We start from the raw sequence: 72089 nt of genomic DNA on the forward strand, positions 1-72089 counted from the left end.
TGGTGAAGGCCCTCGGCCTTAAAGGGTGTTATGTCAAACTTATTTAAATAACAGCCCGTCGTTGTTCGACCGAAGTCGAACTATTCTCTTTTTGTGGCGAAGGCCCTTTGCCTTAAAGGGTGTTGTTTCAAACTTATCAAAATAATAGCCCGTCATTGTTCGATCGAGGACGAACCCTTCTCTTTTTTGGCGAAGTCCCTTTGCCTTAAAGGGTGTTATTTCGAACTTATCGAAATAACAGCCCGTCATCGTTCTATCCAGGTCGAACCCTTCTCTTTTTGGCGAAGGCCCTTGGCCTTAAAGGGTGTTATTTCAAACATATCAAAATAATAGCCCGTCGTTGTTCGATCGAGGTCGAACCCTTCGCTTTTTTGGTGTAGGCCCTTGGCCTTTAAGGGTGTTATTTAGAACTTATCGAAATAACAGCCCGTTGTCGTTCGATCAAGGTCGAACCCTTCTCTTTTTTGGCGAAGGCCCTTGCCGTTAAAAGGAATAACATGCCATCGTCGTTCAATAGAGGTCGAACCCTTCTCTTTTTTTGTGAAGGCCCTTGGCTTTAAAGGGTGTTATTTCAAACTTATCGAAATAGTAGCCCGTCGTTGTTCGATCGAGGTCGAACCCTTCTCATTTTTTGTGAAGGCCCTTGGCCTTAAAGGGTGTTATTTAGAACTTATCAAAATAACAGCCCGTCGTTATTCGATCGAGGCTGAACCCTTCTCTTTTTTGGTGAAGGCCCTTGGCCTTAAAGGGTGTTATTTCGAACTTATCAAAATAACAGTGTGTCGCTGCTTGATAGAGGTCGAACCCTTCTCTTTTTTGGTAAAGGCCCTCGGCCTTAAAGGATGTTATGTCGAACTTATCGAAATAACAGCCCGTCGTTGTTCGACCAAGGATGAACTATTCTCTTTTTTTGGCGAAGGCCCTTGGCCTTAAAGGGTGTTATTTTGAACTTATCGAAATAACAGCCCGTCGTCGTTCGACCGAGGTCGAACCCTTCTCTATTTTGCCAAGGCCCTTGGCCTTAAAAGGTGTTATTTCGAACTTATCGAAATAATAGCCTATCTTCGTTCGATCGAGGTCGAACCCTTCTCCTTTTTAGCGAAGGCCCTTCGCCTTAAAGGGTGTTATTTCGAACTTATCGAAATAACAGCCCGTCGTCGTTCGATCCAGGTCGAACCCTTCTCTTTTTGGCGAAGTCCCTTGGCCTTAATGGGAGTTATTTCGAACTTATCGAAATAACAGCCCGTCATTGGTCGATTGAGGTAGAACCCTTCTCTTTTTTGGTGAAGGCCCTTGGCCTTAAAGGGTGTTATTTCGAACTTATCGAAATAACAGCCTGTCATTGTTCGACCGAGGTCAAACCCTTCTCTTTTTTTGGTGAAGGCCCTTTGCCTAAAATGGTTCTTTCAAACATATAGAAATAACAACCCGTCATTTTTCGATTGAGGTCGAACCCTTCTCTTTTTTGGCGAAGGCCCTTGGCCTTAAAGGGAGTTATTTCGAACTTATCGAAATAACAGCCTGTCGTCGTTCGATTGAGGTCGAACCCATCTCTTTTTTGGTGAAGACCCTTGGCCTTAAAGGGTGTTATTTTGAACTTATCGAAATAACAGTCCGTCGTTGTTTGATCGAGGTCGAATCCTTCTCTTTTTTGGCGAAGGCCCTTGCCCTTAATAAGAATAACAGCACATCGTCGTTCGATCGAGGTTGAACCCTTCTCTTTTTTTGTGAAGGCCCTTGGCCTTAAAGGGTGTTATTTCAAACTTATCGAAATAATAGCCCGTCGTCGTTCGATCGAGGTCGAACACTTCTCTTTTTTTGGTGAAGGACCTTGGCCTTAAAGGGTGTTATTTTGAACTTATCGAAATAACAGCCCGTCGTTGTTTGATCGAGGTCGAACCCTTCTCTTTTTTGGCGAAGGCCCTTGCCCTTAATAGGAATAACAGCCCATCGTCGTTCGATCAAGGTCAAACCGTTCTCTTTTTTTTTGTGAAGGCCCTTGGCCTTAAAGGGTGTTATTTCAAACTTATTGAAATAATAGCCCATCGTTGTTCGATCGAGGTCAAACCCTTCTCTTTGTTGGCGAAGGCCCTTGGCCTTAAAGGGTGTTATTTAGAACTTATCGAAATAACATCATGTCGTTATTACATCGAGGTCGAACCCTTCTCTTTTTTGGTGAAGGCCCTTGGCCCCAAAGGGTGTTATTTAGAACTTATCGAAATAACAGCCCTTTGTTGTTTAATCAAAGTCGAACCCTTATCTTTTTTGGCGAAGGCCCTTGGCCTTAAAGGATGTTATTTCGAACTTATCAAAATAACAGCGTGTCATTGCTTGATCGAGGTCGAACCCTTCTAATTTTTGGTGAAGGCCCTCCGCCTTAAAGGGTGTTATGTCAAACTTATTTAAATAACAGCCCGTCGTTGTTCGACCGAAGTCGAACTATTCTCTTTTTGTGGCGAAGGCCCTTGGCCTTAAAGGGTGTTGTTTCAAACTTATCAAAATAATAGCCCGTCATTGTTCGATCGAGGACGAACCCTTCTCTTTTTTGGCGAAGTCCCTTGGCCTTAAAGGGTGTTATTTCGAACTTATCGAAATAACAGCCCATCGTCGTTCTATCCAGGTCGAACCCTTCTCTTTTTGGCGAAGGCCCTTGGCCTTAATTGGTGTTATTTGAACTTATCAAAATAACAGCCCATCGTTGGTCGATTGAGGTCCAACCCTTCTATTTTTTGGCGAAGGCCCTTGGCCTTAATGGGTGTTATTTCGAACTTATCGAAATAACTGCCTGTCATTGTTCGACCGAGGTCAAACCCTTCTCTTTTTTTCGTGAAGGCCCTTGGCCTAAAATGGTTCTTTCAAACATATCGAAATAACAACCCGTCATTTTTCGATTGAGGTCGAACCCTTCTCTTTTTTGGCGAAGGCCCTGGGCCTTAAAGGGAGTTATTTCGATCTTATCGAAATAACAGCCTGTCGTCGTTCGATCGAGGTCGAACCCATCTCTTTTTTGGTGAAGACCCTTGGCCTTAAAGGGTGTTATTTTGAACTTATCGAAATAACAGCCCGTCGTTGTTTGATCGAGGTCGAATCTTTCTCTTTTTTGGCGAAGGCCCTTGCCCTTAATAGGAATAACAGCCCATCGTCGTTCGATCGAGGTCGAACCCTTCTCTTTTTTTGTGAAGGCCCTTGGCCTTAAAGGGTGTTATTTCAAACTTATCGAAATAATAGCCCGTCGTCGTTCGATCGAGGTCGAACACTTCTCTTTTTTGGTGAAGGACCTTGGCCTTAAAGGGTGTTATTTTGAACTTATCGAAATAACAGCCCGTCGTTGTTTGATCGAGGTCGAACCCTTCTCTTTTTTGGCGAAGGCCCTTGCCCTTAATAGGAATAACAGCCCATCGTCGTTCGATCAAGGTCAAACCGTTCTCTTTTTTTGTGAAGGCCCTTGGCCTTAAAGGGTGTTATTTCAAACTTATCGAAATAATAGCCCATCGTTGTTCGATCGAGGTCGAACCCTTCTCTTTTTTGGCGAAGGTCCTTGGCCTTAAAGGGTGTTATTTAGAACTTATCGAAATAACATCATGTCGTTATTACATCGAGGTCGAACCCTTCTCTTTTTTGGTGAAGGCCCTTGGCCCCAAAGGGTGTTATTTAGAACTTATCGAAATAACAGCCCTTTGTTGTTTAATCAAAGTCGAACCCTTCTCTTTTTTGGCGAAGGCCCTTGGCCTTAAAGGATGTTATTTCGAACTTATCAAAATAACAGCGTGTCATTGCTTGATCGAGGTCGAACCCTTCTAATATTTGGTGAAGGCCCTCGGCCTTAAAGGGTGTTATGTCGAACTTATCGAAATAACAGCCCGTCGTTGTTCGACCGAAGTCGAACTATTCTCTTTTTGTGGCGAAGGCCCTTGGCCTTAAAGGGTATTGTTTCAAACTTATCAAAATAATAGCCCGTCATTGTTCGATCGAGGACGAACCCTTATCTTTTTTGGTGAAGTCCCTTGGCCTTAAAGGGTGTTATTTCGAACTTATCGAAATAACAGCCCGTCGTCGTTCTATCCAGGTCGAACCCTTCTCTTTTTGGCGAAGGCCCTTGGCCTTAATTGGTGTTATTTGAACTTATCAAAATAACAGCCCATTGTTGGTCGATTGAGGTCCAACCCTTCTATTTTTTGGCGAAGGCCCTTGGCCTTAATGGGTGTTATTTGGAACTTATCGAAATAACAGCCCGTCGTCGTTCGGCCGAGGTCGAACCCTTCTCTATTTTGCCAAGGCCCTTGGCCTTAAAGTGGGCTCTGTTGACCATCACTACCTAGTTACTGAGGCGGGGTGTCAGTTGACTTGATCGTGATGGTCAGATTTTGACCAATACAGTATATATGTTATATATCTTTTGAATACAATTCACATGTTATATAACTTCGTGATATGCAACTATTCAGTCTAATTTTGTAAGGGGCGAATTTTGTAAATGATAGAGATGGGTCATTTTTTACTCCACTGTTAATCATGTAAAAGTCCCCTTTTTATTGATTTGAATAATTTGAATTCCCGCCAAATATGTTTGTTAGAAAGGTACTATTTGCGCTTTGTCAGATACCGTTAATTAAGGGTGCCCTTTATCTAATAAGTTCATATAAAGATCATCTTTAAAACTTAAGCTAATAAGCAAGGCCTTCTCGCTAAAACTCAAGAATTTACTTTTTTTTAGTTATGTTTGTGTCACAACTCTAATTTCCCTCCGTAGGATGTCGTGATGACACCTAGTCTCTAATACTAGGTTTGCCTAACATGCATACATAATTTAACTAAGATAATGATAAATCTTTCAAATTAACCACCAACTATCATAAAAAGGACTTCGCAACTCAACAGTACAAAACTCCCAAAATCCGGTGATACCAAGTCACAAGCTCTACAAGAGTATACTAAACATCCCTACACAACAATATCTAATAAAAGAAGAAAGATCTATATAGAGGATGACTCCAAGGTCTGCGGACGCCGACAAGTATACCTTGAAGTCTCCAAATCCGAGCTCGACTCACTGGTGTCTAGGCTGGTAAGAGGTACCTCGATTTGCACAAAAAGATGTGAAGAAGGCGTAGCATGAGTAAATAACAGTGGTACCCAGTAAATATCAATCCTAACCTCGGTAGAATAGTTACGAGGTCAGGTCAAGATCCTAAAAAAATAAAAAAGAAAACTGAACAGGTATATTCAGATTATGATAATGAAAAACAATGAAAATGATATAATGAAGGAAAATAACAAAAATAGTGTATGGGTCAAAATCTAACCAAGGGAATCTTGCTCAAAGGTAGATTGCTAAGAGCCGATTAGACCGAAGTCGTACTCGAGATGGAAGGAACCTATTGGCGAGCTGAGTAACAGGGGTTGAGGTTGAATACTCGTGTTTGTCATAACGGCTAGTTTCGTAGAATGATATTTTAGGAGTATATTTTGTTGAATATTCTTTGCACTTGTACTTTATGTTAGGTAAAGGATATATCCCATATAAAGAGAAGGGTAGAGAGAATAAAGGGATATGTAATATTCTATATGATAAGAACTCTCATAAAACGTTGACTCTGAAGTAAATTACAAGCATTGCCTTTCCATAAAGATTCGATTTGTTGTTTATCCCACACTTTCTCGCATCAGATCCGAGAAAGCTCTCTATATTCCTACGCTAATTTGTCTTGCATCATTGTCAGAGAGAAGAATCAACCACCTCATTCAGTATTTGGGTGAATCATTCTCTCAATTTACATTTATTGTCATTTAATATATTTATTGCTTATCATTGTTCTCCCACTCGCTTGTAGCAGTAACATTTAATACCCATTTTATTAAATTGGTTTACATGCAATTCTACGTTATATGTATAAATATATTCCAGATATAGGATTTATTATATTTAACTAGGATTTACCCATCATCCTCTTATTTAATTAACTTAACAAAAGGTTTCGTACTTTTTGGTAAAATAATTTGGCACCGTCTCTGGTAATTTTCTAGTTAAAATTTTAGTCTCTTCTAGATCTAAAAAAACAACGCCAAAACCCTATCATGACCCTAAACCCGAACCCAATCGTAATGGTGCCTCTCATGAAGCAAAGGTCAGCCGACACTTACCCATTTCAGTTTTAAAAAATTAAACAATGAGAATTAAGTCTAAAATGTAATAAATAACCCAAAAGTAAACAGTTAACGGTACAGTTTGCGAAAAATAAACCCAACACAGCCCGATACCGGGGTGTCACTAGTTATGAGCATCTATCAATACACTACAAGTCTGAAATGCCTACCAAGCTATTACAAAATAACTAAAAAAGAGATAGAAATGAGATAAAGGGGAGAAACACGGGACTGTGGATGCCAAGCAGCTACCTCGTGAACTCCGAAGTCTGCCAGGAGCTCTCAACTCACGCTAGCAGGTTCAGCAATGCTTGAATCTGCACGCGGGGTGCAAGGAGTAAAGTGAGTACTCCAACTCAGTGAGTAATAATCTAAATAAAGACTAAAAGCAAGAAATCACGTTAAGCACAATACAGGCTATAATGAAGCAGTAAAAGCCAGTAAAACAGTGAATCAATAAAAATATGTAAAAATCATTTTAGTTCAGTTTAAACTTCATAAAAGGCCCTTTCAACAATTAAGCAAGTAAATGACTGGCAATAAGAAAGATAAACACATAAAGGTTCGCCCCTCGGGCATAATGTCAACAAATCTGCCACTCGGGAAATATCTTAGAACAATACCAGCCTCTTGGGCTATATCTCATATCACAATGGGTACCCGCACTCATTGGAGGTGTGCAGACTTCTGGAGTGGGCCCTTACGGCCCAAACGCAATATCAAACCATCTCGTGGCATCATCACTATGCTCTCGGCCTCATATCAACAAGCCACCTCGTGGTGTACATATCTCAGGCCCTCGGCCTCTAATCATAATCAGTGTTTCCTCATAACGTAGGCCCTTGGCCTTACTCAGTTAGAACCTCACAGCCACTCAGGCAACAGTAAAACATAATGATCAGCCCAAAATATTATTTAAAATGTCATTTAAGTGTTAAAGTAGAGTAAACATGGCTGAGTTATGAAAAATAGTAAAATATAGCATGACTGAGTTCAAGTATAAAGTCAAAACAATGAGGAAATATCAATAAAAATCTCCTAAGGGTTCAAAGAGTTGGCACGAGTCCCAAATATGGCATTCCGACCAAAACATGATGATAGCAAGTAGATTTCAGTCAAATATACGGTAAAACAGTCATTCGGGACGGACTAAGTCACAATCCCCAACAGTGCACGACCCCATGCTTGTCACCAAGCATGTGCGTCACCTCAATACAGCACAACGATGTGAAATCCGGGGTTTTATACCCTCATGAGATCATTTACAATCATTACTCACCTCAATCCGGACAAATCTCTAGCCCGCGACGTCTTTGCCACTTGAATCGGCATCCACTCACGTCGAATCTATCCAAAATCAGAATCACAGCGTCAAAATATTCTAAGGGGATGAAGCCCAACCAAAAATATTCAATTTACAACATAAATCCCGAAATTACCAAAACCCGACCCCCGGGCCCAAGTCTCGGAATCCGGTAAAATTCACATCAAGGATTTCCTTATCACTCCCCGAGTTCATTCATACCAAAATCATCAAAATCCAACCACAAATAACCCTTCAAATCTCAAATTCTAAGTCTCCAAATTCAAGCACTAGTTCTTCAATTTTAGGCTTAATTTCCATTATTAATTAGGTAGATTTCACTTTTGAATCGAGTTTTAAGTCGATGAATCTTACCTCCAAGTGATTCCCCTTGAATCCCTCTTCAACTCTCTTCAAAAAGCTCCAAAAATTCTCAAAAATGGTGGAAATAAACCCCAAAATCGCGGACAAGACGACTATTTAAACATTCTGCCCAAACCTCATTTCCTTCTTCGCGAACGCGGTCAATGCCTCGCATTCGCGAAGCACAAATCACCTTTGACCAAAAATTTCCTCTTCGCGATCGCGACCTGCCCATCGCAAACGTGATGGTTCCTCACCCAACTCTTCACGAATGCACTCCCTCACTCGTGAACGCGATGAAAAACTCGACCTCAAACCCAGCTGACCAATTTCCTCTACGCGAACGTAGAGCTTCCCTCGCGAACACGATGCACAAAAGTCCAACCCTTCGCGAAGCGGAGCCTTCCTCGCAAACTCAAAGGCTAAAATCTCAGCCTTCACTAGCTAACCCTTCGCGAACGCGAGGACCTACTCACGAACGCGAAGGTCTAAATCCTCTGCAACACACATCAGTTTTTCTGCAATTGCAAACAATTCATGAAATTGTCCGATTGAACACTTGAAACTCACCCGAGGCCCCGGGGACCTCAACCAAACAAACCAACATATCCCATAACCTCATTCAAACTTGTACCAACATTCGGATGATCAAAACACCAAATTCGCATCGGATTCAAGCCTAAGAATACCAAAATCTTCTAAATTACATTGTTTATCAAACACCCAACCAAACCATATCCGAATGACCTTAAATTTTGCACACACATCCCAAATGACACCATGGAAATACTGCAACTCTCGGAATTCCATTCCAACCCCTATATCAAAATCTCATCTATCAACCGGAAATCGCCAAAAATCCAATTTCGCCAATTCAAGCCTAAATCTACTTCGGACCTCCAAAACCCATTTTGATCACACTCCTAAGTCCCAAATCACCTCCCAAAGCTATCCGAGCCATTGGAACTCACATCCAAGCCCTCTAACACATAAGTGAACATCCAGTTAACTTTTCCAACTTATGCTTTCTCAAAAGAGACTAAGTGTCTCAAACCTTACCAAATCCTTTTCAAACCTGAGCCAACCAACCCGATCACGCATAGAATTGATAGACAAAGCAATAAGAAGCAGAAATGGGGGAAATAGAGCGGTAACTCATGAGATGACTGGCCGGGTCATCACATCCTCCCCAACTTAAACAAATGTTCGTCCTCGAACGAGTCAAGAAACATACCTGAAGCCTCAAACAGGTGAGGATATCTGCTCCGCATCTTCCGCTCGGTCTCCCAGGTAGACTCCTCCACGGGCCGACCTGTCCACTGCACTTTCACTGAAGCTATACCCTTTGATCTCAACTTCCGAAGCTGACGCTCCAAAATAGCTACTGGCTCCACATCATAAGTAAAATCACCATCCAACTGAACCGTACTAAAATCCAGAACATTGTACGGATCCCCAATATACTTCCGGAGCATAGAAACATGAAATACCAGATGCAAACTCGACAAGCTGGGTGGCAAAGAAATCTAATAAGCCACCTCCCCAATCCACCAAAGAACTTCAAAAGGCTCAATAAACTGAGGACTCAATTTACCCTTCTTCCCAAATCTCATAACACCCTTCTTCAATTTACCCTTCTTCCCATGACCCTCTGAAATCAATTACACAAGCACACAACATGTCCTCCAATATCTGAATAGTGCGCTTGGACTGCCCGTCTGTCTGATCATCTCCCACTTCCACTCTGGAATATCCATCTGCTGAAGTAAGCCACTAGGTCTCTAATGCTCATATTTCACCTGCTGACAATTGAGACACCGAGCTACAAATCCCACAATGTCTTTCTTCATTCTTCTCCACCAATAATGCTGCCTCAAATCCTGATACATCTTCGCCGGCACCTGAATGAATGGAAAACCACAAACTATGGACCTCCTCCAGGATCAACTCCCAAAGCCCATCTACATTAGGCACACATATCTAGCCCTGCACCTTTAAAACCCCATCATCACCAATGGTCACATCTCTGGCATCCTCATGCTGAACTCTATCCTTAAGGACAAGCAAATGCGAATCATCATACTGGTGCTCTCTGATGCGATCATATAAGGAAGACCAAGAAACCACACAAGCCAATACCCGACTAGGCTCCGAAATATCCAACCTCATGAATCGATTGGCCATGGCCTGAACATCAACTGCAAGAGGTCTCTCCCTAACTGGAATATATGCCAAACTCCCCATACTCACTGCTTTTCGGCTCAAAGTATTGGTCACCACATTGGCCTTTCTCGGATGGTATAATATAGTGATATCAGAATCCTTTAGCAACTCCAACCACCTCTGCTTCCTCAAATTGAGATCCTTTTGCTTGAACAAGTGCTGGAGACTACGATGATCAGTAAACACCTCACAAGACATGTTATACAAGTAATGCCTCCAAATCTTCAACACGTGAACTATGGCAGCCAACTCCAAATCATGAATGGGGTAGTTCTTCTCATGGGGATTCAACTGACGTGAGGCATAAGCAATAACTCTACACTACTGTATCAATACACAGCCAATACAAACTCTCGAAGCATCACAATACATAGTAGATGAACCCGAAGCTGATGGTAAAACTAACACTGAAGTTGTGGTCAAGGCTGTCTTGAGCTTCTGAAAGCTCTCCTCACACTCATCTAACTATACAAATAAAGCACCCTTCTAAGTCAACTTGGTCAAGGGCGATGCAATAGACGAGAAACCCTGAACAAACTGGCGATAATAGCCTGCCAAACCAAGAAAGTTGTGAATCTTTGTGGCTGAGGACGGTGTGTGGCACCTCTGAACCACCTCTATCTTCTTTGGATCAACCTAAATATCATTACTGGACACCACGTGCCCCAAAAAAGCAACTGAACTGAGCCAAAACTCACACTTGGAGAATTTTGCATATAGCTTCTCCTCCCTCAATCTCTGCAACACAACTCTCAAATGCTCCGTGTGCTCCTCCTGACTATGCGAATACACCAGAATATCATCAATGAAGACTATGACAGTACTTTTTGGTATCATCACGTGGAAAATTTAGGTGAGCCACTGTCAGAATTGGAATATGATGATGGTGATGAACTAGAAGAATGTGTAAGTGAAGATAAAGTACAAGAACAATTGAGTGATATATATCCTAATATTGATGGAAGAACTGGGCACACTAATTGTGATGATTTAATTGAGGACGAACCAAATATTGAACCCTAGGATAGAACTACTCTGATACAACTTTTGTCACGACCCAAACCGATGGGTCGTGACGGGTGCCCGAGTCCTACCTGTCAAATACCCCTAAGCATGCATCTAAAATATATACCTGAATAACATCTACTGAATTACGAGAATAATGTACATGAAGGAAATCTGCCCAAAAAGGCATACATACATATACGTGCAACATATGTAGGGCGAAGCCGACAAGGCCACATACTATCCAACTATACATGACTGTCTATAGACCTCTAATAGAAATACAAATGTACAAAGACGGGACTGAACACGTCATACCCATATATATATGCACACAAACATATTGTACCAAAATCAAACGTAGGATCGGATCAAGTGTAGCAAGCCAACTCTCGCTGATCAAGGATCCTAAGAAGGGGTACCGTTAGCTTTCCTACCTACACCTGCGGGTATGAAACGCAGCCCCCGTGAAATAGGGAGTCAGTACGAAAAAATGTACTAAGTATGTAAGGCATGAAAATCAGTACGTAAATGGCAAAGATGAAACATGGAATAAAGAAATCCATCTGTAAATCTGAATAATTTTGTAAATTCTGAAATATTTATAATATCATGCACGTGCATATAAATGTCGTGTCATGCATAGGTATGAGTGTACATAATATCATCAAGCCACTGAGGGCATCCCATCATATCGTCTCCGCCACTGTGGGCAATATCATCAACATATACCAACTGATCAGGTGGTTGTGTGTATATAACGTCGTAACCTCCATATCTCATATATATATATATATACGCGTATATAACGCCATCTAGTCATGGGTCAATGTACATATATAAATGAATGAATTGCATGAAAATATGTAATAATCTCAATATTCCTTCCGGATAAACTTTTTCAACTACATATTATTTTGAGACCCATGAACAGAAGATATAACAACATGTCACATGGGAAATCAAGAACAAAGAGATCCCTAGTATTTCTATGAACAGAGTTGTTTATGAAAGTTGTACGTTTGCTCATTTCGTCTGTATAACTTGGACCATGCCAAAAAGAAAGAAGGGATGTCCTTAACATACCTGGAAGAAGGAAAACTCTGTATAATATTCTTGGTGAAGATTGCACCATACTCTTTTGTAACCGCAAAATTTTGGTAGAATTACACTCCTTTTCCTTGAATTATTTGAACAAAATAAAGCTTCTGTTTCGTTGAAGTATTTTGAATGAATTAGGCTTTTGATCCTTGAAGCCCTTGAACTAGGAAAAATGGAGATTGAAGTATTTCATTGAAACCTTTGAACTAGGAAGGCTTTTGATCCTTGAAGTATTTTGATTGGGATTTTTCACGTTTTTGGGTTCTGGTTTTGTCCAAAATTAAAATGTAACAAGACTTGTTATAAGTCTTGTTTTGGTAACATTAAATTCCCATTTATCCATAGGTAGCCACCTAGGCATAAATGACTACTTAGTCATTTTTTGTTTGTCGCTTCTTGCCACATGTTAGGTATGTAATTTATTAATTTCTATCCACTTATTAGTGAACTGGGTAATGACCCGCTACCCGGTAATTAACCAATTACCCATATAATTAAGAATTATCTCAAATCACCTAAAAATACTACTCATTTTTAATATACTTTATACATCATATTATCAAGGCCATATGGTACCTTGTATGGTACTAGTCCATAAATATTGGGTAGTATCGTTCGACCCGTATTATATCCCAAATTGGCCATTTTCAACGAAACTCGCTTTATTTAATTCGTGTACAATTTATCCTTCATGACACTTATTTCTCGTTTGTTATAATTAGCATAAATATATTCACCTCAAGATAATCTCACCCCCAGTCTATGTCAATTAACTGAAGATGAAACTTTTAGCGTACGAAAATGGGATATGTAACACGTTGATCTCCGAACACAATTCCAACTTAATCTTTGGGCTTTTACTTAGATTTTCAAGCTTAGGAATGCTTGAATTCATTCCATAACATCTATCTAAATCGGAATCGCTCGTACAAGGCATAAAACATACAATTAGTGCAAAATAGTGGCGATTAAAGATCAAACTCAACTAAAGTGTAGTAAATTGGAGTGCAATAAGCGACTAAATACGAGATTATAGCCTACCATAATTGTCCCTCTATTTTACTTTGAAAAGGTTTTACTTCCTGGTCTCGACCTTGATAGCCCCAGCGTGTGCTTTCACGAAGGAATCTGCAAGCATAGCAAACGAGTCATTAGAATTAGGAGGTAGGTTGTGATATCATATCATATCTCCCTATGATAGAGTTTCCCTAAACTTTTCAATAGGACAGACTGTCGCACCCCCTTTTTCCCTCGCGGGAGTTCGGGTTTCGACATTCATGGGGGAACAATTCGTTCCCTTTTGGGAATTTGGGTATTTGAAGAGTCACCACCTAACGGATTATGGTGTGTTAGGTCACCTAGAGTGATTAACTCTTGGACTAGTTTGCATTACCAGAGATTTAGGATAAGGGCTCGAAATAACCTTGAGGGGAAGGTATTAGGCACCCCTCGCAGTCCACAACGGTGGGTCCCGATCGAACTTAAACTACGTGAATTAGTCATTTTAACAAATAAACAGTTTTAACACGTATCCGCAAATAAAGATATGTTTTGACATTCTAAGTACATGTATGATTCAAGTAATTAAACAAGGGAAAACGTTTGAACAAGTTGCACACATATAAAGAAAAGTAAATTCAATTAAACAATGGGAGTTTGGAAAGAGGGGTCCTAGGTTGGTGAACCTACAAGATCATACCCACACTTGCCTGGTAATCACTCCTTAATGAGGGGTTACACGTGACATTAGCGCGTAGTCATCATATCCTTACTACCAAATTCCCTCCCCTTGGTCATAGCCTAAAGTGTTCTAGCAACCTTTAAAGATATCTTATGCGTTCACTACCCGTCCTTTCCTTGTGGCCCTGGAGGTAGTTAGGACCTCTAATTTATGTAGTTCTAGACCATCCTAAGGTACTTAAAGGAGAAAAATCTAGGCATCAATAAAAACAGTTAGGGCTGCATTAAAGAGAACAATTAAAGGCTCACATTTTTACCTCCACAAACAGAGCAAGTAAGTACACGTCTCAAACATCAGTTTCTGATATTTAAAAGAAAACCTTAGAACATGACATCTAAGTAAGCATGGAGTATACAGCATTGAATTAGAACCAAAGCGTCAAAGACCTGTTTAGTTTGCCTACTGATTTTAGACCTGTTAAATAAGAGCACTCACAGATAACAGAACATAGTTTTACAGTTGTAGGATTTTTAATTGCCCTACAGGCTTGCCTATGCATATAATAGTGATGTCCTATGAGCATGGTATCTATTACTGATTAGGAATGTAGTAAAACAGTAAAGGATTTTAAACGAGGAATTTGAATCCTATAGGCATGCTTTCTAGTGATATTGATTAACACGAAAAGAGTAGGTTATTTAATTAAATTTATTCAGAACTTATCAGTATGAGTTAAGCCGATTTTAAATCTGACTAAACTAGCTTTAGATCCCATACGTATGATTCTGAATTGATATAAGGTTGAGCAAGCAAGAATTTATTTGATCAAAGTGAAATCTATATAGGCATGACTTCTATTACAGCATATTTTAAATCTTATAGGCATTGTATCTAAATACTAAAAGTTGATTTTGACCTTATAGGCATGATGTCTAATTATATAAAAGTAAAGAAACCAGAATTCATTGAAAACCAAAGCAGATCTTATAGACATATAATCAAACAAACACATTTGAACCCCCAATAGGCATGTCATCTAACAAACAAATTTGAATCGAAAAGACCGTATAGGCATGTTATCTACCCAATTTTACCCACAATATACAACTACCCTCACTTTTTCACCAATCATCCTACTGTTTATTTACAATTAATTATTACAGACCCAAAACTGAATGAATTATATAAATGGAACAGAAATTAAGCTATATGAGGCTTGAAGTAGGCCCAAAGTGATTTCCAAGCCTCCGGTAGTCTCAAATGCCCAAAGTTCCACAGCCAATTTCATGTCTAGGTGTGTCAGAGTTCGCTAAGGACCTCAAGGATCCCCGACAGTGCTCACACCTAGACCTTTCTCAAATAATAATTGGTTTGTGTGTAGTGTGGAAGTGCCAGCCTTGATAAGCCAGAGTTCAGAGAGATCTCAAGGGTCACTAAGCAGTACACATACCAGGGGGCAGGACCTAGTATTCTAGGTGTAAGTGAAAGTGCATAATGGTTTGAAAGAGTTTAATAGATAGTATAAAGAAAAGTCTTAGGATTGAAGAAAATTTCTTAAAACCAGTACTGATTTAGTGATAAAATAGTTTGAGGAAAGTGTAAAGAAACAATTTGCAATCAGAATACAAGTCATAGAACAAACAGTTTTAGGGAGTATTTTGGCAAACATCTTTCATTCGAGGGAAGAGGGGTTGGGAACACAGAGAACACACCTTAATGGAGCATACAAACAATAGTATACATAGAGTTTTTGATGAGGATCTATAGAACTAGTAGGTTAGATATAATGCAGGTCATGCAGCAAAGATCACAGTAGAAACATGTTGAGGACATACAAACAACACAGCTATAGTTTAACTAACTTAGACAGAGTGAGGAAGAACATGCAAGGACTTAAATGAGCATGCTGGGCAAGTGACAAGTGAAGGCATGCTAATTACACTAAAGTAGAGTTTAGGCATGCTAGATAAATAGTAGTCAGTCAAACAGGCTAGTTACATATGTAGACATGTTAAACAAGATAGCAAACAAGCAAGTAAAGTGGGAACATGCTAATCACAAATTTGAATAGGCAGTATTGGGCATGCTGGGTAAGCATTAAATAGAAGCAAGAATGGACTCAGGCCATATAAACTAAGGCAGTAAATAAACACATAGGTTAAGATTCTTAAAAATACATTAGAAGCATATCTAGTCAAAGAAAGAAAACATATGATGTGAGAAAGGTATTGTGCAATTTCCAGTCTTGGCTTGCAGCCGGCTAGAATAACAAAGATCACAAGTAGCAGAGAGAGCAGAGAGAGCCTTTTAGAGTGTAAAAGTGGTAATTTTTGAACTATTGTTCGTGTCCAGAAGTGAGAATAGGTAAAGGCATATATATTAGTCAAGAGTTAAACAAGATAAGGTAAAGAATCAATTATGTGTCAATTAGGAAAATTCACAGAATTAGTCACATACATAAAATTAGTAAGTCTTCCCCTTAATCAAGGGATATTCACTCAACGGTAAAAGCAGGGAAAATATTTAAGGAAGGAAATCAAGTAAGACTTGGGTACATAGTAGGTAATTAGAGGTGAATGAACAAGGAATCAGCAAATAACAAATAAGTCAAGAGAAAAATAATTAAGGCAAGAAGTTCAATTAAACCGAGTAAGAATCAAAGGTTTTGTTAAGGAAAAGAGTTCAAATCAACCAAAATAAGAACCTCAGAATAGTCAAGGGTTTAATTAAAAAAGAAAATGATGTAAAGAGTCAGCAAATATCGCAGACAATCCAAACATGCAATGAAGGAATAGTCAAGACTCAACACATAGATTTTAACGAAGAAAATTGGTAAAATTAAAATTCAAAACAACACTGATTTATAGGTTTTCCATAAATAGCCAGAATAAACATAGACATATGAATCAGTAGAAAAGTTGAACAAAGAAACTTAATAGAGGCATATTAGGATAAAAATCACAGGACATCTAATTGGTTAAAGAAAAAATCACAAGAACCAAAGCAAAGACAAAGTCAGCACACAAGTAACTCAGAAACCAAACAAAATGATGTCAAAAATTAGGGCTTTTACTGTAAACAAGTTAGGGTTAGAGCAAACCTTAGGAAATTGGTTAAAACATATAAGAAACGGAAGATTAAACACTCAAAATTATCAAATGTTTTCGGAAAAAGAAATTTTCGGGAAACCCTAGCTTTAAAAATGGAAAACCACTCGAGAATCAGAAGGTTCTTGTAAAAATTAGAAGGTTCTTGTAAAACTTATATGAAATAGGTCCATACCATCTCATATCTGTACAGATCTAAGAAGTTCAAAAGGAAGAAATTAGGGTTTTGAAAAGAACAATCACAGTGATGAAGAAGCAAGCTTAGAAACCCATAGATCAAAATGATCAACGGCCTGGATTTGACCGGGTATTGGGTTTGGCAAATGTGTATTGGGCCTGGGGTTTCTATGTTGGTTTAAGGGGTTAAAATTGGGCTAGCTAATAGGCTAAGTTTTAAATAAAAAGAGGCTATTTGGTAAATACGTACTTAATTGCTAAAACAATTTTTAAAAAATGGTTAATAAGTTATAAAAAAGTATTTTAATGCATGGATATATATTTTAAAGTAATTACTTAATAAAATATAAAAGGCTATTTTCGGTAAAATAATGTTATAATGCATGCGTAGGCTACAATTGCAAAGTAATTGCAACTGTATCCTAAAAATATAGATGTGGCTATTTGTGCAATAATTGAAACGTAATACGAATGCAAATGATAAAATTAAGCCACAAAAATTATTAAAACTATTTTATGATGCAATTTAATGATTGTTTTATGAAATAAATGATGGGAGAAATTAGTTAAAATATTTTAAAGTTGCAAAAATTGTATGAAAAATACTAATTGATGCCCAGGCATAGTGTTGAAATATTATGGAAAAAATTAGGTATCAACAGCTGCCCCTCTTTACCCGGGAAGGATGAAAGAGTTTTCGGGTAAAGACATGATGGCCAATTTTGACCGAATGGGATGTTTTGAAAGATAGAGGCTAGACTCTGGTCTTTGAGCTGCCTACATATCCGTGGTTAAGAATCAGGCCACGTGAAGTTCTGGATTCATTGGCAGAATATACTGATTATGTCATTACAAGAACGGACACGAGATTTTGGAGTGGATGCAAGTGTGGTTATGGTGAATGGTCTAGGTTTGAGATAGTTGAAGGAACTGGAGCGAGGTCGCTCCTGCTAGGATAGTGGTTGCTTGCTAGTCACCTGTAGATAAAGAGATGCTACAAACATGTATTTGTGCGAAAATTTAAACATGATGCAGATTCCCTTTGGACCATGAAAGTTGTCTTTGGACAGTTAAGGATGATATCCTCGGACCATGATGTCCTGGGACATGAATTGTTTAGCGAGGGATTCGTAGGCCATAAAATGAGTTTCTCGGGCCATGCAGATGGTGACTCTGAACCATGACGCCTTTAAATAATGATATGCAAATTTGAGGGATCCACAGGCCATGGCATGGTGTCTTCCAACTATGAGGATGATGCCTTTTAGACTATAACGCCTTTGTATAGGTTGGCAATATTTTAGCCCATGAGATGCGATAATATGGTGTTAACAAGACAAGGCTTAGCCTTGTGAAATAAAGGGCAGATCTTAGCCCGATCGAAAAGCAAATAGATAGTACCAGAATAGATCGATATTTGTGCCAAGAGGGACAATGCTTAGTCCCTTGTAAGTGTGGAGGCAGAGACTAGCCTCATGCAAATATAGAGGCAGGGATTAGCCTCATGCAAGTTTGGAGGCAGGGATTAGCCTCATGCAAATATGGAAGCAAGGATTAGCCTCCTGCAAATATGGAAGCAAGGATTAGCCTCATGCAAATATGGAGGCAAGAATTAGCCTCATATAGGTATGGAGGCGGGGATTAGCCTCATGTAGATATGGAGGCAAGGATTAGCCTCATGCAGGTATGGAGGCAGGGATTAGCCTCATGCAGATACAAAGGCAAAGATTAGCCTCATGCAGGTATGGAGGCAATGATTAGCCTCATGCAAATATGGAGGCAAGGATTAGCCTCATGCAAGTATGGAGGCAAGGATTAGCCTCATGCTGATATGGAGGCAGGGATAAACTCATGCAGATACGGAGGCAAGGATTAACCTCATGCAAGTATGGATGCAATGATTAGCCTCATGCAGATATGGAGGCAGGGATTAGCCTCATGCAAATATGGAGGCAAGGATTAGCCTCGTGCAACTAGGGAGGCAAATATTAGCCTCATGCAATTGTGGAGGCAGGGATTAGCCTTATATAGTTATGGAGGCAAGTATTAGCCTCATACGAGTAGGGATGAAAGGATTAGCCTCATACAGATATGGAGGTAAGGATTAGCCTCATGCAAATATGGAGGCAAGAATTAGCTTTGTGAAATAAGAAGGCAAAGATAAGCCTCATGCAAGTGTGGAGGCAGGGATTAGCCTCATGCAGATATGGAGGCAAGGATTAGCCTCATGAAAATATGGAGGCAAGGATTATACTCATGCAAGTAGGGAGGCAAGGATTAGCTTCATGCAAGTGTGGACGCAGGGATTAGCCTCATGTAGATATGGAGGCAAGGATTAGCCTCATGAAAGTATGGAGGCAAGGATTACCCTCATGCAGATATGAAGGCAAGGATTAGCATCATACAAGTATGTAGGAAAGGATTAGCCTCATACAGATATGGAGGCAGGGATTAGCCTCATGCAAGTATGGAGGCAAGGATTAGCCTCATACAGATATGGAGGCAAGGATTAGCCTCATACAGATATGGAGGCAGAGATTAGCCTCATGCAGATATGGAGGCAGATATTAGCCTCATGCAGATATGGAGGCAGAGATTAGCTTCATGCAAATATGGAGGCAAGGATTAGCCTCATGCAAACATTGAAGCAAGGATTAGCCTCATGCGAATATGGAGGCAGAGATTAGCCTCATGCAGGTATGGAGGCAAGGATTAGCCTCATGAAAATATGGAGGCAAGGATTAGCCTCATGTAATCATGGAGGCAAGGATTAGCCTCATGCTGGTATGGAGGCATGGATAACCTCATGCAGATACGGAGGCAATGATTAGACTCATGCAAGTATGGAGGCAAGGATTAGCCTCATGCAGATATGGAGGCAGGTATTAGCCTCATGCAAATATGGAGGCCAGGATTAGCCTTGTGCAAATAGGGAGGCAAATATTAGCCTCATGAAAGTGTGGAGGCAGGGATTAGCCTTATACAGATATGGAAGCAAGGATTAGCCTCATGCAAGTATGGAGGAAAGGATTTGCCTCATACATATATGGAGGTAGGGATTAGCCTCATGCAAATATGGAGGCAAGAATTAGCCTCGTGCAAATAGCGAGTCAACGATTAGCCTCATGCAAGTGTGGAGGTAGGGATTAGCCTCATGCAGATGTGGAGGCAAGGATTAGCCTCATGCAAATAGGGAGGCAAGGATTAGCCTCATGCAAGTAGGGAGGCAAGGATTACCTTCATGCAAGTGTTCACGCAGGGATTAGCCTCATGCATATGTGGAGGCAAGGATTAGCCTCATGAAAGTATGGAGGCAAGGATTAGCCTCATGCAGATATGGAGGCAAGGATTAGCATCATGCAAGTATGGAGGCAAGGATTAGCCTCATGAAGATATGGAGGCAGGGATTAGCCTCATACACATATGGAGGCAGGGATTAGCCTCATGCAAATATGGAGGCAAAGATTAGCCTCATGCGAATATGCAGGACAGGCCTTAGTCCCATGCAAAGAGCGAGTAGCAAATAAGAGTAATATATTTCTTAGCTGGAGATATATTCAATGTCTGGAGGCCGGATTCATAATGAATTTGCTTTGTGTATACATGTTTGTGAATTCTATTGCTACGTCAACTGTGCCTGCGTTTAAAGAAAAATTGTAAGTTTTGTAAGGGGAGGTTAGTTCGTGCTTTTGTCTGCTGGCCTTGCTTTGCTCGGTTCTGGAGGCCTTATTTTAGTTTCCCTGGGTAATGCCTGACTGTTATGAAAATTTGTAATTATTGATAAAAGTAAAGTCATTTTAGAAATATATTGATATATAAAGTGAGTTTTAGATGAACTAGTGACTGTAACACATTTTATAGACATTGCAGCTCTCTTATGTTAGAATTTTGAGGGTCCTCCTCAAAATTCTGCCCCAGTTTCTGATTTTGGGGGAAAAGAAAAGTTTATTATGATATGACCGAACCCATAAGGCTACCTATGTATCCCCTCTTAAATGGGAATCAGGTCAAGCGTAGTTCAATTATATCAGATGAGGAAATGTAAATAGTCTAAGCATTGTATCTCTTGACTGCGTTTGAATTGATTGGTTTTGGCCAGATTTCTCCGTCCATTTTCTCAAGTACGAGTGCTCCTCCTGTTAGCACCTTGTGAACCATGTAAGGACCTTGACAGTTGGGAGAGAATTTCCCTTTGGCTTCATCTTGATGTGGGAAGATCTTCTTCAGCACTAATTGTCCTGGTGCAAATTGCCTTGGTTTGACCCTTTTGTTGAAAGCTCTAGACATTCTATTCTGGTAAAGCTGACTGTGACACACTGCGTTCATCCTTTTTCCATCTATGAGGGCCAATTGTTCATAGCGTCTCTTTATCCATTCTGCATCGCTGAGTTCAGCTTTATGTATGATTCTTAAAGATGGAATCTCTACCTCGACTAGGATGATAGCCTCGGTACCATAAACCAGCATATAGGGAGCTGCCCCGGTTGATGTGTGAATTGTAGTGCAATATCCCAACAAATCGAAAGGTAGCTTCTCTTGCCATTGTTTGTGGTTTTCTACTATCTTTCGTAGTATCTTCTTGATGTTTTGGTTGGCGACTTCTACGACTCCATTCATTCGAGGTCTATAGGCTGTGGAATTCTTGTGTTTGATATTGAAAGTTTCACACATGGCTTTCATCAGATCACTATTGAGATTAGCAGCGTTATCAGTAATGATGGACTCGTGAACTCCGAATCCGTAAATGATACGATCTTTGACAAAGTATGCGACGACCTTCTTAGTTACAACTTTGTAAGATGTAGCCTCTACCCATTTTGTGAAGTAATCAATGGCTACCAGAATAAATGTGTGCCCGTTTAAAGCAGTGGGCTCAATTGGACCAATGAAATCCATTCCCCAGGCAGCAAATGGCCAAGGTGAGCTTGTTGCATTGAGCTCATTTGACGGCACCTTTATCATATCGGCGTGCACTTGGCATTGGTAGCACTTGCGGACATACTAGACGCAGTCTATCTCCATGGTCATCCAAAAGTAACCGGCCCTAAGTATCTTCTTGGCTAAGACAAAACCATTTATATGTGGGTTGCAGGTCCCAGCATGTATCTCCTCAAGCAGCTTAGAAGCCACTTTTGCGTCGACACATCTTAGCAATCCCAAATCGGGAGTTCTCTTGTACAAGTTTCCTCTGCTATGGAAGAAGTGATTGGACAATCTCCGAAGTGTGCATTTCTGAGTGTGGTTTGCATGCTCTGGATATTCTACTTTCGCCAAATACTCCTTGATGTCATGGAACCAAGGTTTTCAATCTGCTTCTTCTTCAACATGAGCACAATAAGCCGGTTGATTATGGATTCTCACTGAGATGGAATCAATGTAACTCTTATCTGGATGGTGTATCATGGATGATAGAGTGGCCAATGCATCGGCGAACTCATTCTGAATTGTGGGCACATGTCAAAACTCTATATTCATGAACCTCTTTCTCAATTTGTGCACATGGTGCAGATACGGCAATATCTTGGAATTTTTGGTGGCCCATTCTCCTTGTACCTGGTGCATGAGCAAATTTGAATCACCTATTACCAACAACTCCTGAATATTCATGTCGATTACCATGTGGAGTCCTAGTACGCATGCTTCATATTCTGCCATGTTGTTGGTACAGGGAAACCTGAGTTTGGCAGATACCGGATAGTGTTGACCCGTTTTTGATACCAAAACTGCTCAAATGCCTACTCCTTTGAAATTTGCAGCTCCGTCAAAGAATATCCTCCAACTTTTGTATGTTTCGGCAATGTCTTCTCCTACGAACGACACTTCTTCATCAGGAAAATACGTTTTCAAGGGCTTGTATTTTCCTCCCACCGGGTTTTCAGCAAGATGATCTGCCAATGCTTGTCCTTTGACTGCGTTTTGAGTTATGTAGACGATATCAAACTCACTTAATAGTATCTGCCACTTGGCCAACTTTCCAGTTGGCATGGGTTTCTGAAATATATACTTCAAAGGGTCTATCCTGGATATGAGCTATGTAGTATAGGCATAAAAGTAATGCCTCAACTTCTAGGTTGTCCAGGTCAAAGCATAGCAAGTGCGCTCTAGTAGAGAGTACCGCGCTTCGTAAGGTGCAAATTTCTTACTTAGGTAGTATATGGCTTGCTCTTTTCTCCATGTCTCATCATGTTTTCCCAGAATGCATCCGAAGGCTCCATCCAATACAAATAGATAGAGTAACAAGGGTCGTCCCGGTTCCAGTGGGACCAGAACTGGTGGTGTGGATAGGTACTCCTTGATTTTGTTGAAGGTTTTCTGACAACTCTCGGTCCAGCTTGTCTTGACATCTTTCCTTAGCATCTTGAATATAGGTTCACATATGACTATGGACTGTGCTATGAAGCGACTGATATAGTTGAGACGTCCCAGGAAGCTCATCACGCCCTTTTTGCTCCTGGGTGGCGGTAACTCCTGAATAGCCTTGACTTTAGACGGATCTAACTTGATCCCTCGACGGCTAACGATGAATTTCAATAAATTTCCTCTGGGAACCCCGAATGCACACTTTGCGGGGTTCAACTTCTGATTGTACCTCCTTAACCTGTCGAAGAACTTTCTTAAGTCTGCTATGTGATTCGCGACCCTCTTGGATTTGATAATGACATCGTCCACATACACCTCTATTTCCTCGTGTATCATATCATGGAAGATATTTGTCATGGCTCTCATGTGGTAACCCCGGCATTCTTTAGACAAATGGCATCATCTTATAGCAGTATAAACCCATGGTGTAATAAAGGCTGTTTTCTCTGTGTTTTCTTCATCCATCCAGATCTTGTGATAACCCGCGAATATATCTACAAAGGATTGGAGTTCATGCTTGGCGCAATTGTCGATTAGGATTTGTATATTTGGTAGTAGGAAGTCATCCTTGGGACTTGCTCTGTTTAAATCCCAATAGTCAACATATACTTTGACTTTCCCATCTTTCCTCGAAACTGGCACAATGTTGGCTAGCCAGGTTGCGTACTCAACCACCCTGAGGACTTTGGCTTTGATCTGCTTAGTAACGTCTTCCTTGATCTTCAGGCTCATGTCTGGTTTAAACTTTCTGAGTTTCTGCTTTACTGGAGGACACATGGGATTAGTAGGCAATTTGTGAGCTACTATGGACGTGCTCAAACCGGTCATGTCATCATATGACCATGCTAAAATGTCCTTATATTCCTTTAAGAAGCAAATGTACTCTTCTTTCTCTGTTTGTGATAAGTGAATGCTGATGCGAGTCTCCTTGATGTTCTCGGCATTCTCCAAATTTACTGCTTTGGTTTCGTCCAGGCTGGACTTAGGCTTATTATCAAAGTTTTCAACTTCCCTAACAACTTCCTTAGGTATCTCATCTTCTTCATCTGAATCACTATTTTCATGTTGTGTTGCCTTATTACATGTCACAGTCACCGGTTCATTAGGAAAAGTTAAAAAAATGTTGTAGAAAGAAAAATATGAAAGATAATAATATATAATAAAGAGCAATGCATTTGATTAATACTTAAAACATCCAAACGAGTATGACTCGATGAATCGAGTATTTATTTTGAAATAAGCGAATCTTAAAAACAAATTACTGAAAATCTTAAATGCCTAAAATGGCTATAGGGATAAAATCTGCCAAGTACCCAAGGACTCGGTGGGCCCAGGATGGTGTGGCGGTCCAGTTCCTGAGAATAGTTCTTTTCTCCACAATCTGAATAATGAGGCCTTTTTCCTCCTCCTCCTCAATTATTGCACTGCAGTCTATGTCTTCATCCTCCACGAACAGATTTCTCAACCCTGCTAACGCTATTTCTTCTGCAGTTCCCCATATTGTGTCCACTTGGTGAAAAGTCTATTCTAGATGCGCACCGGTTGCTCGAGAGGGTAATAAGGTCCATGTCGTGGAGGCGACCAATCATCATACTCCTTCCATGTATACTGATATCCAAGCCCGAAGGTAGTACCGTGACACTTCAGCTGTATCGACTTAGTAATACCCTGGAGATTTTTTCCAAGCCCTTTGTCGGGTTCATACCCGGACCATGCCAGTAGGCTTTCTATATTGCTACTCCACCATTTGTCCTTTTCAATGGCATTGACACGTTTGATGTTATGATAGGTTTCTCCTCCTAACATTCTTCTATTTCCAGTAACCGGGATGGGTTGACTGGTGTAAATAGGGTTACTCCCATCTCCGTGAATGATCACTTCCCCATGGTTCCATTCGAATTTCACGGCTTGATGTAGTATGGAAACCATGGCCCCGGCGGCATGTATCCATGGTCGGCCTAACAGAAGATTGTATGAGGCTGATATGTCGAGCACCTGAAATTCAACGTCGAACCAAGTTGGCCCCATTTGTAGAAAATGATTAATTTCCCCAATCGTGGCCCTTTGTGACCCATTGAAATCTTTCACAGTCATGCTCCCTGCCCGTATTTCATGGAAACCTTTGCCTAGTATTTTCACAGTATCCAACGGACAAATATTAAGGCTTGAACCTCCATCAACCAATACCCTGGCAATGAACTTATCTTCAAATTGCACTATGATATGCAATGCTCTGTTGTGATTCAACCCTTCAAGCGGCAACTCATCTTCGTGGAAGATTATCTTATCATCTTCCCGCATCTGCCCTACCATATTGGCCATCTCTTCGCAAGTGATATTGTTGGGCACGCAGGCTTCACTCAACAGCTTCATCAAAGCATTCTTATGTGCTTATGAATTTTGCAAAAGTGACAGTATGGATATCTGAGCTGGGGTTTTGTTCAAATGATCGATGACGGAATATTCTCTTGCTTGCACTTTCCCCCAAAGGTTATCTGGTCATGTTTCAATGACAGGCTACTTGGTACTAGCATCCTTACTTGGTCCTCCCAAGTGTTTAGGTGTATAGATTCTCCTGTTCCTAGTCATTCCTTACGCAGCATCGGATTCCTCCATCTTTGCCTTCCTTTTTCGCCTAGCCTCAGCAACATAATCCTAGGGTATTGTTTTTGAGTCGAAAGGAAGTGTCGTTGACACTGTCACCGTGAAAGGTGTAGCCACTTCCACTTCAAATTGAATAGGTGTGGCCGCAGGCAGAGCTACCTCTACTTCAAATAGAACTGATGCAGTTATCTCAACTTCAATTGGTGACAGAGTCTGTACTACAATGGGAGTGAGTGTAACTGCAAGTTTAAAGTCATCTCCTTCTCGAATAAACCCGATTGAACCCTCAAGGTCCTACTATTTGTTTGTCTCTATCACATGTACCCTACCACCTCTATAATCAGGGAGAGGGTTGTTCTGGATATTAGGCATGAATTCCTTTGCCTAAATGACTTTGTTGTCAATCTGCGTCTGGATCTTATCTTTCAACGTTCGACATTCGTCAATGGTGTGCCCTTTCATACCGAAATGGTATGCACAAGTTTTGTTTGGGTTAACCCATTGGGATGGGTTCTCTAATTCCATAGCAGGAATATGGGTGACATAAACAACAGCTTTCAACCTTTCATACAGCTGGTTGATGGGTTCAGCAATAGCAGTGGTGGTCTGGGTAGCTTACGGTCAACGTTCGGTCATGGTCTTGGAAAATTTTGGCAAGTTGGAGGTGATTTGAAATGGGATGGTTGGGAATTATAGGTATGATAGGTAGTGGCTGGTTGGGAATATCTGGGAGATGAGAGTTAATATGTGGGTTGTGGTGCTTGGTATGTGGGTGGAGGTGTCTGATATGTGGGTGCAGGTGTTTGATATGTAAGTGGAGATTTCGGGCCTTGAGATACCATTACTTCCCCGGCGTCTCTTTTCTTTGATATGTCGCCTCATTACAATGCCTTGTTTGTGGCCTGTAATGCCTCAAAAATCGTTACCATCCCGCTTTTGATGCCTTCCTTCAATTCTTTCCCCAAGCTTGATGATATATGAGAATTTATGGTTTTTAGTAACCATCAATCTTTCATAATACTGCGGATTCTATGCTCTGATGAAGACCTTGTTCATCTGTTCCTCATCCTAAGATGGCATGACCTTGGCTGCTTCTGACCTCCAACGAGTAGCATACTCGCGGAAGGTTTCGGTGGGTTTCTTCTTAAGATTCTGGATGTAGAAAACTTCTGGTGCGTTCTCTATTTGAACTTGAACCGGTCCATGAAATCAGATGCCATACTCACCCAATTGGACCATTTCTTAGGATCCTGGCTGATGTACCAGGACAAAGCATCTCCAGTAAGGATACTCATAAAGAGTTTCATCCGGATCTTTTTATCTTTTTCGACCTCGACAAGCTTGTTACAATAGGTCCTCAAATGAACCCTAGGATCACCTGTAGCGTTAAACATCTCGAACATGGGAAGTTTGTATCCCTCTGGCAGTTCTACATCTGGCTGTATGCATAGGTCTTCATAGTTCAAACCTTCTATTCCTTTGCCACCTTCGACGCCCTGAACTTGACTAGTCAACTTCTTGAGTTCGTCAGCTACGTTTTTAATGAGCAGGTCCTTCTCAGAGGATTCTGGTGTATAGGAGATTGGTTGGATAGAATGAGCTACGGTTTCCACGTATATGGGGTTGTTTTGGTGAGTGTCAGGTGCATGGGTGTGGTGGTGGTCATTTGTAAAGTTTTGAGGATCAGGAATGGGTTGTGGGGTATTCTAGGGAGTATGATAAGTGGCGGTTGGTGGGTAATGAATTGGTTAAGGTTGGTGTTATGGCGGAGTTGGTATTGGTAGGGAATTGAGATTTTGGGGTGGGGTTGTGTATTGATGCAGTGCATGAGGGTTTTGCGGATGTTGGTTTGGTGTGTTTTGGGGAGGTGCTGGGTTCTTTGTGTTTTATTGGTTGATCTCGGGGACATTTAGGGTGAGTGATAAGTTGTCTAAGTTGCGGACCTGCTCAAGCACTCCTTGTAGCTCTAATATCTTTTGTTCCGATCTCAAAACTAGAACATTTTGTGTCGGAGTACTCTGACCATCTGAAGTTTCTACGTTCTCAACATTATCCTTTCGAATACCACTTAAGTCGTCCATTTTTGCTTTTCCTTTGCCTTTTGTATTACTTGGAGGAGGAGGAGGTGGAGGGCCTCTAGATCTAGTGTGATATGTCGATGATGTCAGTATGAGCGAACCAACCTTAGGGGTTGGGAATAAGAAATAAAGAAAAACAAAGGGTAGACAAGTCAGTAAGGATTCTGAAATGTTTGTAGTATTTTAACACATATTGCGGGAATGAAAATTTGCATCCTAATTTGGGAATCTCGTTGTGCACGAGGTAGGCCTAGCGACAAATAAATTTGGAGAAATTTACTGCCAATAATTGCCTCATTTCATAAGTGTAAACGTAAACAAACCAAAATGAAACTAAATAAGATAATGTCACTAATGGCTCTTGGCCTTATTACATTTGAAAAGCAAGTAAATCTAATCTATTTGGTCCCAGAAGGACCCTCTCCAGACTGGATGTCTTGTTGATCAACTCGCACAGGTTTAGCAGCAGGAATGCCCTTGCAAGATGCCCTCCTTCGTTTCCTTTAGTGTTTTGGCAGTCAGTGACCCTTTTTTCATCTTCCCTTCCAACTCCATTAAACTGTACTCCAAGTATTCTAGCCTTTCACTAGATTTAACAGCTCTTTCTTTCCACTCGTTAATCATCTCCATATCAGCCTTATGTAGTGCCATATGCTCGACTTCAGACTCTCGAACTCTTTTTAGTAGCTTGTTGTACTTCACCTCGGCTTCAGCAACCTCTTCTATAACCCTGTTTCCTGGCGCAGCCCTTGGCTCAACGACCCCAGTTATGTTGTCCTCCAACCGTGAAGGGTAAAGGTCAATAGTATCCTTTTCCACAATAATCTTTAAGGTTCACATGTGTTGCGCTTCATTTTTATATTGGATGGCGTCACTTTGGAAATTGGCTCTGAAGTGACACATTTTAGCGACCCGTGGTATGATTTGTCTTCTGTCTGCTTGTCTCATAACCCTAAAAGTAGCGTAAGGGTATATGTCCTTTAACCCTATCAACACCAAGTGCGGAAAATCCCTGGATCTGATGATGAATTCATCGGTAGGGAATCACTCAAACATCCACTGGACTTGATCCTCGATCAAATTTTTGAAAAACTATACCCATCTCACAACGTCCTCTGGCTGAGCAAACATGTATGGAATGTAGTTCATTCTTTTGGGATGATGGAAGGTCATGTGATCATTCCACGGTCTTTGCGGAAATTCTTGGTGCTATTGTCCCTTTTGGAGATGTTCCAACAAACAGACCTGTAGCAGTAGGTTGCAACCCTCGAAGAACCTGAACCCCTTATGACATTGCTCCAAAGCCTGGTACATGTCTGCAACGATCATAGGAACGATAGTGTATGTCTGCCCCTCGATCCCGTCCATTAGAGTTTTGGTTACCACGGCTAACCTAGTATGAATCCTATCCCCTTGGATTGGGAATACCACCATGCCCAAGAAACATATAACAAACATAAAGACCCTGTGATGAATCCAACCTAAAGATGTGATTGAAAACTCATCATCAAAAATACAGTAGGAGATGCTATGACCGTATCTTTCATAAAGGAACTCAAAAGGTATGTAGGAGTCCTTTAGGCATTTCAAGTTGTCATTCTTCTTCAGCCCCACCATCTTAAAAAATCCCCTAACAGTGTGATTTTCAGGTGCTAACAGATTAGATCTATCCCAAGGCAACCCAGCAAATCCTCCTATCTCTTCTAGAAAGGGTGTTATTTCTATGTTCCCAAAACGGAACACAGCCCTTTCCTTGTCCCAAAACATAGTTGCAGCCTCGATCAGTATTTTGTTGAGCTGAAGATCCATCAAAGAAGGCAAGTTTCAAGGACTCGTTTCACATGGTTTTGGTTACATTAAAGAAGATCCCTCCACCAATCTAGCAAAAGTGAGGGTGTTCTAACCATACCGAATCTGGGGACCTCGTGCCTCACTTTCTGCAAAACAAAGAGAGTTAGGCCCTTTCCCCATCCAAGTTCGTCTATTTATACAGTAATGATTAGCATATTGGCACTTATTTCTCCAAATTAATGCACATAATCGTGATTACGTCCGTTGGGATTATGGAAAACCCGATGGAATTTTGGACAAGACTTGTCTTAAAGGGTTATTATGGGGACAACATATTAATCCGGCTAGGTTTGACCATGATGCATGTACAATTTAATCAGAGTAAGGTTGCTATAGAGGTCTAGACTGGGACCCTCAAGCGGACAACTTGAGGGTGAAAGGCACAGAACCGTCGAACGCACCGTTGATTGACTAGTTTTACCGCAAATACGCCTTTCCGAATTTAAAGGGTGATATATAGGAAGAGCGCAAACACTCATCAAGAGTTGCTATAGGATTAATTACACACGAGTGGAATATAATATTGAGCATGATTTATGCAGCAATAAATATGTTTTAAAGTATTTGCACGTAATAAAATAATATATGCGCTATTTAAATAATTTAAAGACAGTTACGGAAAAGAAAACAAAGAGACAAGTCAGTTTCAGGAATAAAAGAATCATAAGTTCTTGAAAATAGACTGTTAAATTCAAATAAGGGGAAATGGTACATGGCATAGAGCATGCTTGGATTAATTCACAGAAAATAAGTTCATTATGGTAAGAGCCTAAATATCCCCAGCAAAGTCACCATATTGTCATGCCCCATTTTTCCCTTGCGGGAGTCTGAGTTTCAATGTTCATGAGGGAACAACTCGTTTTCTTTTGGGAATTTGGGTATTTGAAGAGTCGCCACCTAACGGATTATGATGTGTTAGGGAACCTAGAGCGATTTACTCTTGGACTAGTTTGTATTACCAGAGATTTAGGGTAAGGGCTTGAAATAACCTTGAAGGGAAGGTGTTAGGGACCCCTCGTGGTCCACAACGGTGGGTCCCAGCTGAACTTAAACTATGTGAATTAGTCATTTTAACAAATAAACAATTTTAACACGTATCCGCAAATAAATACATATTTTGACATTCTAAGCACATGTATGATTCAAGTAATGAAACAAGGGAAAAGATTTGAACAAGTTGTACATATATAAAGAAAAGTAAATTCATTTAAACAACGGGAGATTGAAAAGAGGGGTCCTAGGTTGGTGAGCTTAGAGGATCATACCCATACAATGCCCGGTAATCACTCCTAAATGAGGGGCTACACGTAACATTAGCGCGCAGTCATCATATCCTTACTACCCAATTCCCTCTCCTTGGTCATAGCCTAAAGCGTTCTAGCAACCTTTAACGATATCTTATGCGTGCACTACCCGTCCTATCCTTGTGGCCCTAGAGGTAGTTAGGACCACTAATTTAGGTAGTTCTAGACCATCCTAAGGCACTTAAAGGAGAAAAATCTAGGCATCAATCTAAACAGTTAGGACTGAATTAAAGAGAACAATTAAAGGGTCACATTTTACCTCCACAAACAGAACAAGTAAGTGCACGTTTCAAACAACAGTTTTAGGTATTTAAGAGAAAACCTTAGAACATGACATCTAAGTAAGCATGGAGTATACAGCATTGAATTAGAACCAAAGCGTCAAAGACCTGTTTAGTTTGCCTACTGATTTTAGACCTGTTAAATAAGAGCACTCACAGATAACAGAACATAGTTTTACAGTTGTAGGATTTTTAATCAACCTACAGTATTGCCTATGTGTATAATAGTAATGTCCTATGAGCATGGTATATATTACTGATTAGGAATGCAGTAAAATAGTAAATGATTTTAAACGGGGAATTCGAATCATATAGGCATGCTTTATAGTGATATTAATTAACATGAAAAGAGTAGATTATTTAACTAAACTGATTCATAACTTATCAGTATGAGTTAAGCCGATTTTAAATTTGACAAAACTGGCTTTAGATCCTATAGGCATGATTCCTAATTGACATAAGGTGGAGCAAGCAGAATTTACTTGACCAAAGTGAAATCTCTATAGGTATGATTTCTATTACAGTTGATTTTAAATTCTATAGGCATGGTATCTAATTATTAAAAGCCGATTTTGACCTTATAGGCATGATGTCTAATTATATAAAAGTAAAGCAAGCAGCATTCATTGAAAACCAAAGTAGATCTTATATGCATATTATCTAACAAACACATTTGAACCAAACGAGCCCCTTTAGGCATGTCATCTAACAAATACATTTGAATCGAAATAGACCCTATAGGCATGTTATCTACCCAATTTTACTCACAATATATAACTAAACTCCCTTTTCACTAATCACCCCACTGTTTGTTTACAATTAATTATTACAGACCCAGAATTGAATAAATTACATAAATGGAATAGAAATTAAGCTATAGGGAGCCTGAAGTAGGCCCAAAGTGATTTCTAAGCCTCCAATAGTCATAAATGCCCAAAGTTCCATAGCCAATTTCATGTCTTGGTATGTCAAAGTTCCCTAAGGACGTCAAGGATCCCGGGCAGTGCTCACACCTAGACCTTTCTCAAATAATAACTTATTTACGTGCAGTATGGAAGTGCCAACCCTGATATGACAGAGTTCAGAGAGATCTCAAGGGTCTCTAAGTAGTACACATACCAGGGGTGCAGGACCTAGTATTCTAGGAGTAAGTGAAAGTGCATAATGGTTTGAAAGAGTTTAATAGAGAGCATAAAGAAAAGTCTTAGGATTGAAGAGAATTTCTGAAAACCAGTACTGATTTGGCGATAAAATAGTTTGAGGAATGTGTAAAGAAACAATTTGCAATCAGAACACAAGTCATAGAGCAAACAGTTTTAGGGAGTACTTTGGCAAATAGCTTTCATACAAGGGAAGAGGGGTTGGGAACACAGAGAACACACCTTAATGGAGCATACAAACAACATGATACAGAGAGTTTTTGAAGGGGATCTATATAACTAGTAGGTTAGATAGAATGCAGGTCATGCAGCAAAGATCACAGTAGAAACATGTTGATGACATACAAATAACATAGCTAGAGTTTAACTAACTTAGTAGGAGTGAGGCAGAACAGGAAAGGACTTAAACGAGCATGTTGGGCAAGTATTAACAAGTGAAGGCATGCTAATTACACTAAAGCAGAGTTTAGGCATGCTAGATAAACAGAAGTCAGTCAAACAGGCTAGTTACATATGTAGACATGTTAAACAAGATAGCAAATAAGCAAGTAAAGTGGGAACATGCTAATCACAGATTTGAATAGGCAGTATTGGGCATGCTGGGTAAGCAGTAAATAGAAGCAAGAATGGACTCAGGCCATATGAACTAAGGCAGTAAATAAACACACAGCTTTAGATTCTTAAAAATTAATCAGAAGCATACCTAGTCAAAGAAAGAATACACAAGATGTGCGAAAGATATTGTGCAATTTCCATCCTTGGCTTGCAGCCGGCTAGAATAATAGATATAACAAGTAGCAGAGAGAGCAGAGAGAGCCTTTTAGAGTGTAAAAGTGGTAGTTTCTGAACTATTGTTCGTGTCTAGAAATGAAAATAGGTAAGGCATATATAGTAGTCAAGAGTTAAACAAAATAAGGTAAAGAATCAATTATATAGCAATTAGGGAAATTCACAGAATCAGTCACACACGTAAAATCAGTAAGTCTTCCCTTAATCATGGGATAATCACTCAACGGTAAAAGCAGGGTAGATACTTAAGGAAGGAAATCAAGTAAGACTTGGGTACATAGTAGGTAATTAGGGGTGAATGAACAGGAGTTCAATTAAGGAAACAAGTAGTAAGAATCAGCAAATAACAAATAAGGCTAGAGAAAACTAATTAACACAAAAAGTTCAATCAAACCGAGTAGAGAAGTAAGAATCAAAGGTTTTGTTAAGGAAAAGAGTTCAAATCAGCCAAAATAAGAACCTCAGAATAGTCAAGGGTTAAATTAAAAGAGAAAATCACGTAAAGAGTCAGCAAATATCGCAGACAATCCAAACAGGAAAGGAAGGAATAGTTAGGACTCAACACATAGATTTTAACGAAGCAACTTGGTAAAATTAAAATTCAAGACAACCCTGATTTATAGGTTTACCATAAATAGCCAGAACGAACATAGAAATATAGAATTAATAGAAAAGTTGAACCAAGAAACATAATAGAGGCATATTAGGATAAAAATCACAAGACATCTAATTGGTTAAAGAAAAAATCACAATAACCAAAGCAAGGACAAAGTCAACACAAGTAACTCAGAAACCAAACAAAAAGATGTCAAAAATTAGGGCTTTTAGTATAAACAAGTTAAGGTTATAGCAAACCTTAAGAAATCAGTTTAAACATATAAGAAACGGAAGATTAAACACTCAATATCAAATGTTTTTATAAAAAAAAATAGGGAAACCCTAGCTTTAAAATTAGAAAAGCACTCGAGAATCAGAAGGTTGTTGTAAAAATCATATGAAATAGGTCCAAACCATCTTAGATATGTACATATCTAAGAAGTTCAGAAGGAAGAAATTAGGGTTTCGAGAAGAACAATCACAGGAATGAAGAAGCAAGCTTAGAAACCCACAGATCTAAGGTGATATAGGAAGCTCTTACTCGGAATCGAACCGGAGCAGCCCGAAATAGACGAGAAAAGGGCCATAGATGCAAGCAAACTAACCCTGGTCCCTTGAGGATCCTGGAGATGGTGATACCAGTAGAGGAGAGGTCGTTGGAGGCCTGGGGTGGTGAGAAACCACCATGAATGGCCATAGATAAGTGACAGCGAGGTCCGATTAGGGTTTAGACTTGAGAGCATTTGAGATAATGAGGATTAGGTGACGACGGGGGAGGTGCGGAAAATGAGAGGGTTTTGGGGCGGTCATTAGGTTTAATTTTGGAAAGGGGAACCTGGACCGTTGATCATTTTGATCAACGGCCAGGATTTGGCCGGGTATTCGGTTGGGCTGATGGGTATTAGGCCTGGGATTTCTGGGCTAGTTTAAGGGGTTAAAATTGGGCTAGTTAATAGGCTAAGTTTTAAATGAAAATGGGCTATTTGTTAAATACATAATTAATTTCTAAAACAATTTTTTAAAAATGGTTAATAAGTTATAAAAAATGATTTTAATGCATGAAAATGTTTTAAAGTAATTACTTAGTATTTAAAAAATATAAAAGGGTATTTTTCGGTAAAATAATATAATAATGCCTGCGTATGCTACAATTGCAAAATAATTACAATTGTATCCTAAAAATACAGATGTTGCTATTTGTGCAATAATTGAAACGTAATACGAATGCAAAGGATAAAATTAAGTCACAAAATTCATTAAAACTATTTTGTGATGCAATTTAATGATTGTTTTATAAAATAAATGTTAGGAGAAATTAGTTAAAATATATTAAAAATGCAGAAATTGAATGAAAAATACTAATTGATGCCCAGGCATAGTTTTGAAATATTATGGAAAAAATTGGGCATCAACACAGACTCGATCTCGTCATCTTCCAAGTCATTCCCTTTGAGGTGCATGTGTAGGAGGTCACATGCTCATCTGGGTCGGTTGTTTCATTGTACTTAGAAATCTCGAGCATGCGAAACTTCTTAGGTATTGGCTTCGGAGCTGCGTTCGAAGGAAAAGGGTTTTGAACAAACTTCTTGGAATCCAGACTTTTAGTATCGGTGCTGCTCCTGGTATTTGATCGACCCTGAAATTGTAGATTTCCACTTTTTTGTCATTGGCTTCAATTTTTTTCTCTCCCGATTCTACCCGTTTTGTTAGCTCCTCGAGCATTTTTATGATCTCGGGGTTGGTCGCCGACTCACTTTCATTCGGCATCTCCGTGACCGGTTCATTTCTATGGGTGACTTCCCGAGATGGCTCGGGCTCAATCCTGCTCGAGGTGCAGCTTTAGTTCTGGAGCTGGGCTATTGCTGCCAGTTGATCCTATAACATTTCGAGGATTAACCGCAAGTTGATCCCATCATCTATGCCGCCGTGCATATTTTGTGCAACCGATCGAACTTCTCTGCGGATCTTGTTCTCAGGATCGGTAGGTAAATTTGCATTGATAGCCACATGCGAGATAGCATCAATCAGGTCTGCAACTGGAACTCCATTGAGGTCGGGGGGGCACCTCGTTACCGGGTGCTACATTGTTGTTCTCGCCATGATGGCCGGATTCATCATCCACGTTTGGAGGGGCAGATTGGGAGTTTGACATTTCAAACTTTACCTGAAATCAAAGGCACTCCAAATAACAAGGGCAAAATAGGGTGTGTTATAGAAGTTTTTATCAAATAGCCACTATTATCCTTAGCCCCAAGGTGGGCACCAAACTGTTTACCCTGAAAATAGGATAATAATTGAATTTGTAAGTGGTTTAAGGATACACAGATTAATTTGACATAAAGCAATGAATTGGATTTGATTGAACAAATAAAGATAAAAATAAATTCAAACCACACGCATAAAATAGTTTTAGCCATTGTGAAATGTTCATGCGGGTTCAATGTGGCCAGTACTGATGAACAAGAAAAGAGCTAACAACAGAGAAAAATAATAATATATTCCCTTGAAATGCATGATACAATGTGTATTATGAATCATTAGACCCCCTTTTATATAGTAGGAGAGTCTCACTCAAGGTACAATTCTTATAAAAAGTAAAAATCTTCTAATTAACTGATTGTCATTCCCTATCGATACGTGTCGATATCCCCGTCGTGATACCCGGCCGGACATGGATATCACAGCTTTCTGTTGTTCGTACTTGATTAACTGACAACGTCCTTCGAAGTTATTCAAAGGTAGGACCGGTCCTGAACCATGACCCTGATATTCTCGAGGATGGGCGTTATGCCCTCGGATTCCGACTCGATGAGAACTTTGCCTCAATTTCGGCCCCTTGCCATCATGTCTCGATCTTGGCTTATCACGTCGGGTACCGGGGTGTATCACGAGCCCGGTTTTACCCGTATACAATGTAAAAGTTTATAAATAATCTAATTTTACACTTAACTATAAAAAATAATATGATACACTAAAGAACGACCATCTCTTCATAGTTATATGTTGCTTCCCTTTTTGAACTTTTTTCCAGTAATTCTCAGAGATAATTTTCCGTCAAGAAAAATATAAAGTTGAGTTATGAGTAATAGTCATGAGTAGGATGATGGCACGAGGCATGGTCATATGGAATTTTTCTCACCATGCACTCCGAGTGGACTCATAATTATCATCATTTTAGTAGCAACTTGCCACCCCATAATTTCACTACGCTTTGAATACTTTATTGTGTATCACATAATTTACATAAAACTCATTGATGTGGTCTGTCATTTAGGCTGGCATATAGTTGGCCCCATTCTTCCCCACCATTCCGTGCTTTCCCTTTAATTAACTTGCTACCTCTCCTTGCCAACTTTGAATTAAATAGCTATTGTATGAATTATAGAAAATCCAAGTTTCATATCTATTGATCCACTGGAAACAATAAGCTTTCTAAATCCAAGAGATGCTTAATTGTAAGAGTTTATGTTAAAAATGGTGTATCATATTTTTTCATTGTTAGGGTTAAATTATTTACGATAACAAGTATCTGTTTCTCATGACGGATGGAGCGTATATGATGCATGCACGCTCAACTGAATCTAGCATTTTTCATGCGAAACGTTGATATATAGTAGAATCTCACTAAAATTTTCATAATTATAAATATGTAAACCATAATTTCAAAAGTAAAAATAATGTTAAAAATATTGGACGTTGAACCGACCAAGTTTAAATCATTGATCCGCCCCTAGCTGTTTATAAAAGACGTGATCTAATAACATGTAAAATAAAGCAGATAACATATCCTATAACAAATTAAATTAATACATACGGAAAAGGGTCAAAATTGCCCCTAACGTATTCGCTTATGTTTAAAAATGCTCTCCGTCCACCTATTTTGTAAAAATTGCCCTTACCTTTAAAAATCTGGCCCATTCATGCCCCTAACGTCAACTTTTTGGCCTACTCATACCCTAAAAACTAACAACCCTGTTTTGATTAAGAAAAAAATTTATTATTTATTATGTGTTAATTTTCTATTGGCTTAAATTAAAACCTCACCCCATATTCACTTATTAGCCTACTCCGTCTTAGATTTTCACCCTTCAACACCCACGGATCTCCCTCTCCATCTCAGATTTTTCGGCCTGAATTTAATTTTTAAATTAATATTTTTTATTAAATCAATTTTCTGAGTGAAATCAGGTACTCTTTGAAATTAATGTTTCATATGACGTGGCAATTGCATATTGGTCAAAATTAAAAATCTAATTCTAACCCATATCTTATCTATATATAACCTAATAATGATCCATCTTAGTCGTTCCAACCCGCTAAACTCTTTTTAGTCCCTGAATCACTCGATTCCATACCCGACTCATGATCCAATCGTTATTTAGGTTTCATTTGTTAAAATTTCATATTTTTCTTTTTATTAATTTATTATTTGGTCCCTTTCCCTGTTCATCTTCCCCAGCTTAATCATTGCCTACAGTTTCCCAACCAAATCAATACTGATGAACTGTGAAGCTAATTTGCTCATATGATTTCAATTAACTCTTAAAAGCTACATGGTCGCACAAAAAATATAACGTTGGCAGAAAGATAACTTATTAAACCATAAAATCTTACAATGAAGCATTAATTTCAAAGAGTACCTGATTTCACTTAGAAAATTGATTTAATAAAAAATGTTAATTTAAAAATTAAATTAAGGCCGAAAAATCTGAGATAGAGAGGGAGATCCATGGGTGTTGAAGGGTGAAAATCTAAGACGGAGTAGGCTAATAACTGGATATGGGGTGAGGTTTTAATTTAAGCCAATAGGAAATTAACACATAATAAATAATAAATTTTTTTCTTAATCAAAATAGGACTGTATGTTTTTAGGGTATGAGTGGGCCAAAAAATTGACGTTAGGGGCATGAATGGGCCAGATTTTTAATGGTAAGGTCAATTTTTACAAAATAGGTGGACGGAGGGTATTTTTAAATATAAGCGAATACGTTAAGGGCAGTTTTGGCCCTTTTCCGTAATATATATATATATATATATATATATATATATATATATATTAGCAAAATGTTCTTGTAACGATCCGGCCAGTCATTTTTTGTATTTGAGCTCTAAGTCCCTATTTGATGCTTGTTGTATGTTTGGTTGTTATTTTGTGACTTGCGAGATGGTTGGGTTGACTCCGGGATAGTTTCAGAGTGAAATGGAACACTTAGTTCCTTTGTTGTAAACTTAAGTTATAAGAGTATCAAGGTTTGACTTTTGTGTAAGAGACTTCAGATTAGTATTTGATGATTTCAATAGGTTCGTATGGTGATGTTGAACTTAAGCATCCATCTGAATTTGGATTTGAAGGTTCCTAGGATGTTTTGGTAATATTTGCCAAAAGTTAGCAAGTTTGACCGGGGTTTACTTTGATGATATCGGATTTGAATTATTATTCCGAAATTTAGAATATGTTCATTTTGTCATTTGGGACTTGTGTACAAGGTTTGATTGTAATCTGGTTGGTTAAGCTTGAATCAGACGCTTGGTCTGAAGTTTAAAGGTTTTTGAACTTAAGAGAAGTTCAATTTGTGTTTGACCTTTGATTTGCTGTTGTGATCTTATCGTATGTGTTTGGAGCTTTAGATAGGCCCGGATAGTATTTATAGACTTGTTGGCATAATTGACGGGGTTCCGAGTGGCTCGGATGAGTTTCAAACCACCCATAGCATTATTGGAAGTTGCAGATTTTGCTCGTGTGAGGTCCTTCTTTACAATTACGGAGGTTGGATTGGGATTGTGGAGTGGATTTGATCTAGGCATAATTTTTTTAAGCGTTTGCGACATTGGGTTCGCGCTCGCAATGATTAAGGAAGATTGGCCTTCGCGTTCGTGACAGAGGCGTCACGTTGGCGAAGGAGTGAGGCAGGATGAGGATGGTCAGGTGCTTGGACTTCGTGTTCGCGGGGGAAGGAAACCACATTCTCATTTCCCTATGGAGTTTTGCATCACGATTGCGGTCTAGGGGTTGCATTCACGGAGGGTTAAGTTAAGGCAGTGCACTTTTGTGATTCGCGAACGCGAAGCAGTGGCTGTGTTTGCAAAGTGTATCACTGGGCCAACTTATAAGCGATATAATTCTGAAATTTTAACCGTTCTCTCATATTTGAACCCTAGACTTTGAGCGGTGGAGATTTTAGAGAGCAAATTCACTACTACATTGGAGGTAAACAATTTTCACTTGGATTTGACTTTATGTCTTGAATCCCCATGGATTTGTACACTTAAAACTTAGAATTTTAAATAAAAAATTGGGTTTTTGTCTACAACTTAAGAGAGTAAAAATTGGAGATTTGGGAGTTAATTTGAACTCGATTTTGGAACCTTATCATATATTAGGACTCGTGGGGTTATGTCACGATCCCAAATTACAAGTGTCGTGATGGTGCTTATCATGCTACTAGCAAGCCGAAAACTCACACATACCAACATCTTAACTTCAAAATATACTGAAATAGGTTTAAGAATGTAATAATCTCACAAAAACTGGATGAAAATGCCACAACTCAATACAGAATTTCCCAAAGATTCGGGTGTCATGGAGTACATGAGCATCTATACAATAACACGGTTTGACAAATGAAATACTATCAAGGAAAGTATAACAGTATAAAATAAACTAAAAGATAAAGTAGGAGAGTCAAGGTCTGCGGACGCCAAAGCAGCTACCTTGATAATGTCCAACTGATTAAACTCCAAAAATCAGCAACCACTGTGCCCAGAAATACTTGGATCTACATACGAAGTGCATCGTGTAGCATGAGTACAACCAACTCAATAAGTAATAAGTCTAACCTTTGGGCTGAAAGAACAGACGAGCTCGAACAATACAGTCCAAATACAAGATTTAACAATGTGAAAATTTGACAGGAAATATGACAATAATATCTCAAAGAAACTCATAATCTACAGGTACCAGTACAGGAATATAGATATGTTTCCAGGTTTAACACTTAAGCCCAGCACAGATAAAATACGCCAAGTCTGAATTATATTAGGAATATGGCATCACTATATCTAGATTCCAGTATGCATATCGTATGTGATGCAACACAACGAAAGCCTCGTTTACTCACACTCTCGAAGTACTCAACCTAACTATCTCAATTCTCACTCAGCACTATACTATACCTGCTACGGTGTGCAGTCCGATCCCATCATGAATCAATAACAGCTATACTTACTATGGGTGTGCAAACTCTGGAGGGGCGAATCCTATCCAAGAGATAATAAAACCTACTGCGGTCGCAACCTAATCCCATCATGAATTAATAATACTTGCTACGGCGTGCTACCCGATCCCATCATGAGTCAATAGTACCCGCTGCGACATGCAACCCGATCCCATCAATATCACTCACAAACTAGCCCTCAGTCTCACTCAGTCATCAATATCTCCAGAGTCTTGGGCTCACAACGCTCATGCCAAGCAAGCGAAATAAATGATACATGATGTGATAATGTATGATAACAGAGACTGAGATATGACATGCAATGGTGAATATTACTAAGTACATAACTGCAATTAAGCAAATAATAACTCAACAACAAAGAACGACCATTGTGGGTCCCTATAGCACCAGCACATAGCCTAAACATGATTTCTAATATAAATCATAGCTCAAATGCTCTAACACAGACAACAATAACAATGACCCAGTAAAATTCCACTAGTGGGGTTTAGGGAGAGTAGTGTATATGCAGACCTTACCCCTACCTCGAAGGGGTAAAAAGGCTATTTCCGAAAGACCCTCGGCTCAAGAGGACAAAAAAGACAAAAGGAGACAATATCAATATCACCATAGAAATCATAGGAAAAATAGGAACATCATGAAATCTAGAAGAAAGATGCAAAGAAAAATCGATAGCTAGTAAATAGGTCCGGCACTGAAAAGCAAAATAGAGTGCAGTAATAATATTCAGATAAGATAACTACATAGTTCCACGGAATCGACTAAATCACAATTTCTATGGTGCACGGCCACAAGCCCGTCACCTATCATGCACGTCACCTTAACACCAATCACATAGCACGTAATTTCAGGGATTCATACACTCAGAACAACGTTTAGAAGTTTTACTTGCCTCAAACCGTGCAAATCTATACTCCAACAAGTCTTTGCCTTGCTAATCGGCCTCGGAACACCTTGAATCTAGCCATAAATAATTCGATACAATTAACTCAAGATATAGGAATCAATTCCATATGAAAATGTTAAGTTCTTAATCAAAAGTCTTAAAGTCAACTCAAAAGTCAACCCCGGACTCATGTCTTGGAATCCGATAAAAGTTAAAAAATTCGAAGACCCATTCAACCACGAGTCCAACCATACCAAAATTACTCAAATCCGACACCAAAATGCCGCTCAAATCCCCAATTTTCGGCCTAAAACGTTATCTCCATTTTCCTAGAAATTTTCAACCCAAAACATTAATTAAATGATGAAAACAATGATATATTCATGTAATTTAACCAAAAAAGAGTAAGAATCACTTACCCCAATCACCTCCTTGAAAATATCTCCAACAATCGCCTCAATCCGAGCTCCCAAAATTAAATTGTGAAATAAACTCAAACCCTCACTTTTGAGACTTTAATTTCAGCCCAGAAGTCCTCAATCGTGATCGTGGAAAATGCTTCGCGATCGCGAAGCACAAACTTAGTTGCCCAAAAATTAACCCTACGTGATCACAAAAAGCCCCATGTGAACGCGATGGCTAACCATCACTGACCTACGCGATCGCAGACACTACTACATGATTGCGAATAACAACCACGCGTGAACCCACTCTTTTCATTTCCTCTTCGCGAACACAACTATGCCCACACGTTCGCGATATATTAACTATGCAAGATATGCGATTGCAGACCTCACCTAGCGATCACATAGAACAAATTTCCATCAGTGACCAAAAACCCTTCGTGATTGCGACATCACACTTGCGATCGCGTATAAGAAAACAGTAGCAGAAATCAGCAGTGCCTCCAAGGTTCCAAATGCGACGAACATGATCCGAATCACACCCGAGGCCCCCGGGACTTCAACCAAACATAACCACTAGTCCTAAAACTTCATACAAACTCGCTTGAAGCGTCAAATCACACCAAAAAAAATTCTAAAACCACGAATCACATATCGATTTAAGCCTAATGAATTTATGAACTTTCAACTTCTACATTCGATGTCGAAACCTATCAAATCAAGTCCGATTGAACTCAAATTTTGTACACAAGTCATAAATGACACAACAAACTTATTCCAACTTCTAGAACAAAAATCTGAGCCGGTAACCACAAAGTCAACTCTTAGTCAAACTTCTAAATTTCCGAAACGTCTAATTTTTTCAAACTTTAGCCATTCAAGCCAAAATCAAATACGAACCTCCAAATCACTATACAAACGCACTCCTAAGTCTAAAATTACCATACGGAGCTATCAGAACCATCAAAACTCCATTCTGGAGTCGTTTACACATAAGTCAACATCTGGTCAACTCTTTCAACATAAGCTTCCAACCTGGGACTAAGTGTCCCAATCACTCCGAAACATCCCCGGGGCCAAACCAACTACCCTAGCAAGTCAGATATCAACAATTTGGCATAGAATAAGTAGTAATGGGGGGAACAGGGCTATAACACTCAAAACGACTAGCCGGGTCGTAACATTCTTCCCCTATTAAACAAACGTTCGTCCTCGAACGGGTCTAGAAATATACATGGATTCTCAAACATGCATGGATATCTGCTCCGTATCTCCTGCTCAGTCTCCCAAGTAGCCTTCTAAACTAGCTAACCTCTCCACTACACCTTCGCTGAAGTTATGTTTTTTGACCTCAACTTTCGAACCTTCTGACCCAAAATGGCCACTGGCTCCACATCATAAGTTAAATCACCATCCAATTGAACCGTGCTGAAATCCAAAATATGAGACGGATCGCCAACATACTTTCGGAGTATAGAAACATGAAATAATGGACGAACACTCGATGGACTAGGCGGCAAAGAAAGCTTGTAAGCCACCTCTCCAATCCTCTCAAGAACCTCAAAAGGCCCAATATACCGAGGGCTAAACTTTCCCTTATTCTCGAACCTCATAACACCCTTCATGGGCGAAAATCAGAGTAGTACCTTCTCCCCCACCATGTAAGCAACATTACAAACCAAGTCAGTACCCAATAGCCTAGCACCACCCGACTCAAACCATCCCACCGAAGACTGACATCGTCTCCCATACAAAGCCTCATACAGAGCCATCTAAATTCTCGATTGGCAGCTGTTAATGTAGGCAAACTCTGCAAGAGGCCGAAACTGATCCCAAAAACCCTCGAAATCTATGATACAAACGCGTAGCATATCCTTCAATATTTGAATAGTGCGCTCGAACTATCCGTTTGTATGAGGGTGGAATGTTGTACTCAACTCAATCTATGTGCCTAACTCTCGTTGCATTGCGATGTAAATTGCATGCTCCGATCTGAAATGATGGGCACCACCACACCGTGAAGGAGAACAATCTCGTAGATGTAGATCACATCCAACCACTTCGAAGAATAAGTAACCCCAACTGGAATGAAATGCGCGGACTTGGTCAACCGGTCCAAAATCACCCAAATAGCATCAAACTTCCTCAAAGTCAGTAGGAGTCCAACTACAAAATCCATGGTGATACGCTCCCATTTCCACTCCGGAATCTCAAGGCCTCTGAAGCAATCCGCCCGATCTTTGATGCTTGTACTTCACTTATTGACAATTTAGGCATCGAGCTACCAACCCCACTGTATCCTTCTTCATCCTCATCTACAATAGTATTGCCTCAAATCCTGATACATCTTTGCGGTACCCGGATGAATGGAATACCGCAAACTGTGGGCTTCCTCAAGAATCAACTCACGTAGTCCATCTACATTGGGTAAACATATCCGAACCTACATCCTCAACACCCCATCATCCCCAATAGTAACCTCCTGATCATCACCATGATGAATCGTGTCCTTAAGGACATACAAATCTGTATCATCATACTGGCACTCTCTGATGCGATCATATAAGGAAGACCGAGAAACTACACAAGCTAGAACCCGATTGGTTCCGAAATATCTAATCTCATAAATTGATTGTACAAATCATGTACATCTAATGCAAGCAGTCTCTCACCGATAGGAATGAATGCAAGGCAACCCATACTCACCAACTTTCTACTCAAGGAATCAACCACTATATTGGCCTTCCCGGGATGATACAGAATGGTGATATCATAGTCCTTTAGCCGCTCCAACCATCCCTGCTGCCTAAAATGTAGATCCTTTTGTTCGAATAAATACTGGAGATTTCAATGATCCGTATATACCTCACAAGACACATTTAGAGATAATGCCTCCAAATCTTCAATGCATGAACGATGGCTGCCAACTCCAAATCATGAACATGGTGGTTCTTCTCATGGGGCTTCAACTGATACGAAGCATAAGCAATCACTCCACCCTGCTGCATCAAGACACGCCCAATACCATTCCGAAAAGCATCACAATACATTGTATAAGAGCCTGACGCTGAAGGCAAAACTAGAACTGGAGTTGTGGTCAAGCCAGTCTTGGGCTTCTGAAAGCTCTCCTCACACTCATACGACCACCTGAATAGAGAACCCTTCTGGGTCAATTTGTTCAAAGACGCTGCAATAGATGAGAAACCCTCCACGAAGCGACGATAATATCTGGCCAAGCCGAGAAAACTCCGAATCTTAGTAGCTGAAGACGGTCTGGGCCAACTCTGAACCGCCTCTATCTTCTTTGGATCCACCTTAGTCCCCTCACTAGACACTATCCAGTCAACATCCGGTAAACTCTTTCAACTTAAGCTTCCAACCTTGGAACTAAGTATCCCAATTCACTCCAAAACATCATTGGAGCCAAACCAACTACCCCAGCAAGTCACATAACAACAATTGGGCATAGAATAAGCATTAAATGGAGGGAACGAGGCTACAACACTCAAAACAACCAGTCAGGTCATTACAGGTTATGTGTAATTGGGATCTACCCCTTGACTCGGGTTTTGACCGTATGAGCCCGAATTGACTTTTGTTGACTTTTGAGAAATTAATTAAAGATCAAAGCTTTATTGTTTGAGGTTGTTTTCTATGACTTTTTTGACGTTATTGAGTTACTTTTTGGCTAGATTCGAGCTGGTCGAAGGTAGTTTCTGAAGGAATCGTGATTTAGAGGGTTGTTTTAGGTAAGTATCTTGCCTTCTCTTATGTGAAAGAATAACCCTTAGGCTTGGACCTTTTTGTCTTATTGTAATGTATGTGGTGTGACATATATGTTAGGTGAGAAGCGTATATGTGGGTATTATGTGAGAAAATGGATCAAATTAGACTCTAGGCATCTACTATGCCTTGATTTGTTTGTATGCTTTCTATGATACATGCATAATTCTTTGTATAACTACACAAGCTTATCCTTTCATGATATAGATTATGTTTTAGGATTATTATTTTCTAGTTAGCCAAGTTGGACAATAGAATCATTGCTAAATCGATTTAGCCGTAGTCATATCTTATATCTTACGCAGACATCCACACTCTATTATCTTCATGCCCTCATGAATTTTATTGATGAATTATGAAAATATGTATCTTGATGGTGTAGACATATAATTTTTGACCCTCCTCGAGATTTTATACGTTTTAGCGTTTAAATATTTAGTTTAGTTCTAATATCGCTATTTTAACTAGTTTTGACTCTTTTACTTTATCTTATCACAAAAATAAAAATTACAAAAAATATTTTCTTTTATTTAGCTGATTGATATTTTATCTAGTTACTTTTAGTTTAGTTACCTTTTATATAATGAAAAATAAAAAATAGAATTGATATTAAATTTTTCCAAAAAATAAAAATAAAATAAGAAGAAACATCTTAGACTAATTCTATCTTGTTCTTATATGAGAAGACCAAATTTTGAGCAAAAAGGGCCCAATTTCGACTAATTTAGAGCCCAATTTGGTCAAGACCCAAGCCCATACTCCCCACTTCCTAAAAAGAGCTGAACCATAATTCCCCAAAGGCCTTAAGAGTAGACCTCATCAGAGATCTTCTTCTTCAGACCTAAGAACTCCCCAGCGCCCACTACCCCTCAAAACCCTAATACTCTTAGCCGTCACCCTCACCAAAACAAAAACCCTTCATCTTCACAAAGAGAAGAGGATCAATGTCCAACCCTAGGAAACAAAGAGCAGCCACTCATCGATGCTTCTTCTTCTTCCCGTTCTCAGCAGCCATCGCCTGAAACCCATCACCAGACCTCCTCATCTCCTCTCACATCTGCCTCCGTCGTGATTCCACTAGCCGCCGGCAACAACCAGCCGACTCCTCCTCCATCTCTAACGCCGGCGACGATCAGCAATATAGAAACGAGAGAAATAGAAGCTAAAGAAAACAAAACAAAAACAGGGATTCAGACAGAAATCAGTAGGAAAAAGAATTAAGGGTTTGGTTTTGGCTTCTCATTTTTCCTTTCTTCTAACTTTCATTTTCAGATTCAGATAAAAAGCAAACAAAAAATCAAATCTTTCTTGTTTCATATCTGCCTCAAACTCGGGAAAAAATATAAATAATATAGATTTCTGTCTCTTTTTTTCAAATTCTATTCTGATTGGAAAATGGAGTAAAGCCGAGGGGGATTCGAGTTCGCCACCGATTGGAGCTCCTAGTCGTGCCGTGCGTGTTCCAATTCGCGGTTCCGTTTGAAATTTTGATTATTGTTGTTGTTTAAACTTGCGAGGTGTTCACTCTTCATTCAATTTTAATACTGTTTTGGAATGCTTAAGGCTCGTTCCTCCCCCTGTTCAATCTAAACTTTATTATGTGGGTGGTTTAAATTTGTTCACACATTATGCTTTAATCAGTTCTCTATGATTGTTTTGTTTTGTTTATTTTATTCTCGTTTTTTCTCTTTTCTTTTAGATCTTTTTGAGTTGGATTTTTTATTGAATTTTTAATTGTATGCATTTCGTGAATACTGTCTTGTGATTATGGTAATGCATGAGTTGAATGGATGCAGTGAATAAGATGTTGGGGTAATTGTGATTAATTCGAATTGAAACGTGAGCTTTGAATTAATGGACCATGTATACTGTCGTACAAATTGGAAATCAAGAATTGAGATTTTGAGAAAAGTGGATTTGTGGTCAGAGTTGGATAAATAAGATAATGAATAAAAATTGGTTTTAAAAATGATTCTATTGCTTTACTTTTCTTACTCACTCGTTAGGAGCATACTTAGGCCGTCAACACTTGGGTAGGCAAACTCTAGGATTTTGTTTTGTTTAATTTTGAGGTGAGAGGTCGTTCCCTTAGTTAAATTTATCTGGTAAATGCTCTGAAGGATATGTATATATTTTATTCTGGGGAATGCCCCGTCATACATGTAAACGGATATCGTGGGGAACATCGTAGAAGAAGTAGCATAGGATAATTTAGAATTTAAAAATTCCGTCTTTTAAATTTCTTTCATTTAGGTGGGGACGACCTAAAGCTTCTTTGTGTTTATTTTCCTTTTCTGTGTTTATTACCTCAATTATTTGTATATATTTTATTCCAGGGAATGCCCCGTCGTACATGTAAACGGAGGCCGTGGCGAACATCATAGAAGAAGTAGCATAGGATAATTTAGAACTTTAATTTTCCTTCTTTTAATTTTCTTTCATTTAGGTGGGGATGACCTCGAGCCTCTTTTGTGTTTATTTTCCTTTTCTATGTTTATTACCTCAGTTTGAATATCTTAAAAGCTAACTAGATCGAGTACGCCACCGTGATTTTCACGGGACTCAGGGAGTGTCTAATACCTTCTCCCCGAGTCAAATGAACCCCCTTACCCGAATCTCTGATGCAAACTGGTTTAAGAGTCAAACTGTTTTGAAAAGAAATTGTTATTTAAAAAAAATGGTGACCTAGCACACCAAAATTAAATATAAGGTGACCACTCTGAACAATCCTTCGAAACACAAAATTTTGTCACTTTCTAATAGAAAACCCTTTCAAGATTCAAAATCACTTTTATTATTTTAAGAGGGTTAAGTGAGGTAGAAAAAAGGGGTGTGGCAGCTTGGCGACTCTGCTGGGGAGTTGCAGGTTCGAGCTGATACATGATCTTGTTGGCTTTTAGGATATTCGGTTGAGGTGTTTGTTTTCTTTATTTGCTTTTTTTTATTTCGTTTGTTTGTCTTATTTACTGTTTTGTTGGTTATTTGTTTATCCTTTTTCCTTATGTGGTTACCGCTTTATAACTGTCATCATTTGCATAATCATGGGTCTTCTTTCTGCAACAAGTCTTTTGGATTATGTTTGAGCATACACGACCATTTTATGAGTCACTCGTGTCTTTAGAGGGGTGGCATGGAAGCGTCGAGTGGGTGGAAAGCTAGGGCAGCCGCCATCGACCACGTGCTGCCACGAATTGCCTTGTCTAGTGAACCCCAAACTTAGGTCAGCCTTTAGGTCATGCTTATTTGCATCCTGTCATTTACACTTAGCAGGGCTCGGTCCCAGGCACCATGTCCCTTTATAGGAGGCCTATCCAAATTATGTCAAAATAGGCCCATGGCCCGAAAAGACATTTAATCATCCCTATGTGCTACATACTGCATTTTTTAAGGGTAAAGAGATCATTTGGTGGACCAATGATGGTTGAGAATAAAAGATAAAGAAAAGAGGATGAAATATAAAGATGTAGCAAGTAGGGCCCAGTTATATTTTTTTTCTCAACTTTTTCAAGAAAAGACCAAAAAATGAAAATGAAAAATCCAAAAAGATTTTGCACTTTCCCATCATTTTCCAAAAGAAAAAAAATAAAAAAAAAAAGAGAAAACTAAAATCCAAAAAGATTTTACATGTTTCATCATTTTTTTTTAAAAAAGACATAAAATATGTTTTCTTCAAATCAGTGTTTTTTTAAAATTCTCTCCCATATCCAATATTCCCGAACTACGCGTACCTGATCTCGTCTTTCGGGACGGGATACGTACGCAACCCACATAGGGTCCGGTCTTTCTAGAGATTCTTAAGTCATTGGCTTCGGGGGTCGTAGCCACATCTTGCATGTCTAGCCACTTTGGCCACATCGGCCAATCTTGCAAAATGAGGTCATTTTTGTGAAAGTGTTTCATTGACCCATGCCTAAGAATTTTGAGTTCGCAACTAAGTTTCTCACTACCTTAAGGTCCATCCTTTTGAGTTTGCATCTTTAGCCATTTCTGCCCATATTGGTCATTTTTGCAAAATAGGTCATTTTTGAAAATTAATTTTAGACCATGATTATTGGGAGTTTGAATCCATATAAGCCTTAGTGAGGCATTTTCCATGTCTTAGAGGTCAATCTTGTTGAGTTTGCACTTCTAGCCACCCTTGGCCACATAGGTCATTTTGCAAAATATAGCCTCAATCATGTCTTGCATGTATCCAATAGGAGGTGTTGTGGCGTCGCATAGTGTCTCAAGTCACTAACTCTATGTTGTCTTATTTTTCTCATTCAGGTATGGATCAATGTACCAGAACTCGAGCATGACAGATACTTCAGGACCACTGCATTTAGGAGTTGCTTAAGGGGCCTTTTATGTTATGAGTCTGTTTTTATGTTTGTCTTTCACTTTGTAGTCTTTTCCAGTAGTATTGCATTTTTTAGGTGATGTCAGAGTCTATCATAGTCTAATTGAGTTTTTCGAGTCTTTTGTTATCGTACATATTGTTTTGTATTTGCAAACAAAAAAATAGTTATAAATGGAAAATCCAAAAAACAGTTGTTTTTTAGTTTATTTTGTTCATTACTTTTTCACAACTACGCTTGATCTGATTCATGAGGGACATGATACGTAGGCAACCTACATAGGGTTCGATCAAATCATTATTTAAAAAAAAAGAAAAAGACGAAACAAAATGAAGTTATGGGATGTGAGAAATGAGAGGGAAGAAAAGAGTGAAAATCAGAAAGAAAAAGAGAGGGAAAAAAATGAAAAACCAAGAAGTGCTAGAAAGGAAAATAAAGAGGTAAAGGGCAAGAAGAGTGAAATTGGGATGATTCCATATGACCTTCGTACCCTCAAAGTCTTTTTAGAAATGATAACTGTGACTAGGTGCATTGCACATAATGTGAGATTATCTTATGTTAAATGCCCTAACACTAACATGTTGGGTTTGTATTGCTCCTCTATGTTACTTTTATTATTATCATAACAGAGGGTGGTTAGTTTGTGGCTCTTTGACGATTCATCCATACAACACAAGGTCAAAGAGCAAGGTAGCCATGCCTAGGAAAGACTTGGACACAGGAGTTGTTGACCCTTCGAGGGAGTTTGTGGAGTCGGAATATGAATTGAAATAGGAGGTCTAAAGGTTGAAACAACAGATGGTAGAAATGTATCAGTCTTGGATAAGGGGGAATCCTCCACCTTCATTCTTTACCAACTATACAGAAAACCATGTCTCTATTTCACCGCGGTCCTAAGCCCAGATGCCCAATACCGTTGATCTTTCCCCTCAACACGCCCCAGGCTTCACCACTTACAACTCCTACCCTGGCACTTCGTCCCAAATTTTCCATGCTCCGCCAGCCAAACAACCTCATATCCTGCTCAAGTTTAGGAAGCCAAATTTACCTGGATCAACACACTTTGTGGGGAAGTGCGTGGTGACAGGGAGTACGAGAATCCTCTTGGGAACTTGCTGACTGCAGTTAATGATATGGAAATTGGTGAATGTCCCAGTAATTTTGATGTGCAACACAATGGCTAAGATGTGGAGCTTGGTAATTGGAAAGACACTCCTTTCTTGGCTAGCCAGGGAGGAGTTTTGGTGGTTTATTTTGTTGTCATTTCTGTTGTCCGGGTTATTTCAGGGTTGTAATTCGGATATTGTCATGTGGCTCAAACCCTTCTTCTTCTTATTTTGCCTAGTTCACTTAGTGGTAGTAACTTGTCTAGTGTTATCTAGGATTGTTCCATGGTTGTAACCTATGTCTATTTTGCGTGTTTTGTACAAAACCTTTTCACCATCTATTTAATGCAATCTCCTGTTTTTTGCTAGTTCTAGTAAGTTTTTGTTTAGGTCACATTTCCTTTTATAATTCTAACTCTAGTGACATGAAATGCACGCATAACTCTCAGCCTGGCCTTGAAAGTTAGTCTAATCATGAAGCAATGACATAGTTTTGAATATGATAAAAGGATGTATTTGAGGAAACAAGTAAAGATTCACATATTCTGAGATAACCTGAAGCTTGAACTGAGTGAAACTGAGCCAGTTAATCTGGAAAATCATGAGGTTGATAAGAGCATACAACAAGGAAATGTCTCTCAAGCAGTTTGAGGTAGATTAGTCAGTGCTGAAATGCATTTTTCCACATCAAGATAAGGTTGAGTCAAGTCTGCTTCGAACTGGAAAGAGTCATTTATTGGGGCAAAAGTATTTCCCATTGGCACTTTTTGTTTGTGTAGATGTCATCAATAGATACTATGTATGGTTTCTTTACTTATCTTCGATTGCATGTTTGTACTTAGCATTCTTAAAGTTTGGTATGACGAAGGCATTTTATTCTGCTACCCAAACACTTTATCTTTTGCTACTCCTTTTGAGCCTTAATTTGTTTTGTTTCATACCCCTATTTTGGATTTAGAAGTAGAGTTAGGAACTAGAAAAAAAAGAAAAAGAGATAAATAAGAAAAAGAAAGGAAACGAAAAAAAAGAGAAAAGAAAAAAAAGAAAGAAAAAAAGGAAAGGAAAGAAAAGGAAAAGAAAAACAACAAAATAATCCAACTTTATGTTTGAACTACGTTCGACCTGATTCCTTCTAAGGATACGTAGGCAGCTTTACTCTGAGGTTCGGTCCCATCAAAGCAAAGATCAAAAAAATTCCCCAGACCCCAATAAACTGGGGCAGAAGTTTTCATTTTGGCTAAAAGATCTGATTCCCAAAAGGTGTAATTTTTAATCCCTTTCATCATAAATTATTTTGAGCCTTCATGCCACCCTTTCTCTCCAGCCATGTCCAAAAGCCTACATTTATGTCCAACAAAAGACCTTTCGACCAATCTTTGAGTATGTCAAATTAAGTGTATGGTAAAAGTATGATCTTCCTACATTATGAATAATACCTTTGTTCTTAGCACAAAGAGAGAAAATGATAATATGAGAGAGTCTTATCGGGGAAAACCCTAATGGGCACCGTAAGGCGACGGTGAGTTGAGAAAAGAGCAAAATGAGAGAGACTTGATGGTGAAAACCCTTCAGGGAACTACAAGTCAACTGAGGATTATGAATCATATAGGACAATTGGAGTGTTGAAGCCTAGTTTCACAGCTTAGAGGCATAACAAGAGTTAAAGATTAGACACGCTTGACAGATCAGGCCGCTTAATCCAAAAATCATGTCATGGTCAGTGGAGATAGCCTTCAAATCATATTGGTTCCTACTTTGTTCTTTATTCTGGGTAAAAGTTTTTTTTCTTATTAGATACCATCTCTTCTCGTTTTTCTCCTTATTTTATTCATCTTGTTTTGTTTGAGTCCCTTTTGAGTCTATTTTATCGAAACAAGTGAGAAATGACTTTAAAATCTTCTACCAGCTTTTTAATCACACGAAACTAATGTTTGACAAGCACATCCAATTGGCATAAGACGTATGAGAATAGTGGGTGCACTGAGTTGGTGATAATAGATGTTCTTTGTGATTGAGGTAAAATACAAAGATTTGGTGAATGTTAGAACACGAGTGCGATGTATCGGGCAAAGGTATTGGATTTGAATGAATCAGGAATATTTCTTGTGATAAGGGCGGTCAGGAAAAGTGGTTGACCGATAGCAAGCACTGTCTTCCGAGTTGATCGTGACAAGTGCAAGAGAAATCGCCCTCGTAGTCAAGGCCACAAACTAATTACCACATTTTAAACTCACAAGTTTTCTTTGTTTGAAGGAACAAAGTAGTGCAAGCAAGTTGGTTCAAAAACAAAAAAAAGAAGAGAAAAGAAAGAAAAAGAAAAAAGAAGAGAAGAGCCGACAAATGGAACTTTCTCAAATCTTTGCCTTTATCTGACTTGCTAGTGTACATAAAATGTTGTCATTGCTCTTCACATTTTTTCTCCTAGGATAAAAAGTCCTAGTCTGATGGATTTTCCTTTCAATAAAAATCTTAGTCTGATGGATTTTTCTCCTAAGATAGAAAACCTAATCTGATGAATTTTCTCCTAGGATAGAAATCTTAGTCTGATGAATCTTTCTTCTAAGTTAACATAAAAAGAGACCTAGTCTTATGAACTTTCTCCTAGGATAAAAATCTTAGTCTGATGAATCTTTCTCCTAAGATAGTAAACCTAGTCTGATGAATTTTCTCCTAGGATCAAAATCTTAGTCTAATGAATTTTTCTCATAATATAGAAGACCTAGTCTGATGAACTTTCTCCTAGGATAGAAATCTTAGTCTAATGAATCTTTCACCTAAGATAAATAGCCCTAGTCTGATGAATCTTTCTCCTAAGATAAAAAGCCCTAGTCTGATGAATCTTTCTCCTAGGATAGAAATCTTAGTCAAATAAATCTTTCTCCTAGGATAGAAAACCTAGTCTGATGAATTTTCTCTTAGGATCGAAATCTTAGTCTGATGAATTTTTCTCCTAAGATAGATGTCACAGCCCTAAACCCGGGCTCGGTCATGATGGCGCCTCTCGTGAAGACAAGGCCAACCGACACTTACCATTTTTTCAATTTCTTTTTAACAGTTAAGCGTTAAGAAACAGTCGAAACATGATAAAATATTCCAAAGTAGCAGATAATATCTTAAATACGTGGAAGAACAACCCAACACAGCCCGATACCGGGGTGTCACTAGTCATGAGCATCTATGGATCCTAATACAAGTCTGAAAAGTCTACAAACTATTACAAAATGTCTTATAAGAGATAGGAATGATAATGAGGGAGAAACACGGGACTGTGGACATCAAGCAGCTACCTCGTGAACTCTGAATATCCGCCGGGATCTCTCAACTCGCACTGGCAAGATCAGCAACGCCTGAATCTACACACAGGGGTGCAGGGAGTAAAGTGAGTACTACAACTCAGTGAGTAACAAATGTAAATAAAGACTGAAAGCAAGAAATCACGTAAAGAACAAGGCATTCTATAATGAAGCAGTAAAACCATTTAAAATTAGTAAATCAGTGAACGATAGGTAAAATCCTATAACTCAAATGTGTTTTCATGAAAAGCCTTTTTCAATACTTAAGTAGGTAATTGACAGTCAATTATGAAAAGTAAACACATAAAGGCTCGCTCCTCGGGAAATCACATAGAACAATACCAGCCCATCGGGCTCAATCTCACATCACAATGGGTACCCACGCTCACTGGGGGTGTGTAGACTCTTGGAGGGGCCCCTTACAGCACAAGTGCAATATCAAGCCACCTCGTGGCATCATCACTAGGCCCTTGGCCTCATATCAATCAATCCACCTCGTGGCATACATATCTCAGGGCCTCGGCCTCATACCCAGTATCAAATGTATCCTCAAAACATAGGCCCTCAGACTTACTCAGTCAAAATCCTCACAAGCCACTCGAACAATAGTAAAACATGATTCTCAACCAAAAATATTATTTAAAAGATCATGTAAGTGTCAAAACAGTGTAAACATGGCTGAGTACAAAAATAGTGAAATATAACATGACTGAATTCAAGTATAAAGACAAAACAGTGAGGAAATACCAGTAAAAATCCCTGAAGGTTTCAAATAGTTGGCACAAGGCCCAAATATGGCATTCAACCCAAATCATGATGATACCAAATAGATTTCAGTCAAATACGCGGTAAAATAGTCATTCGGGATGGAATAAGTTACAATCCCCAATAGTGCACGACCTCACGCTCGTCATCAAGCGTGTGCGTCACCTCAATATAGCACTACAATGTGCAATTCGGTGTTTCAAACCCTCATAACATCATTTACAATCATTACTCACCTCGAACCGACTAAATTTCTAGCTCGCGACGCCTTTGCCCCTAGAATCGGCCTCCACTCGTGTCGAATCTATCCAAAATCAGAACGAGGATGTCAAAATATGCTAAGGGAACGAAGCCCAAATGAAAACATTCAATAAATGGCACAAATCCCGAAATTACCAAAACCCGACTCCCGGGCCCACGTCTTGGAATTCAATAATTTTTGCATCAATAGATTCCTTATCTCCCCACGAGTTCATACATATCAAAAGGTCTCAAATCCCACCCCAAATGATCCTTCAAATCCTCAATTAAAGGTCTAAATTTCCAAGCCCTAGTTCTTCAATTTTTGGCTTAATTTCCATGATTTTCTAGGTGGAATTCACATAATAATCGAGTTTTTAGTACAAAGTTCTTACCTCCAAACGTTGCTCCTTGAATCCCTTTTCAATCTCCTTCAAAAAACTCCGAAAACGATTAACTATGGAGGAAATAAGCCCCAAAATTGCGGACAAGACGAGCTTAAAAACATTCTGCCCAGGCATTTATTCCTTCTTCGCGAACGCAATCAAACCCTCGCGTTCGCGGAGCACAAATTTACTTTGACCAATTTTTCTCCTACGCGATAGCGACCAACCCCTCGCGAACGTGATGCTTTACCCAGACAAACCTTCGCAAACGTGCTCCCTCTCCCGCGAACGAGATGAACAACTTGACATCAAACCCAGCTAACCCAATTCCTCTACGCGTACGCGAAGCCCTTCTCGCGAACACGATGCATCACTTCCCAGCCCTGCGTGAATGCGAAGCCCTTCTCGCGAACGCAAAGGCCAAAATTCCACTGACTTCCTATGACGCTTCGCGAAAGCGAGGGTCCACTCTCGAACGTAAAGAGTAAAATCCTGCAACAACTGAACCTCCAACTTCTGCAATTTTCTAAACTCCAAAATGATCCGATTGACCACCCGAAACTCACCCGAGGCCCCTGAGACCTCAACCAAAGGCACCAACATATCATAAAACCTTATTCAAACTTGTTCCAATAATCAAAACACCTCAAACAACATCAAATCACCCAAAACACATTGGATTCAAGCCAAACTTTCTAAAATCTTCTGAATTCCGCTTTTGATCAAAAACCCAACCAAACCACGTCGAATGACCTGAAAATTTTTATGCACATCCCAAATGACCCAACAAAGCTATTGCAACTCTCGGAATTCCATTCCGACCCCTATATCAAAATCTTGCATACCAACCGGAAATCGCCAAAATATCAACTTCGCCAATTCAAGCCTAATTCTACTCCAAACCTTCAAAACCCATTCCGATCACACTAATACATAAGTCAACATCCGGTTGACTTTTTCCAACTTAAACTTCCTTAAAAGAGACTAAGTGTCTCAAACCTCACCAAAATCATTCCGGATTCAATCTGACCAACCCGATACCACAAAACACGGATGAACAAGGCATAACGAAGTAGAAATGGGGGAAACGAAGTGGTAACTCATGAGATGACTGGCCGGGTCATCACATCCTCCCCAACTTAAACAAATGTTCTTCCTCGAATGATTCAAGAAACATACCTGAAGCCTCAAACATGTGAGTATATCTGCTCTGCATCTCCCGCTTGGTCTCCCAGGTAGCCTCCTCCATGGGCTGACCTCTCCACCGCACTTTCACTGAAGCTATATCCTTTGACCTCAACTTTCGAACCTGACGACACAAAATAGCTACTGGCTCCACATCATAAGTAAAATCATCATCTAACTGAACCGTGCTGAAATCCAAAACATGAGACGGATCTCCAATATACTTCCGAAGCATAGAAACATGAAATACCGGATGCACACTCGACAATCTAGGTGGAAAGGCAAGCTCATAAGCCACCTCCCAAATCCTCCTAAGCACCTCGAAAGGCCAAATGAACCAAGGACTCAATTTACCTTTCTTTCCAAATCTCATAACACCCTTCATGGGCGAAACCTTCAACAGAACCTTCTAGCCAACCAAGTAGGACACATCTTGAACCTTCCTATCAGCATAACTTTTTTGCCTCGAGTGCGCTGTACGAAGCCTCTCCTGAATCACCTTCACCTTTTCTAAGGCATCCTGCACCAAGTCTGTCCCCAATAACCTAGCCTCACCGGGCTTAAACCAACCAACTGGAGATCTACACCGTCTCCCATACAAAGCCTCATATGGAGCCATCTGAATACTCGACTGGTAGCTATTGTTATAAGTAAACTCCGCAAGCGGTAGAAATTGATCCATGACCCTCCAAAATCAATGACACAAGCATGCAACATGTCCTCCAATATCTGAATAGTGCGCTTGGACTGCCCTTCCGTCTGAAGGTGAAAAGTTGTGCTCAACTCAACCTGAGTACCCAACTCTCGCTGCACAGATCTCCAAAATTGCGATGTACACTGAGTGCCCCTATCTGAAATGATGGATACTGGGACATCACGCAAACGAACAATCTCCCGGATATAGACCTCTACCAACCGCTCTGAAGAATAAGTAGTACACACAGGAATGAAGTGCGTGGACTTGGTCAGCCGATCCACAATCACCCAAATAGCATCGAACTTTCTCAAAGTCCGTGGAAGTCCAACAACAAAGTCCATAGTGATCCTCTCCCACTTCCACTCTGGAATATCCATCTGCTGAAGCAAGCCACCCGGTCTCTGATGCTCATATTTCACCTTCTGACAATTGAGACACCTAGCTACAAATCCTACAATGTCTTTCTTCATTCTTCTCCACCAGTAATGATGTCTCAGATCCTGATACATCTTTGCGGCACCCAGATGAATGGAATACCGCGAGCTATGGGCCTCCTCCAGAATCAACTCCCGAAGCCCATCCACATTGGGTACACAAATCCAGCCCCGCATCCTCAACACCCCATCATCACCAATGGTCACATCTCTAGCATCATCATGCTGAACTCTGTCCTTAAGAACAAGCAAATGCGGATCATCATACTGGCACTCTCTGATGCAATCATATAAGGTAGACCGAGAAACCACACAAGCCAATACCCGACTGGGCTCCAAAATATCCAACCTCACGAACCGATTGGCCAAGGCCTGAACATCAACTGCAAGAGGTCTCTCCCCAACTAGAATATATGCCAAACTCCCCATACTCACTTCCTTTCAGCTCAAAGCATCGGTCACCACATTGACCTTTCCCAGATGGTACAATATAGTGATATCATAATCCTTAAGCAACTCCAACCATCTCTGCAACCTCAAATTAAGATCCTTCTTTTTGAACAAGTGCTGGAGGCTGCGATGATCAGTAAACACCTCACAAGACACACTATACAAGTAATGCCTCCAAATATTCAACGCTTGAACTATGGCAGCCAACTCCAAATCATGAACGGGGTAGTTCTTCTCATGGGTCTTCAACTGACGAGAAGCATAAGCAATAACTCTACCCTCCTGCATCAATACTCAACCAATACCAACTCTCGATGAATCACAATACCCAGTATATGAACCTGAAGTTGATGGCAAAACTAACACCGAAGCTGTGGTCAAAGCTGTCTTGAGCTTCTTAAAGCTTTCCTCACACTCGTCCGACCATACAAATGAAGCACCTTTCTGAGTCAACTTGGTCAAGGGCAATGCGATAGATGAGAATCCCTGAACAAAATGGTGATAATGACCTGCCAAACCAAGAAAGATGCGAATCCTTGTGGCTGATGATGGTCTGGGCCAACTCTGAACCGCCTCTATCTTTTTCGGGTCAACCTAAATACCCTCGTTGGACACCATGTTCCCCAAGAAAGCCACTAAACTGAGACAAAACTCACACTTGGAGAATTTTGCATAAAGTTTCTCCTCTCTCAATCTCTGCAACACAACTCTCAAGTGCTCCGCGTGCTCCTCCTGACTATGCGAATATACCAGAATATCATCAATGAAGACTATGACAAATGAGTTAAGATAAGGCCGGAACACGCTATTCATCAAATGCATGAACGTTGTTGGGGCATTGGTCAGCCCAAAAGACATCACCAAAAACTCATAATGACCTTATTGGGTCCTGAAAGTTGTCTTAAGAATATCCGAGTCCCTGATTTTCAACTGGTGATAACCTGAACGGAGATCAATCTTGGAGAACACTCTCGCTCCCTGAAGCTGGTCGAATAAATCATCATGCGAGGCAAAGGATACTTGTTCTTAATTGTTACTTTGTTCAATTGCCTATAATTAATGCACATTCTCATAGTGCCATTCTTCTTCTTCACAAATAGAACCGGCGCACCCCAAGGTGACACACTAGGCCAAATGAACCCTTTATCAAGGAGTTCCTAGAGCTGCTCCTTTAATTCCTTCAACTCCGTTGGTGCCATACGATACGGCAGAATAGAAATGGACTGAGTTCCCGGCACCAAGTCAATACCAAAATCAATATCTCTATCTGGTGGCATGCCGGGTAGGTCTGCAAGAAACACATCGGGAAAATCCCTCATAACTGGAACAAAATCAATACTGGGAGTATCAGCACCGATATCCCTCACGAAGGCTAGATACGAAAGACAACCCTTCCCAACCATATGCTAGGCTTTCAAGAATGAGATCACTCTACTGGGAACATAATCAGCCACACCTCGCCACTCGATCCGTGGCACACCCGGTATAGCCAATATGACTGTCTTAGCATGACAGTCCAGAATAGCACGACACGGAGATAGCCAATCCATGCCCAAAATGCCATCAAAATCCACCATACATAATAATAAAAGATCCACACAGGTCTCCAGACCCCCAATAGTCACCACCCACGACCGGTACACATGGTCTACAACAATAGTATCGCCCACCGGGTAGATACATGAACATGTAAAGAAGGAAACTCATGGGGCGTACCCAAGTAACGAGCAAAGTATGATGACACATATGAAAAGGTGGAACCAGGATCAAATAATACAAAGGCATCTCTGTTGTCACGCCCCAACTTCGGGAGGCGCGACCGACGCTCAATCGAGTGGACCCAACTGAGCAAGCCTTATCAACCGCTATCTATCCAACTCGATAGGAATAAGGAAGCCATGCTTACCTTTATTTAAACTAGGAAAGATAGTACATTCAATAACTTAGTTCATTTTATATCACAACATTTAGAACGTGGTTAAACTTCCAAGGTTCCATACAAGTTATAGTGTAGAAGAAAGCAAGAGTACAAGGTTACAACATGGTTCATTAACCTATCCAATACCCATACATAACCCACACAAATGTCTACGGAGCCTCTAAGGATACAAAAGACGTGATAACAATGTCGGCAACACGGCCCCGGCTATACCTCAAAAGTGAAAGTCCAAAATAAGAAGATGTACAATATAACCCCTTGAAGGAGAAAGGGGCTCCCCAAGAATTTAAGAAGAAGGTACTCTGCTATGCGCGCTCGGCACTATCCGCAATGGATCCACCTACATTCATAAAAAAATGTAGCGCCCCCGGCAAAAGGGACGTTAGTGCCATCAAATAGCACTAGTATGTATAACTAAACACAATTTTACTAGAAAGAAATATAAAGCAAGTACAAGTAAATCACATGGGTAAATCAAATATGCAATTTATTCAATCCTTCATATAATTTCCAAAATTTAGTTTGGGGCATTTCTTTCAAATCTTCATCACTGTCCTCAATACCACCGCTCTCTTGAGCGGAGTCCGATCACGACTCGACCGGCTAGGTTGCCTCATTGGAGGCATATATCTCAATCACTATTTCATTTCCCTTATCCGGAATTCAATATCAGCACATTACCACCATGTGTGCAGCATGGTGTCCGATCACGATTCGATCGGCTAGGCTGTCTTATCTAGGCATTGTTCCCTTCTCATTAGTCATCACACCTGAATCTTTATTTCATATATATATCATATCGTTTTCCATTTTCAGTATTCATCTTGCAGGTTGTGATCATAGGAATATACAAAAGTAATTCAAGTTGCAGTACAGGTAAGTGGGCACATAGCTAGCATGAATAATTCTCAGTTTCTATCTTGGCTTATAGCCTAAGCATTTCAACACATAATTGTATTCTTCATACTTCTCTAATTATCAAGAATGGTACATTACTCACATTGAGGCACATCCTTCACGTATATGTGTAGTTAATTGCAAATCAATTAATGCACAATAATAATCAATACATTAACCAATTCAAATCTTACCATACTTTCGTAAACGCCAACGGATCTCAATTTCTAATAAAAAGGGGGTTTTAGCCATACATACCTCGTTTAAGCTTTCCTTAAATTACTACGATGTTCCGAAAATTCTAGCAATCCCAATCTACTTGAGACATAACAAAATTGAACACAATGTAGGAATGTATTCATGGTTTTAGCTCATTTGAGCATTTTATCAAATACTAGTTGAGCATCTTGATTTCAAATCACATTTACAAGGTTTCCTTCATTCCCCAACCCAATCTTTACGTATTTATGTTCAACAATCTTCCCACAAATGTAATTCGTACATGCATGTATACATAATACTATTACACCCAAGAATCATACCCCAATATCCCATCTCACAATCTCTACAACACCAACACAACCTAAGTTAGGCACCTATGGCTTCCAATCACCATCCCATGAGTTCTAATGTATATATCATACATAAATAATCACCATAGAGTAGTTAAAGATGATAGACATACCTCTTGCAGTAAGAATTTTGAGAACCCCCAAGCAAGGAGGCGTGGAAGGAATTCAAAGAGTTACTTTTCAAGCTAAATCAAGGACGCACGATAAGAATTCAAGAATGTGAAATTTTTCCTAAAGGTTTTGCAGCCTTTCGAGCATAAATACAGATGTCTCTGTACTGATCCGCGAGACTCTACTAAACCTGCTCAAGACTCGTGAGACCTATGTAACCTAGGCTTTGATACCAACTTGTCACGAGCCTAAACCCGGACCCGGTAGTGATGGCGCCTCTCATGAAGACAAGGCCAGCCGACACTTCCCATTTTTTCAATTTCTTTTTAACAGTTAAGCGTTAAGAAACATCTGAAACATGATAAAATAATCCAAAGTAGCAGATAATATCATAAATACATGGAAGAACAACCCAACACATCCCGATACCGGGGTGTCACTAGTTATGAGCATTTATGGATCCTAATATAAGTCTGAAAAGTCTACAAACTATTACAAAATGTCTGATGAGAGATATGAATTATAAGGAGGGAGAAACATGGGACTGCGAACATCAAGCAACTACCTCGTGAACTCCGAATGTCCGCAGGGAGCTCTCAACTCGCACTGGCAGGATCAGCAACGCCTGAATCTGCACACAGGGGTGCATGGAGTAAAGTGAGTACTCCAACTCAGTGAGTAACAAATGTAAATAAAGATTGAAATCAAGAAATCACGTAAGGCACAAGGCATTCTATACTGGAGCAGTTAAACCATTTAAAATCAGTAAATCAGTGAACGATAGGTAAAATCCTTTAACTCAAATATGTTTTCATGAAGAGCCTTTTTCAATACTTAAGCATGTAATTGACAGTAAATTATGAAAAGTAAACACATAAAGGCTCGCCCCTCGGGCATAGTATCAACAAATCTGCCCCTCGGGCAACATCTCAGAACAGTACCAGCCCCTCAGACAATCACATAGAATAATACCAGCCCCTCGGGATCAATCTCACATCACAATGGGTACCTGCGCTCACTGGGGGTGTTCAGACTCCTGGAGGGGCCCCTTACGACCCAAGCACAATATCAACCTACCTTGCAACATCATCACTAGGCCCTCGTCCTCATATCAATCAAGCCACCTCGTGGCGTAAATATCTCAGGGCCTCGGACTCATAACCAGTATCAAATGTATCCTCACAACATAAGCCCTCGGCCTTACTCAGTCAAAATCCTCACAAGCCACTCGGGCAATAGTAAAACATGATTCTCAGCCACAAATATCATTTAAAAGATCATGTAAGTGTTTAAATAGAGTAAACATGGCTGAATACGAAAACAGTAAAATATAACATGACTGAATTCAAGTATAAAGACAAAATAGTGAGGAAATACCAGTAAAATTCTCCGAAGGGTTCAAATAGTTGGCACAAGGCCCAAATATGGCATTCAGCCCAAATCATGATAATAGCAAATAGATTTCAGTCAAATACGCGGTAAAATAGTCATTCGGGATGGACTAAGTCACAATCTCCAATAGTGCACGACCCCACGCTCGTCATCAAGCGTGTGCGTCACCTCAATATAGCACTACAATGTGCAATCCGGTGTTTCAAACCCTCAGAACATCATTTACAATCATTACTCACCTCGAACCGACTAAATTTCTAGCTCGTGACGCCTTTTCCCCTCGAATCGGCCTCCACTCGCGTCGAATCTATCCAAAATCAGAGTGAGGACGTCAAAATATTCTAAGGGAACAAAGCCCAAGCGAAAACAATCAAAAAATGGCACAAAGCCCGAAATTACCAAAACCCGACCCCCGGGTCCACATCTCGAAATTCAATAATTTTTGCATCAATAGATTCCTTATCTCCCCACGAGTTCATACATATCAAAAATTCTCAAATCTAACCCCAACTGATTCTTCAAATCCTCAAGTAAAGGTCTAAATTTTCAAGCCCTAGTTCTTCAATTTTTGGCTTAATTTCCATGATTTTCTAGGTGGAATTCACATAATAATCGAGTTTTTACTCCAAAATGCTTACCTCCAAACGTTGCTTACCTCCAAACATTTGATCACGTTCAATCTCCTTCAAAAATCTCCGAAAACGATCAACTATGGAGGAAATAAGCCCCAAAACTACGGACAAAATGAGCTTAAAAACATTTTGCCCAGGCATTTATTCCTTCTTCGCGAACGCGATCAAACCCTCACGTTCGCGGAACACAAATTTACTTTGACCAATTTTTCTCCTACGCGATCGCGACCAAGCCCTCGCGAACGTGATGCTTTACCCAGACGAACCTTCGCGAACGCGCTCCCCCTCCCGCGAACGCGATGAACAACTTGACCTCAAACCCAGCTGACCCAATTCCTCTATGCGAACGCGAAGCCCTTCTCGCAAATGCGATGCATCAGTTCCTAACCCTCCACGAACGAAAAGCCTTCTCGCGAATGCGAAGGCCAAAATTCCACTGACTTCCTCTGAATCTTCACGAATGCGAGGGTCCACTCGCAAACGCGAAGAGTAAAAACATGCAACAGCTGAACCTGCAACTTCTGCAATTTTCTAAACTCCAAAATGATCCGATTGACCACCCGAAACTCACCTGAGGCCCCCGAGACCTCAACCAAAGGCACTAACATATCCTAAAACCTTATTCAAACTTGTTTCAATCATCAAAACACCTCAAACAACATCAAATCACCCAAAACACATCGGATTCAAGCCAAACTTTCTAAAATCTTCTGAATTCCTCTTTTGATCAAAAACCCAACCAAACCACATCCGAATGACCTGAAAATTTGCACACACATTTCAAATGACCCAACGAAGCTACTTCAACTCTCGAAATTCCATTCTGACCCCTATATCAAAATCTCGGCTACCAACCGGAAATCGCCAAAATATCAACGTTGCCAATTCAAGCCTAATTCTACTCCGAACCTCCAAAACCCATTCCGACCACACTCCTAAGTCACAAATCACCTCCTGAAGCTAACCGAACCATCGGAAATCACATCTGATCCCTCAAACACATAAGTCAACATCCGGTTGACTTTTTCCAACTTATACTTCCTTAAAAGAGACTAGGTGTCTCAAACCTCACGAAAATCATTCCGGATTCGATCCAATCAACTCGATACCACAAAACACGGTTGAAAAAGGCATATCGAAGTAGAAATGGGGGAAACGGAGTGGTAACTCATGAGACGACTGGCCGGATCGTCATAATAGAAGGCCTAGTCTGATAAACTTTCTCCTATGATAGAAATCTTAGTCTGATAAATCTTTCTCCTAAGATACCAAAAAAAAAGAGACCTAGTCTTATGAACTTTCTCCTAGGTTCAAAATCTTAGTCTGATGAATCTTTCCTAATATTAAAACCTAGTCTGATGAATTTTCTCCTAGAATAATAATTTTTTTTAAAAAAAGGGTCAATTTTTAGTTTTCTTAAGTTATTAATCTTTAGTTTTCTTGAAATCAGGGGTCCCGCCTAGAGAATATGGTCAGTTTTTACTTTAGTCATGCTTAGTTTATAGTTTTTCGCAAGCTCAATCTTAAATCTAGGAGATGCACTTCCTAGTCTGGGTCATTCAGGTTTTATTCTTAGCAGATGCACTTGCTAGTCAAATATTCTTGGTTTTACTCACAGGAGACGCACATCCTAGTCAAGTCTTTAGTTTTACTCTCATCATTGCATCAATAGCATAGGTAATTTACAGTTTTGCTAATAACTCACAAATCTTCCTAGTGCAAACTGGGGCAGAAAATTTTGTTTGTTTTGTTTTTTTGATAGCAGGCACCCACCCGGAGAACGAGGAAATTCTTTTCAGAGTTACTTCAAATTTCAAATCAGTAGCAGGCGCCCACATGAAGAACGAGGGAAGTTATTTCAGAATTCAATTCAAGTTAGAAGTAGAAGAAGCTCGCCTCAACAATGTGAGTCAACAGTCCGAGATGACCAAAAGAAGAAGTCTCAATCCAGAATGAAAAAAAAAATAAATCCAAATGCAGAAGCAGATGAAATATATGAATTTCTCAAGACATGGTTGAAGTTACGAGCACTGCATGTCCGGTCTTGATTTGAAGAAGTCGTGGAAGAATGAATCAGCACCTGCAGCTAGCAAGCATCAAGGTTCAAATCAAAAGTCTACATGAAGAACCATTCAAGTTTCAAGATCAAGCTTCAGTAGACATATAGATAGGAATCTTATAACTCATAGCTGATAGACTTGCTCAGTTCTTTTAGATTTTATTTTGATGTAATGACTGGAACCACGGACTCGAACCTCGACGGCACCTCGCTTGGCTCTCAACCTCAGTATACTCCATCACTTCATTCAGGTCTGAACTACACGTGGCTTGATTCCTTTATAGACAAGGATATGTAGGCATCTTAGATACCAGGACTCGGTCACATTCTCCTTTCTTTTAGTTTTTGGTTTCTCTAAATAAGGGTCGGGTCAAAAAAACCTGTCTCATCGTTCTTTATCTGAAAACTCTTCGTGTTTTCGGTCAAAGAGGGGCAGTTGTAGACATGTAATTTTTGACCCTCCTCGAGATTTTATATGTTTAGCGTTTAAATATTTAGTTTAGGTTTAATATCACTATTTTAACTAGTTTTGACTCTTTTATTTTATCTTATCACAAAAATGAAATTACAAAAAGATATTTCTTTTATTTAGCTGATTGATATTTTATCTAGTTACTTTTAGTCTATTTACCTTTCATATAATGAAAAATATAAAAAATAGTATTGATATTAAATTTTTCCAAAAAATAAAATAAGAAGAAACATCTTGGACTAGTTTTATCTTGTTCTTATATGAGAAGACCAAATTTTGAGCAAAAAGGGCCCAATTTCGGCTAAATTAGAGCCCAATTCGGTCAAGACCCAAGCCCATACTCCCCACTTCCTAAAAAGAGCTGAACCCTAATTCCCCAAAGGTCTTAAGAGAAGACACTATCAAAGATCTTCTTCTTCAGACCTAAGAACTCCCTAGCGCCCACTACCCCTCAAAATCCTAATACTCTAAGTCGTCACCCTCACCAAAACAAAAAACCTTCATCTTCACCAAGAGAAGAGGATCAGCGGCCAACCCTAGGAAATAAAGAGCAGCCACCCATCGCTGATTCTTCTTCTTCATGTTCTCAGCAGCCATCGCCTGAAACCCATCACCAGACCTCCTCCTCTCCTCGCACATCTGCCTCCATCTCGATTCTACAATCCGCCTGCAACAACCAGCCGACAACTCATCCATCTCTAACGCCGGTGACGATCTTCAGTACAGAAATGAGAGAAATAGAGGTTGAAGAAAAAAAAGTAGGGTTTCAGACAGAAAATAGTAGGAAAAAGAATTAAGGGTTTGGTTTTGGCTTCTCATTTTTCCTTTCTTTTAACTTTCATTTTCAGATTCAGATAAAAACAAAAAAAATCACATCTTTCTTGTTTCATCTCTGCCTCAAACTTGAAAAAAATACAAATAATATAGATTTATGTCTCGTCTTTTCAAATTCTATTCTGGTTGGAAAATGGAGTTAAGCCGAGGTGTATTTGAGTTCGCTGCAGATTGGAGGTCCTGGTCGTGCCGTGCATGTTCCAATTCGTGGTTCCGTTTGAAATTTTGATTGTTGCTACTGTTTAAACTTGCGAGGTGTTCACTCTTCAATTCAATTTTAAAACTGTTTTGGTAACGCTTAAGGCTCGTTCCTCCCCCTGTTCAATCTAAACTTTATTATGTGGGCTATTTACATTTGTTCGCACATTATGCTTTAATCAGTTCTCTGTGATTGTTTTGTTTTGTTTTGTTTATTTTATTCTCGTTTTTCTCTTTTCTTTTAAATCTGTTTGAGTTGGATTTTTTATTGAATTTTTAATTGTATACATTTTGTGAATATTGTCTTGTGATTGTGGTGATGCATGAGTTGAATAGAGGCAGTGAATAAGATGTTGGAGTAATTGTGATTAATTTGAATTGAAACGTGAGCTTTGAATTAATGGACCATGTTTACTATCGTACAAATTGGAAACCAAGAATTGAGATTTTGAGAAGAGTGGATTTGTGATCATAGTTGGATATTATAAAATAACGAATAAAAGTTGGTTTTAAAAATGATTCTATTGCTTTACTTTCTTACTCACTTGTTAGGAGCATGCTTAGGCCGTCAACACATGGGTAGGCAAACTCTAGAATTTTGTTTTGTTTAATTTTGAGGCGAGAGGTCGTTCCCTTAGTTAAATTTATCCGGGGAATGCCTCGAAGGATTTGTATATATTTTATTCCGGGGAATACCCATCGTACATGTAAACGGAGGCCATGGCGAACATCGTAGAAGAAGTAACATAGGATAATTTAGAACTTTAATTTTCCTTCTTTTAATTTTCTTTCATTTAGGTGGGGACGACCTCGATCCTCTTTTGTGTTTATTTTCTTTTTCTATGTTTATTACCTCAATTATTTGTATATATTTTACTCTGGGGAATGCCATGTCGTACATGTAAACGGAGGCCGTGGCGAACATCGTAGAAGAAGTATAATAGGATAATTTAGAACTTTAATTTTCCTTCTTTTAATTTTCTTTCATTTAGGTGGGGACGACCTCGAACCTCTTTTGTGTTTATTTTTCTTTTCTAAGTTTATTACCTCAATTCGAATATCTTAAAATCCAATTAGATTGAGTACGCAATCGTGACTTTAACGGGACTCGTGAAATTCCTAATACCTTCTCGCCGAGTCAAATGAACCCCCTTAACTGAATCTCTAGTGCAAGCTAGTTTAAGAGTCAAACGTGTTTTGAAAGGAAATTTTTATTTCAAAAAAAAATGTGACCTAGCACACTGAAATCAAATGTCAGGTGGCGACTCTGAACAATCCTTCGAAATACAAAATTTTATCACTTTCTAATTGAAAACCCTTTCAAGCTTCAAAATCACTTTTATTATTTTAAGAGGGTTAAGCGTGGTAAAAAAAGGGGTGTGACAGATGATAAAATGTTAACTTGAATTGTTATGTTGTTGGAAAATGTGAACATGTTGACGCGGATATTGTTATTCTAATGATGTGCGGGAAAAAGGATGGCATTATTATTGATGATATGTGGAGTACAAAGATGGCATTCTTATTGATGAAATGTGGAGTATAAGGGTGGAATTCGTATATATTATATGTAAAGTATAAGGGTTGCATCATGGCCCGAGAACATCATTTCATGGCCTGCAAATCCCCTATCTTACAATTGATGTCCCAAGACATCATGGTCTAAGGACGTCATCCGCACCATCCAAAGACAATTTTTCATCGTCCAAAGGGAATTTGCATCATCTCTATGGTTGCATGCATTGTGTTTTAAGTTTTGCAGGTAATCCAGGAAGTAACCATTCTTCAAACAAGAGCAAGCTTCACTCCGGTTTCTGCTCATACCATTTTCTCTTTGTCATTATAACCGATTCCAATCAATTACCCATCCTACTCTGCGATATCCAACTATCTACCCTATAATACATCCGTTACACCCCAAGCTCACAACCATAACTCCATCTGACATTACCCTTCAAAAAAGAACCTTTGTTGAAACTAGCTACCATTCCTATAATAACTCCTATCGGCTTCATTCACCGGTGGGTCCAGAACTACACATGGCTTGATTCCTGTAAAATCAGGGATATGTAGGCAGCTCAAAGACCAGGGTTTGGCCTATATTTTCCAAAACACTCATTCGGTCAAAGAGGGGCAACGGTTGATACCCAATTTTTCCCTCATATATTTTATAAATGTGCGCACACACTTTCAAAATATTGTAACTGCATTTACAAGCATGCACAAGTATTTTTACAATTTTTTCTACGGTTTGTTAAGGCCCTAAATCCATTTATTTCTGCATTTTTAATTACATAAATGTTTAAAACTATCATTTATATTATTTTATGATGATTGAATTATCTAAATTTATCATTTATGATCATATCAGTGTTCAAATATTTTAATTATATTTTTTATAATTATATTTGCATGTTTAAGATTATAATTGCATATTTTACAAATATAGCCCCTACATTGACATAATTACATTATCTATACAGAAATTGACTTTTATATTTTTATAATATTTAATAATTATTTTAAATTACCTTCATGCTTAAAAATCATTTTTTATCATTTATTAGCTATTTTCAAAATTATTTTAATTACTAAAATGTGTATTTAAATAACAGACCCTAATTTACACCCAAAATCGGACCCTCAACCCAATTTATTAAACTCAAGCCCAATTCAAATCAGACCCAACCCAATTAAACCTAACCCGACCCAGACCCCCTTCTAATCCTGGTTGTTGATCTCTAAGATCAAGGACCCTTGTTCTTTCTTGCCATATTAATCTCAAACGACTACCCCTAACCTAGCCCATTTCTCATTACACTCTGCCGCCTTCGTTCCCTCATCTCTTCAGTTCTCTCTCAACTCAACCTAACCCTAATCGCCGTCACCGGCGAAAACCTCCTTTCTATGGAGTTTCTGTGTGTTCTTCGACCATTAGCGACCTTCTATACCTCCTGGTTGTTTGATTACATAGATCCTTAAAAGAATCTCAAGGAGATTCAACCTAGTTCTTTGTCCGAAATTTGTTTACAGTCCTGTCTATGGCCATTTTCCTTTGTGAATGTTGTTTTCTTCCTATTTTTGGTTCGAATCTATGGGTTTAGACTGATTTCCTTTCATTTCGGTCATTTCCAAAAATCCTAGTCTTATGGATACTTGGGTCTGTTCAGATCCTTGTAGATCTGAAACGTTATGAGTATTATTCGGTATTTTTCTATGAAAAAAACTTTCTATTTCTCTTATCATTATTTAATTTCAGTGATTTCTAAGAACTAGGGTTCGTCCTAAGTTCTCTTCAAACGATTTTCAAACTTCCAAGTGCTGAATTTGACTATTCTTTACTGGTTTGATTAATTTTTGTGTATATGCTTAAACCCTATGTCTTTCTGTTTCCGGCACTAGTTATTTCAGTGATTTTTCCCATAATTTGTTTATTTCTGTCAATATAATATGCTGATTGATTTTTATTTTGGGATTTGAATCATATTTTCATGTTAAGATCAGTATCTCTCTGTGAATTTTTTACCTATTTCCTTATTTGTGACTTTATTAGTAATACTTGCCTTATTTGAAACTATCAGTCTGACTTAGGGATTTGATTGATTCCTACATGGTATGAGAATGATTTCTTGCCTTATTTGAGCCCTATTTTTG

Source organism: Nicotiana tabacum, chromosome 5 (assembly GCF_000715075.1).
Source record: "Nicotiana tabacum cultivar K326 chromosome 5, ASM71507v2, whole genome shotgun sequence".
NCBI lineage: Eukaryota > Viridiplantae > Streptophyta > Magnoliopsida > Solanales > Solanaceae > Nicotiana > Nicotiana tabacum.